Raw genomic sequence first — 72,089 nt, 5'->3', positions numbered from 1 at the left:
AATACATTCAGATTGCAAAAGGTAGCACACTCACCTTTGGTGCAGAAGGTTGTAGGTTCTACCCCCACATCAGGTAGATAATTTCCTGATATTGCAGTGCAGCATAAGGGCCTGCTGCGCTCTCGAGTGCACTGTCCTTTGGATGAGACGTTAAAGCCGAGACCCCATCTACTTGAGTTGGTGGTAGCTCAGGTAAATGTAAAAGACCTAATGGCACCTTTCAAAAAGAGCAAGGGAAATTCCTTGATACTCTGAACAAATTTATCTACTGGTAAAAATACCACCTTTGGTCTCCCAATGGGACTAGTAGCATCTTTTCAGGGGATAACTGGCCAAGAAAGGATTACTAACTAAAAAACATTCAAAACACTACTAGAATTTCATCTATCAAATCGTTGGATGTGATTTTTTATATCTCCAGGATAATTGACACTGTAGTCTTCAGCTTACTTATCGGCAGTGCAGTTCTCTTTACCCAGAATCCTATGTCATTCAAGATTGGAGGTTGGCATAATGGTTAAGCTGATTACCTTACTGACATAAGGTGCGAGGTTTGGGATTTACACACACACTCACACACACACGTCTTCACCAATACCTGAAAAGTTTTACTATCATCTCCTAGATATGTACATAGGTTTATGATACTGCTCACCATTCCACCTCTCTAGTTCTAAAATAAATCTTATGATAACAATATACAATTGCTTCTGTAACTGTTTAATGCCCCGCCTCTTAACTAGCATATTAACATTTTCTGCACTACTAAGTTCTTTCATCTACTTCCTGTGATTAGTGCTTAAAAATTCAAAGAAACGGATGTATTATGTATTTGACAAACCCACAGATACACATCTTCAAATGCACAATGTTCAACATTTACTAAATACATAAGAATATTTTATTACACTATAATCCCTGTCTTTTTTTTCAAATGAATGTAATGTAATTAGCAAATGCATGTGTAATTTTTAATATTACTTAATGCCTGTTCATGCAATTATTAAATGTCTGTTTTAAAAAAAAAATTGTAATCTGTTGGAGCTTTTCCTCTCAGTCCTCTGCTAAAAAGGTTTTCTTTCACTAAATCCAGTCAGACAAACCCAGTAAAAACTAAAACCAATAAAATAAAGCTATCAGCATGAGAATAATAATGATGTTTTTGAAAACCACTGTGTAATAAGGTTGATAATCAAACCTATGAACCTACAGTCCTTTAAAGTATATCAAGAGTTGTGCTTTTCTAAGTTCAACAACTGACTGAACTATTTATTTTTTAGTTGGTATTAAATGGAGCTGCCTCAATGTTTCTCTGTATCATTGTCAACATTTTGGGAGAATGGTGAATTTGTCAGTCAGAAAACATGCTCAAATTATGCCATACTATTTTTGTTTCTGGAAAGAAATGAAAATAGTTCTGAAGCAGAAACACTAGGACTGTAGCAGGCAAAAACTAGGCCAGAAACAGAGACACTGTGCAAAATTCATTGTTATTTCTGTACTTTTAAATTGCCTTAAGTACGTAAAGCAAAGACATTAGCATTTGAAAACCCAGCAGGGAAGGCAACATTATTTTAATCAATCATTCTTTGTATCCCTTGGGTAATTACTAGCTAGTGTACATGATTACAGATTTGTTACAGGGCCACACAGAATTACTTGTGTACTATTATGTCATGGACTATATTCACTGCCATTTGTCACGTACAGCCCATGTCTGTAGCCAAAATGGAAGTGAAGCTGTCATAAATAGAGGGAGATTCAGACTTCCATTTGCATCAAGGAAAAATAATTACATTGATAACACAAGAAATTTAAAAAAGATTTAAATGACACCTTTGGCTAGTTTGCATTCAGACCATATCTTATTATATTCATACACCTGCTATGGATGGAAATGCTATTTATGAAAACCGTTCACTCATTCAAATCCTGGTCTGTTGGAACGTTATACATTCATATTCAGGGACTTTGAAAAAATGGTGCTTGTTCTGTAGGATTACATGCCTATTTTGTTAACTGTCATAATATAGTAGCCTGGTCATAAACGCATACAATAATGATCTGAATTCCTACCTGACTCTAGGAAAATGAAGCTAAAACTTCAAGCAGTGGCGCATAAGACAGGGCTTTCTCTTTGTGAAAGAGATGTATTGTTTTGTTTTACATAGCAATGGCAACAGGTAAGACAATGATACTTCTCATTTTTATTTTATGAGTAAATTAAAGAAGGCTGGCAATGTTACATACAGCAGGTAGAAACAAAGATGTCTCTCTAAAAAATTTGCGCTGATTAAATTTAAAAAAAAATCGTGCTGATTGGATTTGTTTTGGAAATTGTTGTAAAGCACTACAGGAGCATTTCTATGGCAGATTGTTGCTGCAAGATAAGGGCTTGAAGCAGCCTGCAACATGTAGAGTTTTATTGTGCTTTTTTTCATGTCTATTAAAAACTACTGAAGTAGTACATGCCTAAAGGACAACAGATATCCATACAAGCCGAATGACCACCTAAGCAGCATGTTCTGTGTAGCTGAATACATGATCTCTGTGCAGTTGTGTTCAAAGCAGAAACTGGAGGGGGGATTCACAAAGGTTAACACAAGTTACACAGCATGTGCACACCTTAAGTAACATTTCTAAATGAATAGACTGCAACAGCACTGTATGAGAGCTATGCATGAACTCGGAAAGGTTACCTTGAGGCGTAAACATTATGCACACCTCTTGGTAACCTTTATGAATCCCCCCTGTGGGTGTGAGACATATACTCTAGGCATAACAAGGCCAATGAATCAACAGTGAGATGTAATGAGATATCCTAACCTAGAAAGGAAACATGGCAAAAAAAATCAGGGCAAAAAATAATACAATTCCCCTAACTAGTGTGCGTGAAAAAATAGTTCCAAGTACCTTTGCAAGGAGTATTCAGAATGACAACACACACCATGCCTTCATCATGTCTTGAGCAGCTTTAAAAAACATCTTGGGTGTGAAGGCAGCATTCCTTAATGAAGAAGGGAAACACTTTATACTTATGGCTAAGCATGGAAAATATGTTAAGGGGATAGGTTAAAGAGACTAAATGATATTCATACTTGATAGGTTAAGGAGACTAAATGATATTTATACTTGATAGGTTAAGGAGACTAGACTAAATGATATTCATACTTTATCAATCAGGAAATTTTCAGAAAGGCTGTAAAGTGATCTTGTGGCTTTGACTCAGACAAGAAAGAAGTAACAGCATTTAGAACTTCAATATTTGGCTCATACTGCTCTTCCTTTTTTTTGTCCCCCCCAAAACAAAGACAGTTCTAGCTTTAAGCTGTAAGGAAGCAGACCAGTACTGTGAAGACCAATGCTTAACTAATAGGATTTGGCCAAAATTTGTCTTCAGTGAAAGAAACCACCATGGTCAAGGTTTGCTCACTCCTAAAGGCAGACACCCAACATGTGATGCATCTATTTTTGGATGCATGCCCTTGTTTTCAGGTTTAATTTACCCCTTCACACAATTTTTTGAACCCCCCCCTCATCTCATGTGAATTTTAAAGTTGTTTAGTACACAGAAAACCACACTACATATCCAACATGCAAGTGTCAAAAATAATTAAAAGAAAGAGGACACACCTTACATCTCTATTTTTTGGAAGCAAAAATAAATTACCTTGTGCAATAGAAGGGCTTAGTCGTGGTGGTACAGCGGTAGCGTTGTTGCCTCACAGCAAAAGGTTCTCCTGTTCAATTCATGGCTGGAGTGCCTTCTGTGTGGAGTCTGCATGTCCTCCCGCGATCGAGTGGCCTCCGAAAGACATGCGTGAATGGGCGTGCCTTCTCTGAAGGTTGGGCATCGGGCTGGCAACTCGGCACCATAAAAAATCTACTGCCAATCAGCGGACTGGAGTTCCACTGTGGAAACCCCTAATCGGGAAAAGCCGAAAAGACAAACAACAGCAACTTTGGTAATGGGCTTATATTTTTCTATCATTTTGTCATAATGCATTTCTGATTAGTATGACACATTCCTGCTGGAAGAATTATGTGCCATTTGATATTCAATTTTTATGCTAATTAGATATCCACATTTTTGGCTTGATGCACCTGCTTTTCAAGGGCCATTGTACCTATGGTCAATGTCTGCAGGTTAAGAGGTATGTCTCAGGATATAAGCAAGGTAGGTTGATTTACATTGCACTGCATTGTTTTGCTTCTCATAGCTCAACTGTTTTTTTCTATGTTTGGTACACTTTTACAGTTCATTGGAATGAACAGAACTTAACTTATGATAAAAATTTAGTTCATTGGAGTGAACTGAACTTAACTTATGGATGATAAAAATTAGAATTTTGTTTGGATTTTGCAAGAAATGGTACACGACAACAGAGTATTTCATTTTATTAAAATGCTGTTCCTTCTTCCTTGGCCAGTGTTTTTCAGTTTGGAATGATTTTGTAGCTTGCAGCAATTCTTATTGAGAGAGCTAAAATCAAATTAACCTGTACCACTGGTGGTAAAAAAAATGGATTTTTCATATGAAGACAAGCAAAATCAGAAGATAGCACTAGGACCATGCGTTTTGTTAAAATGCCACTCTTTTTCCTAGCTCATCCACTGCTTACTAGTTTAACTCACTTTTACTCTTCCATGTAGGGGGTAAACACACAGAGCATCTCTTTTATCAACCAACTTTTGGCTTGAGAAAACATAGCAAACATATTAGAGATATAAATGTTTTGAGATGATGGTTAAGTGACAAGGCTGAACAGCAGAGGGGCTCATAGCCTGTTAACTAATAACACATGCAATACTGGATGGGTACAGCAGTTACTGATTATAAAAGATGCAGTAAATCAGAGAGCTGTCCTCTGTGACTTTATTCATCTTGCAGTATGATGCATACATGGTGGAAAATTCACAAGAATAACGTGACTAATAATGTGGAAAAATAATAGTGAGGTAGGCTCACAGATGAATTAAAGGCACCCACCAAAGAGCATCCACAGATCACTTTTCAGGACAAGGGGACCACGGAGTGATAAGCCTGAAAACCACAATTTCATGAAAAACAGACCAAAAATATAAGGTAAATATCTGGGCATTTTGCAAAAATCTGGACAGCTGAGAGGTATGCAAGTGTTTATAATGTTTGTACTTGAGTTGAAACTGAATGGTTCCACTAGCATAGCTCACGCACTCATTTAACAAACATAAAGATCTCAGAGCTATTGGTCTGTCTAAGTGGCTTGCTTAGCGTCATGTAATATACAAGCAGAGGCTGATGGATGTAAGCTCAAATTAACAAGATGTAGTAAAACAACTCTGAATTCTGAATACATGACAGAATAAAAAAAAATAAACAAAGCTAGTATTCCTTGCTGGTTTCAGAGGCCGAGAGAATCAAACACCAGCTAAAATATCGCACAAAACAAAGGAGAATTCTGAATACATGCTAGCGCTAGATAACAGAAACACCAGCTAAAATATTGCAGAAAACAAAGGAGAATTCTGAACACATGCTAGCAATAGGTAACAGAAACACCAGCTAAAATATTGCGCAAAACAAAGGAGAATTCTGAACACATGCTAGCAATAGGTAACAGAAACACCAGCTAAAATATTGCACAAAACAAAGGAGGATTCTGAACACATGCTAGCAATAGGTAACAGAAACACCAGCTAAAATATTGCACAAAACAAAGGAGAATTCTGAACACATGCTAGCGCTAGGTAACAGAAACACCAGCTAAAATATTGCACAAAACAAAGGAGAATTCTGAACACATGCTAGCAATAGGTAACAGAAACACCAGCTAAAATATTTCACAAAACAAAGGAGAATTCTGAACACATGCTAGCAATAGGTAACAGAAACACCAGCTAAAATATTTCACAAAACAAAGGAGAATTCTGAACACATGCTAGCAATAGGTAACAGAAACACCAGCTAAAATATTGCACAAAACAAAGGAGAATTCTGAACACATGCTAGCAATATGTAACAGAAGCTAAACTGATAGCTTTTTTTCTACAGTGTTCTTCAGCAATTATCTAAAATAGAAAAAAATAGTAAAATACAGAATATATTTAATGACAGTAAAAGGGTGTGACTCTTTTCTAAGATTGTCTTAACTTAGTAATGCATGCTGTTAGCTATGGTTGATTCTGAAAGCACGGAGTGGTACACATAAATTGCAAAACATTGCATTCACTGCCAGTATTTTCATAATTTATACTGGCAGAATTATTATGTTTCTCTAGATTTCAAATATGTTGAAAGCATTTAGCAATTCTTATTTTCCTGCATTGAGAATACTTTCTCCATTTCTTTGACATCTTTGACAACTTGCTTCTACAGGCATTTTGTAGCCTGATGAGAAGTAAAGCACATTAAGATAATGTTAATTACATGTCATTTCTGAATGTTACTCTGGCTAGTGAAATATGAATTTGCTCAGATATGCAGGCTAACTGGGAAAGAAAGAGTGATGTGAATTGTAGTATATTTGTGTACCAAGGGCCAGATTAAAATGTGGGCTGATAGGCGCTACATCTCATGCCAACAGACCAACATGTTTGAAATACACCCTGTTGCTTCTATTTTTTACTGAACTCCTCTGCAATTGTCACCCCAGATAAACACAACCCTTACAATATTCAGCTCTAGGCCAGTTAGGATCATAATCCAGCACTGTGGGTACCCATGACACAAGCTGACAATTCAGTTTCATTACAGTGCATTAAATTAAATGTCTGCAAATAAAACAGGGAACCACACAGTTTGTTAACAGTCAATCAGATTAATAGCATTGTCATTAGACAATTGTCCCCCTTTGTTTTTTTTTCCCAAGATGTGATGTATCTTTATATTGTATTTAGAACTCAACTATCTTCCTTTTTTTGCATTAACAATGTTCATATGTCTGTTATGTACTTGGAGCTTTTCTCCCCGGGCCTCCGCTGAAAATGGACATGTATCCAGTCGGACTCTCTCGGTTAACAAATGTAAAATAAATAAATAAATAAATAAATAAATTAGAAGGTTGCTGTATCATGTATTCATAGGTTGGCAGGCACTTGCTAGGCTATTGATCTGATGGATCGTTAGAAGTCGAACCATACATTCCCATTAAGTTTTTAGCCCTTATATTTTAGGTATGAACAATCCAGAGATGAGTACATTTACATGCTGCTTTTACCCATGAGGGACAAGGGTGCTAATCTAGAGTTGGATTTGTGGTTGTCAATCCATTTGAACAGATTTTATCTGAATAGTGAAAGAAAAGTTCTTTGTTTTATGTGGACAGGAAGAAGATTTCAAAGAAGTGGTGGTCTCTGTGATACATCACATCCTCCAATATGTTTTATTGATGCTGCATAAGAGATTTAGATCTCTTGAGCAGGTACTTATGCCCCCACTGGGCTTGCATATGTGCAGTAGGTCTGACAATATAGGGTCTGCTGAGACAGAATGTGAAGAACAGATCGTTGTACACGAGGCAGGGATCATAGTGGTGGATTGATTTAGAGAAGACCAAGAACGTGAGTGTTTGCATTTTAATCACTCTTCTCTCCAAGTTCTCCAAGTTTGTGCAACCTTGAGTTTAATGTTTGTATGTGCATATGAGTATAGCCAAAACATCCAGAAGCAAGGAAAATGCAAATGGCAACAAAACTGAAACATACCTCCTGAAACCAGCAATAACTAAAAATGAAGCCCTGGACCTTATTTAATAAAAAAAAAACATAATCCACAAAAATCTCACACACAATGCATTGCAGAAAAAAAAGATAGTGTAATTATGCTACAGTAAAACACAAAACACACACACAAAGGCTCATGCGTGGGAGGCTCTTGTTGAGCTATGAAGAATAACTTTTTAATGGTCTCAAAGAGGCTGTGGAATTCCATCTGTGATTTCATGGTTGGGGGGGGTGAGATAAGAAACTTAAGATGTTTTCATCTATGAGGGAACACAACTTTTATCTGAGGACACTGTTAGGAAGTGGAAGGAATAATTTGAGGAGCTTCTAAAACCATCAGAGATGCCCTTGTAGAGATCCAGCTAATGGGATTTGGTCAATATCTCTACAAGAAGTCACTACAGCAATTAAACAGTTTTGAAGTGGCTAGGCAGTGGGAATGTTGAGTACACATCATTAGGGTTTCATGGTTAGCAGTTGTTTTCAGAGCTGGCATAGTTAACTCTGGACTGGCAAACTGGATTGGTGGTCCTTATTTTCAAAAATGGATCCAAAACAGTATGTTCCAATTATAAATGAATCACTCCCCTCAGCCTCCATGGGAAAATTACTGCAGGGTGACACAAAAATGAGTCTTCATTCCATACATGAACTTCTGATCCAAGATCAGCAGTGAAAAGTTCATCCTGGCTGGAGAACAGTAAATCAATTTTTCTTCCTTGCATGTACATTTGCAAAGTCACACAAAGTCACCAATGTGGTCTGTATATGGATTTTTTGACTCAAAGAAAACATATGGTTACATATTCTGAACTATCTAGTTAGATCTCCTAGAATAATATGGGTTTTCTATGGCTCTTAATCCTTTGATGTAATGTGCTCTGTTCCTCTATTTACAGAGTAAATGTTACCTTGGTGTTAGCAGTCTTAATTTGAATATGTTTAAGGTGAGCTTAGACTCCATCAAGGGAATGTGTTGACCCCCTTCTCTGTGATTTTTCTTGGGCTACAATTTCAAGGAGAAATTAATATTTGAAGACTATACAGTGTGGGAATGTGAGAGCTGCATTCTTGTTGTTTTCAGATAATGATGACACTGTGGCCTCAAGCGACAGTGACCTTTGGCATGGACTGGAGTAGACTGCTGCAGTGTGTGAAGTAAGTAGGATGAAAATCAACACCTCCTAGTCAGAGACCATGATTCTCTCCAGAAAAAAGGGAATTACTTTGCAGGTAAGGGAAATAGTCATGTCAAATGGGGTTAAGTAGCTTGGGCTCTGGCTGTAGAGGATCAGGACTAACAGATGGGTTCATTTTCTTGTGTGTGTTGATAAAGCAAATACTGAGTCAAAGAACAAAACTCTGCTTACCAGTTTGTCGTTATCTACACATGGGGGTATCACTCAAAGAAATGAGATCACAAATACTTCTGGATGGCCTCAAATAGGTTACTTTAAACCATCTAACTGACTCTGAAATCACTGACCAAGCAGATATCAGGAGGGATGCAAAGATGTGGATTTTAGCTGCTGACACTGCTATGATGTAAATAGAAATGAAGCACCTTCTGAGATGCTGGGCTCAATCTCAGTCTCAATGAGCAAAGTGAGAGCTGTGGCACTCCAAGTGATTCTTGGATCAAATGCACACACGCAATGAAACAGATGTTTGCCAAGTAACAAATATCAGAAACAACAGTGCAAATAAACAAAATCAGTACACATACTTCACCTTTAAAATATGAGATTGCATTGCTGATCAACAACAATGAAGATTCATTCAGCAAGGATCAGATTGCATGTTGAGCATCCTAGGAAAAATACCGTACAATATCAAAGACGACACATGTGAACAAACAAGAAATGCTACTGAAACTCATATAAAAATTGAGCAGGAAAAACTACTTCATACCACTATCATCATCACATTATTTTTTTACATAATACAGCATAATAGTGAAACACCTTTACTAAAAACAATGCAAAGGCAATGAGATGTATTTAACTTATATTATCCTTTTTCCAACTCAACAAGAGTTTATTGGTGAATTTCTCATCAACCCTCCGAGTCATATGCACTTCCAGAGATGCCTGACTCGGTCAAAAAATATAATTTTGCATAGAAAAATGTAGAGTACATTATTGCTATATCTGATACGTTTTAACAACAGTGTTATTGGTAGGTAATTAATGAGAAGTGCAACATTACTTCTATTTTCTTACAAAGATTTTTTAAATAAAGTGAAAGTTAAAAAATACAGTTTTATTATTTTAACTATCAATAATATAGACAGAACAAACTGTAAACAGGCTAAATATAAGGCAGACAATGTATTATGTATGCTTTGAATATCAATTTAAAGTACAGAGGCATCTTACAGAGTTTCAAGAAATAACAACAGAATAATCACAAAACATAGAAATCTTCAATAGAGGTAACGTACTATAACAAAATAAAATACAAATGATCCATATCCATAATAATTTTGTTAAAAGACAACCAATTATTATTATGCAACAAGAAGAAATTACCCAGTTTCTAAGCATAATAATTTGAAGTTACATGTGCTGTAATCCAGACATACCTGCTGCATTTAACAGTAGTAACTCATTAACTCATTAACAGGAGAGTCAGATATTTAAATCTATTCAATCGTAACCTGACTTGCTAACAAGAAGTTTCAGGAAATATTATACAACATTCAATGAAAAATCAAACTTTCTTAATTATCCTTTTATATAGTTTTTAACTACACATTGAATGTCATTAAAATAATTGACAGTTCCTAGATTTTTTTTGTGTATGATGTTAATCTATATAACATGTATTTAAAAGTTATCTGGCAAACTAAAAAAAATAAGTCATTAAAGTTTTACCATACTGTTAAGTTTATGGTGTGACTTTGCCTCCTATGATTTGAGTCTGTGTATGACAATGACTTGTTACTGTTACAAAATGGATGAAAAACTAAAGCCTGGAAATTCAGAAAGGGATACCATCAGTGGCAGGCCCTAATGTGGATGTTTTTCAGCTGGATGTAGCCCTTTTCCAGTGAGTTTATGTATAACCACCAAGGTGGACTGCCCCCATGGCTTACTGCAATGTTAGAGAGCATTCTGTGGAGAGACATATTCATAGAGTCATAGATTGTTACTAGGCTAACAACCCAGGGGAACTTTCTAAGGCTAGCCAAGTTTTCTCAAAAGAATAATGATGTCCTTTATCCAAATAGGACATTGAAGTCCAGGCATTTATAAGCTACCTCTGTCCATAAGAGACATGAGTGGCAGGAATGTTGTGAATTTCCTATTCCCTATCCAGTGGTCTAGGTTGCACTAAAACTGGGTAGTAGAGAAACTCAGCTTTACATGGGGGAGGGGCACTGCTCCACAGAAGGGGCAGTGTCTGGGACACACATCTGTCTCTCCAGCATGTTCTGTTTAAGTCAGACAAAATTCAGGTCTCTAGACCTTGTATTTCTGGTATTCTGACTTATGAATATGTAAGAAATTTACCAGAAAGGCTCATCCAGACTCTGCTACACTTTGCTGTGAAGGAAAGGTTAGTTTGCTTTTATTTTTTGTATTACTGTATTGCCTTTCTATATTTTGAATACTGTAGTTTGTTTTCTTTACCTTGTGTTTTGCTTGCATTCTGTTTTAACAGCATATTAAAACTTCAAAAGAGACCACAGCTCTCTCTGTTCTGAGTCAGGCAGAATTTTTTCCTGCCCTCCCACCCATTTAAGTTGTCTTGTTAAATACCACTGTCTTTCTAGTTGCCCGCCTCTTATGTTAATCTGACCATATATCTCATTTCTCTCTACTTTCACTGGCTTATGTGAGTAATCACAAAATCATCATTTTGAAATCCCACCCTTTCAATTATTTAAATTTATTGGCCATCCTACAGTATTTCATAGTACCAAAATACAAAAGTGACCACCCCTTTCAATCAATCTTGCTGTTTTAAAAATAGTAACTCTCCACTAAACCTTAACTTTTAAACAGGTAAAACTCAAGTTACCTACTTTCACATCTAACTTCTCTAGTGCACACTGCAGAGTGCATTCTTTTCAATCTTACCTTTAAGCATCCTTGTGACTAGCACTTTCTCTAATACCTGCTGGAAAGCACTAGGAAGCCTTAAACTCATACAAACACTGAACTCTCCTTGTTAACAAGGAGAAATTAATAGTAGGCACTAAACAGCCTATAATTGCAAAGTACCTTGCTAAGGAAACAGCTCCTATACTTTACAAAGAAAAAAAAAAAAAAGCCCCAAACCAGGCATGTCCAAGGGTCAGCTTCCGGTGAATTCTCCTGTCCACCTGGTGAATCTGGGCATACTGGGGCAATGCAGCAATTGCCTCATGTACACAGACAACCCTCTCCTCCTACCATCCAACACTACAACCTGTGAGAGATGCACTTACATAGCCAAAATGGAAGCAAAGCTCTCTCCACCCAAGATTGTGCTAAACAGTCAAGAGGAGAAGGTTAACACCCACACTACACCTCAAGCAACACACAGCCCTTCTAAACCCGCACCACCAACACCCACATATAGCAACACTAAATCCACATATGCAGAGGCCCTTAACTTTAACCTGCCCAAGCAACAAAGACCTCTGAAGCTGAAACGCAAACAAACACAAATCACAACCAGTGTGTCACATAGTTCACAACACCAGTGTGCCACCCAGCAACAGCCCCTAAGGCAAGACAATGTACCTAACACTTTAGTTATAGGTGACTCTATAGTCCGGCACACTGATGTCATTCTCACCAGGTTGAATAAGGAGAAAATTACAGTCAGCTGCCTGTCGGGTGCCAGGATCCGCCACATAACGCATGCACTCAAGTCACTCCACAACAAGTACAAATATGACTCTGTCATTGTCCATGTTGGAGTGAATGACTTGAGACGTACCTCCCTGGACTACATGAAAAGAGACATGGAAGAGCTCTCGGATCATGTGGCCCAGGCAGGTATGACCCTAGCCCTGAGTAGCATCCTGCCTTCGCCCAGAATGATACCACAATATAAGGATAAAATGATTGACTTCAACAATTGGCTAAGCTTATGGTGTCATTCAAAGGGGATCCAGTATCTGTCTGCCTGGGATGACATGATTGACAGACCACGATGCTTTGCCAGAGATGGTCTGCACCTGCCGCCCCTGGGATTCAGGTTACTGGCTAAGGCTCTTGCCACCCCTATAGTGCCTTTTTTAGGCAAACTTCAAAGGACAAAACCACCACCGTAACAGGTACAAGCATGCAAAATCTGAAGGTATTGCTACTCAATGCTAGAAGTCTAAACCTCAAAATGCACTCTCTCGAGGCACTCCTAAAAATGGAGAACATCGATATCTGTGCAGTAACTGAGACCTGGTTCAAGGCTCCAGAGAGCACCCCTGCAATACCAGGCTACAACTCTTACCACACTTTTCGGCCACCAAACCAGGACCAAAACACTAAAGATGGAGGAGTGTCAATATTCACCAAGGATATTCACACCACCAGGCTAGTTAGCCAACACAATGTGTCTGAAATTCTCCAAGTGCAACTAACACTAGGTAAGACTGCAATCCAAACTGTAGCTTGCTACAGATCCCCCACCATACCCCAAGATTCTCACTACACCTTTCTAAACATACTGGAAAATATTAAGATAGAACCAAACACCCTAATACTGGGTGATTTTAACTACCCTGCCATTAACTGGGAAAACTACTCATGTCCCAACACCTTTGCGCAACGGTTCTTGGAATTCATAAATTCCAACGCCCTGGATCAACTAATCCATAGTCCCACCAGGGGCTCCAATATCCTAGATCTGGTCATTACCAACATGGGAAATCAATGCTCCATACCTATGGTCACCCCCTCGTTAGTCATGTCTGACCATAAGCTAATCACCCTTAACATCCACATCCCACCCCCACCCCTCAGTAAAGAAACCACCATAAAAGACTTCTCCAAAGCCAACTTCATGCTACTCAAGTCAGAAGTGACAAACTTCATGACACCCATCCAGACGGGAACTGAAAGTTCAACTGCTGAATCCTACTCTAAGGCACTGTACGAGCACATCCACTCATGCATGAATCGTGCCATCCCAAATAGAACCAAAATGCTCTCATCCAAAAAAAGGAAGCCAATCTGGTGGTCCCCTGCCATAAACAAACTTTACAACAAAAGGAAGAAACTTTTGCAGAAAAGAGGAAAATCCCAGGATGCAAAAAACTCCCTTACTAGCCTCAGTAAGAAACTGAGATGCCTCATAAAATCCTCCAAAGGTAGTTATGAAAATAAAATTGCCAAAGATTCCAAAGACAACCACAAAGCATTCTATAACTATGTCAAGAATCTAAATGGCAATGCTCAGATCTGCTCTGAGCTAAAACAGAATGGCATTAAATATACTGATCCGAAGGATATTGCCAATATCCTGGCAGATCGATTCAGTGCCAACTTCACCCCCCTCTCACCCCCTAAATGGCCCATCTCAATACCGGAAGTTTGGCAAATTCCAGTACTAACGGCCACACAGGTACAAAACGCACTCTCTAAAGCCAAGAATACAGCATCCATGGGACCAGATGACATCCCGGGCTGTGTACTACATGAACTACAATATGAACTGGCACCTCACCTAAGTGTCATGTTTAATCATAGCCTCACCTCAGGTTTCGTGCCCACTGAGTGGCGCAGAGCTACAGTTATCCCAATCCACAAGGGGGAATCCACCTTGGATCCCGGAAACTACCGTCCCATCAGTCTGACAAGGCTTATCTGCAAGGCCATGGAGCGTATTATCATGGAACTTATAAACAAAGACATTGGCAACCTTCAAACACTGGACCCCACCCAGTTTGGGTTTGTGAAGGGCCGATCTTGTCTCCTGAACCTGATTGACTTCTTTCAATCAGTCTCCAGAGCCATGGACAAGGGTAAGGTGATCCACACAGCCTATCTAGACCTTGCCAAGGCCTTTGACACCATCCCCCACTCTGGAATCATAGATAAACTTACTAAGTTGGGCATCAATCCCTATGTCACCCAATGGGTTGCTAAATTGCTTACTGATAGAACCCACACTGTAAAAGTAGCCGACTCCAAATCCAGCTCCAGACAAGTGACAAGTGGAGTACCTTAGGGTTCAGTCCTGGGGCCGCTCTTGTTTGGCATCTACTTCTCTGAAGTACAGGTCAACACTAAGGGACTCTGGCTAACAAAGTTTGCAGATGACTGCAAACTGGGAGCCATTATTGAATCCCCAAATTATGTGGATACTCTACAAAAGGGCCTTACAGAAACAGATGCTTGGTGCCAGAGCCATGGGCTCAAGCTCAATGCCAAGAAATGTATTGTTATCCCCTTTGGGAAAAACATGTATCCATGAATTACCATATAGGTGGCAGTACACTAAACACAGAAAGTGTGATAAGAGACTTAGGGACACAGGTGGACAGTGGTCTCACCTTCGATAACCACATCGCCACAACAGTCAGAAAATCCTTCTATGTGGCACACCTCATCACGAAGGGCTTTTCATCCAGAAAAAGGAGGTCATTGTCCCACTGTACTCATCCCTCATTAGACCCATTATAGAATACAATGCCCCATTTGGTATGTACCTCTCAAGACATCTGCAGCAACTGGAAAGGCCTCAGAAATACCTCACTAAAAGAATCACAGGCCTAAAGCAGATGCCCTACGCTGACCGCCTTAAAAAACTCCAGCTATACTCTGTCGCATATCGTCTACTCAGAGGCGATCTCTGCTTAACATACAAGGCCATGTCAAACCCAGAGCTGTTGGATATGCTACACTTAAAGAAATCCCAATCCCTCAGAGCTACACGCTCCAGGGATGTAAACCTTGTCATCACAATAAACAAAACATGCTGGAGGGATAGGTTCCTGACCCAGAGACTCCCCAGACTCTGGAATAGATTGCAGAGTGCCTCTTTGGACCTCTTCAAGAGGAACCTTGACGATTGGATGGGAGAAAGGAAATTCACCCCAGGGATCATGTCATGGACATGGGTCCAGGAAAGTAAATAATGTGGGAAGAAATAGCCAGGGAATTGTTATGGCTAGGCTTGTATAGGCCCTAGGGCTGATAGCCTAGTACCAACCTATGAACCTATGAACCTAAGTGTGAGGTTTGTGCATGCTTTGTAAGCCAGGCATAGATCGCCCCTCAGCAATATATAGGATACTTAGTAGATGGAATGGGCTTTAAGGCACTCTGCATTAGGCAGGTTTGTTGCACCTTCTATTCTTTTTGTAAGGAACCTCTGAGGTCGCTTTAATTGCTGCATGTTGATGGTCAGATACATAACAAAGGGAGGATTATACTCTATTATTGGTCTGATAAGGACAGTGTAGAGTGGGAAAATTACCTCTTTTGACTTAGATGACATGCCCTTACGTATAAGTTGGTCGACATGAAAAGATTTCCTCACCACTGTGGCCACACAGTAATTGAAGGTAAGGCGTCTACATGCGTACTCAGATCTCTGACCACTGGGTCAACTTTTATGGGTGCTTTATCAACACGGTAATTAGCTAGGATGGTTGACTTCCCAAATGGTACAATTATGCATTTTTTAGCATTGATTTAGGCACCATGTGTTAGTCAGAGAAGACCCTCTTGAAGAATGCTATTGTCTGCAGGGAAGTTGATGATTTCCCCCAGCTTACAATCATCTGGAAACTTAGTCATCCATAAACCTTCAGCATTTGCTCCTCCCATTTCAGAGAAGTAGATGCCAAAAAAGGAGTGGGCCAAGTACCAAGCCGTGGGAGACTCCGCTAGTGACTGGCCTATTGATAGAGGTGGCCTCCCCTATTTTGACCTGCTAGGTCCATCAGTGAGCCAGTTGTCTGTCCAGTAAGTGATACAAAGGTTTAACACCAAAATTAGGGAGCCTGTGTATAATGCCTGAATAGGGCATTATATGAAAAGCCTTGGCCAGGTCTAGGTAAGCTGTGTGCACAATTTTACCTTCATCCAGTGCTTTGCTGATTCTATCAAAAAGTCCACCAAATTTAATAGGTATGACCTTCCCTTAACAAAGCCTAAATGTGATGGGTCCAGCAATTGCAGGTTACCTATGTCCTCATTTATCATCTCCATGATGATTCTTTTCATGGCCTTACATATGACGCTGGTAAGACTTATGGGCCTGTACTTACCTGGATCAGTGGTTGGACTTCCTTTGTGCAGGCCAATGATTGTAGCCATTTTTATTCCTTGGGCACAAAAACTGACTGAAGGCTCCAGTTGAAAAGTGAGCCAGAGAGGTCATGTTTCATGCTATTTATTAAACATCCTGGGATGTTATCAGAGCCGATCAATGCAGTGTTTTTGGCATTAGAAAGTGCATTGATGACCTGTTCCCTACTAATGGTTGGGGAAATTGTTTTATGTGGTATTTCCTTTTAAATATCAGGAGGGAGGGTGGGAGAAGAAATTTGAGCTGAACCTGTCAGCCAAAAGGTTGGCAGTGGCCTCCAGTCCAGTGTGGGTGATGCCATTTACAATAAGTTCTGTGCATTGTTGTGTATTTCCTCTGAGGTTACAAACATAGCTGTAAAAAGCTTTGTGGTAGTCTGTTGCCTGAAAAGCTATTTTTTCTCAAATGTAGCCTTTAAAGTATTAATTAAACCTCTTAGCTGCCTACTTAGATTGGTCAGGGGGATTTTAGTAGGTATGGCTTTGTTCCTCCTATGCTTGGCCAAGATTTTTTTTCTTTTGTTCTATAACCAACTAATATTGTGATTCCACCAAGGTGGCTTGTCATCTGATAATGAGTCATGTGCTCTGCTCTCCCCCCAAGGTACGCCTGTGGTAGGGTCATACCTCTCAACCTGGGAAACATCAAAAATCTGGACAAAAGCCCATGAAAAATAAGTACAAATCTGTATGCTGATTAACATAAAATGTGCATACATTATTATGCAACCCCACCCGCTCCAATGGAATTGTGGGATACCAACTTTCAAATGCAAACTGAAGAACAGATAACCAAAATATGACCCCAGAGTCCCCCTGCAGCCATTCCAATGTCCCATTACCTGGTTATTTTGCCCCATTTACAATAAACACTAATGTGCATACTGCTTTACTTCTACAATGATTTGGATTTTATTTCACATTTTATAGCACAATACACAAACACTAATAGACATCTGCTAAACAAAGCAATACTTTCTCACAATGAAAATAGACTTAGCATTAAAACTTCTCTGCCCCTGAAACTCACATTCATAGAAACAGCATTGAAACCCACACCACATCCAATGAAAATGCATCTGGCCAGTGGTGGATAAAGATTACCATTGGGCTATTTTCAAATTATAGGCCCCTTGCACATGAAACAAGAAACGTACATGTTCTTTGATACACCTTCCTGACTTTATTAAATTATATTCCTTGTATAATACAGCACACATGTTAGAGCGCATTTTAAATTTATTATTTGAACATTTTTCCAGTAAGCAATGTAACAAAATGCATGAAGCAATAATGACAAAACTGCCCAATTCAGAACATTTCCATCATAAAAGTATACTTCCACACACACACACACATATATATATATATATATATATATATATATATATATATATATATATTTATATTTGTATATAAAACTTTGTGTAAATAGAATGATAGTAGTGTAAGCCATGGGCATCTTGCACAGCTTCTCGAACTTATTTCCAGTTTCAGTTTTTTGCTTGACTTACTCTGATTTGTGTTATCAGACCAACTCAACAGCTGTAAATGCACAACAAAATAAACTAGGTGAACTGCATGTTTTAAGACTTCCAATTTTTAGTCCCAGTACTGACCGATCTTCTCCTACATTCATGCTGAAGCATCAAAACTATCATTGTAATCCAGGTGCTGTTAACTTGCGGATCTTGCTTTTCCACTGTCTGCAGTGGAAAAATGTGCTTTATCTTGAATGCTGGAAAATATACTGTACTTGTTTAAAAATATTTTTCTTATAATGCAGCACATAACATAATAGTTCTGATTTTCTGTTCCTAAATTTGGGTTAATGATATTTTTTGCTCTTTCCACTTTGGCACAAATGCTCTTGTGCATGACATTTTCTCACTTCTGTTGTATCTGTAGCTTCATCCCTGACTTGTTACACCCACCCCCTTTAAAAGTACAACAACACAGTACAGTATAAGCAATGCAGCTACATACTATGGGAGTAGAACCTACAGCCTTCTCCATCAAAAGCAAGTATTTAACCTGATATGCTATTAACAACGCAAGCAGCATAAGCAACACTAAACTTCTCTTCCCATGAAGCTCGCAGCTCCTTGTAAAATCCACTTGACACTCAACCGTATCTCTCAACTTTGCAGCACAAGAAATTTGGAAAATGCCAAAATGTATTGGGGGGGGTGGCAAAAGCACAAAAACCAGGGATACATTTTAATCAATGCTTTTACCAGTTAGGGGTTGCCACAATGGAACTCCGATCTGCTCATGTTTGGCAGTGGATTTTTTACAGTGCCAAGTTGCCAGCCCAATGCCCAACCTTCAAAGAAGGCAAGCCCATTCACGCTTGCACCTACCTGCATGTCTTTAACGTCACTCAACCACAGGGAGGACATGCAGACTCCACACAGAAGGTGCTCCAGCCAAGAATCAAAAGGGAGAACCTCTTGCTGTGAGGTAACAACGCTAACTGCTGCACCACCGCAGCTCCTGTTTTAAACATTGCTTGTATGGTTTTGAAAAGTTGCTAGAATAAAATGTTGTGTTACCACCATGCATTTTACTGCAAAGTCTTGAACTCCGGACCCTATGCACTACAATCAGAGCAACATACCACTATGCCAAATCAGCAGTTTCCTAAAAGATAGGAAGACTGAAACTTAAATGGCTATCATTTAGTGAATTCAGTTCTCACTTCTCAATATAGCTCTCAACCTCTTAGCACAAAACACCTGGACAAAGCCAAAAATGGGGAACACAGCCCCCAAACATATTCAGAGAATTCACTTCTCAGTGCCATAGCTCTCAACCTCTTAGCACAAAAAACCTGGACAAAGCCAATAATTGGGGAATACAGCCAGAAAACTAGGGACAAGTTTATGTTCAACATCTTCACGGTATTCCAGAAATGCACACACATTGTTTTTGAGCCCTTGAGCTCAATTCCGACAGGCTGGCAGGCCATTTCACGGAGCTAACATTATCGCGCACGTGATGACATCAGCTCAAAAATTTGGAAATTTTTTTTAAAATAAAACAGCCAGGAAGTGTGGAAAGTAAGGAATGTCACTCAGGAATTGTGGCACCCCATTATTTGGACCTCAAAACTGGTAAAAAAACAAGTAATTTAGTATAGTTGGGAGGTATGGGTAGGGGATGTATGCAGTCAAGTGATTCAAGTAACAACTTGACTGCATAAATCAACCTCGTCAACAAAGTTAACAAGGCCAAAAGCCTGTGTTCACCCATTATTTTCAAAGGGAGATTCCATGTTAGAGGTAAGTGTTGGAGAATTTAGCAGAAAGGTAGTGGTGGAGGGTTGTGTTTATGTTTGTATATGTGTGGCAGATGCGTGCTTGTATTCAGAAGTATTAGAGGTCTCAGGTCTGTGCATGCATGTGTGTAGCTGCCAGGGTGGTTGCACTATGGAGGTTTATCTATGGGACAGGTTGAGCGTGTGTGTATTGGTGAATGGGTGAGTGTGTCGAGTAAGGGGGGTATCTGCTCTACAGTGTGTGTGTCTGTGTGTGCATGAAAGTGTGAAAGTGTGTGTGTGTGTGTGTGTGTGTGTGTGTGGGGGGGGGGGGGTTGCCATATCTCTTAATGCTTTTATACTAATGAGCAAAGTCTGTAGTACTGAGGGATACTACACACAAGTTCTTTCAGCATGAAACATATCCCAAACAATAAGTATGAAACACTGATGTCTGGCATTACTGCCTGACTGCAATGTTCAATTAGGAGAGACAAGGTAGTTATAAGAAACAAAGTCATGGATATTGTGTAACATCAGGAACAGTTAAGTAACAGGAAGAGTCTGTGTATGCGAGCACTTGTGTGTGTATGTGTGTAGGGTAGTGAATAGGGGGGTACCTATGCCAATGCAATACATGGGCCTTCAGTTGTGGCTGCCACAGCAAAAGACTTAATTAGCACTTGTGGTAAACACCAAGCAATTCAGAGACATGCAAATGCTGTGATGATGTCCTTCCTCATTGCATATATTGTGCCTGTGAATCTGTTTTTCTCAATCACTTTAATGGGCCCTTTTTGTCACAGCACTTAATTTTCATGAATGGGTTCTTTTTCAGTTCATCCTACAGTATTTAGTCTGGTGAATTCATATGAAAAGGTCTGAGATAATTAAATCAGAAAGTTCTTTTCAGATGTGGTGTGTTGTGTTTTGTGAATACTACAATAATTATTCAATTAGGGATCTATGCATTCAGCCATAAATGTGCTTTTACTGAAATGTATTATTTTCTTCTATATTTCTTTTTATTTTTTTGAAATATGGTAGCCACTCAATTTCTTCTGAAGTAATAAAACATTTCTCTAATGCTCCCTCCTCTTCTTCATGACTAAACATGTTAGCCTCTATCTTTGTCTTTAACAACAGGGTTGAGGGTTGACATAATGGTTAAGGTGCTTACCTTAGAGAAATAGGTACAGGTTAGGGCTCTCACCTTTGAGGGAAATTGGCTAGGCTTAAAATGGTCCAAAAGGACACCTAGCCTAGTACTCACCTATGAAACTATAAACAACTTATGACAGGGACTATACACGTTTTTTTCCCTTCACTACACTGCTTTGTCCTACACTTTTTTGTGTCTCCAAAACTGCACAGTTTACTGCAGCCAGGTTCTTGCTGTAAATACAGAATAGTACTGTCATACTAATGTTGCTATTTCTTACAAAACTCTGTAGACTGACAGCGTTTCTTGCTGCTGTGCAACACAGATTAAATCACTCATGGCACTTGACAAAAATATTCTCAGTTTGCCTTTCCTATACTTCTGTTGTCATGCACTGTGTTTTCTTGTTTCAGAATGCATTACTCTGTACTGCAAATAAGCTGTCAGACATTCACACATTCTTCCAGTCTAGTACAGTCTCCTCACCCTGTCTGCATGCCCTTATCTAGGAAATGCATTGGATAACAATATGCCTTTGGCAAAGTACAGAGCTTTCTTTTCAGATATTATGTTGTGCTGCTTATAAAAATATTGAAAATGGCAAGTGCTTGCACAGTCCTATGGGTGACATCATCTCGATGAACTCCGGTTACTATGGCTCCTTCTTCCTACTACCAAATTAATGTTATAGCTGTGCTATCATTTTTTGTGCTGGCTAAACTGTTGCATTGCATTATGTCATATGCCTCATTACTTCAGTGTAGGCCACATTCTTTTCTGATCCAATGCCATGGTTACCTAGTCACAGAACTCTAGTAAAATGTGTGATAATAATCTTCCTGCTGCTTGATTAAAAAAATGGTATATAGAGATGAGCAAAAGGGAAACTAATAAAAAGACAGTTAAGAATATTGCCTTCATCATGGAAGTTTTCAATGTGTATTTGTAATGAGTACTCTTATCAGACATGTGGAGGTCTTCAGAGAAAGGAAGGCAAGCTTCAAGATGATGTAGTGTGAATCAGGCAATGTGGAGTTCCACTATTCATTAATGCTTACAGGTCACCCGCTTCCACTTACAATATGGAATTAATGATGTGAGCAATTACTGATTCTAAAGATCCCTCACAGAAAACAGGTCTGTCTTCTGGAAAGTACTCTCATTAATATCTTAGGGACTATGCATAAACTGAGCTTGCATGGGATGTAGCAGAAAGATGCAGGATAATACCTGATGTAGCTGATGGAAGGACGCATCCCTGGCTACCATCTCTGCACCACTGTGCAGCAAGCTCTGAGTAACTGCCCCATCCTAGCTTTTCTCATCACTACCTGGTTAATGCAGTTACCAATAGTAATAATCACATCAAAAATAATCATCTTTATATACAAATAAATTAATATATGAATTATATTTGCTGTCTAAAACCCATATTGCTGTTTACATTAAATGATATTGGTCTTGTAAAAGCTTAAGTGATATTGTGGGATTTCCTTACTGTTTTTTTGTGCTGTTTTACTTACCATTTAATCTGCAAGTCAAGCAAATAGATACTGAATGTGCTTAGGTACTACATAGGAAATGTAGTCCAGAGCATCAGTGGTATAAGTTTAATGGAATATATTTAAACACAAAATTCAGATGCCAACTTTAGATATTGCCAGAAGGACCAGCTACTGATTATGTAATTTGTCAACTGGGCACACCAATAGGAAGATATAAGAAAGGACAGAGAGAGCGATTTAAATGGACTGTGGATTTTGTTAAGCGGGGAGGGTGCCAAGGTCTTCAGGCTGGATCAAAGTTGTATAGCAAGATACACAGTTAAAGGAGGTGCAAACCTGAAAAATGAAGATGCATCATTAGTCTTATCAGTGATTCTGTGGTATGGAATTCATTATTTCTTTTAACACCCAAACCCTGTCCTTTTGACAAATATAGGCAAAACAGAAAGAAGGGCATCAAACCTGTACCCATAGCAAAATAATTCTGAAAGTAAAAAAGAACCACAGTCATCACTATGAATAGTATTTCTTTTCATTTTCATGTATGCCCTACTGGAACACCTATGTTTCATTGATGTTCATTTTAGTAGAGTGGTGAAACAAAACACTCAAAACCAATAAAAAACAAAAAAAACTATAAATCCAGAAGGAAGGTGCAGCTCAAAAACACAAGTCAAGCACAGAATGCCTACTTGGCATTCTATGGTTGACTTGTGTTTTTGAGCTGCACCTTCTGGATTTACGATTAGTAGAGTGGTGAAAAAGACGGTAGAGAAGATCAAAAAATGAGCTGTAATCGTTCTGACCAAGAAAGGCGGTCACGACAATTCAAATGTTTTGTAATTTTTGTAATTTAATTTGTTAAATTGATGTACTGAGGAGCTTTTCTCCACGTCTCCACTGAAAACAGTTTCTCTAAGGCCCAGTGGACTTTCCTGGTAAATAAAATGTGAATAAATAAATAAATAAATTTAAAGACTTTTCCATAAATTAAGCATTTTGAGTCTGTAAATGTACTACTACAGGTGACTCTCATGTCTGAGTCATTAACAACCTCTTTCATTATATAAAAATGTTTCTTTGTATTAATAAATGTGTTGCACTCAAAACAGATGCCTTTTGAACTTGTGTTCCAAATGGAAGTCACAGCATTACTTGTCAGATGGCCTGAACCCCATATCATCATTTGTTTCAGCTGGGGTCAGTGCTGGACTAGACACACTGTTCTGGACTCCAGAAAGATGATACAGTCTCCATTCTATCTGGAGAATAGAACAGAAATGGTGTTATGCGACAACTTAATCGGTACTTGGTTACCTTTATTAAGTCTGCTATTGTAAGTCCATGCACTAGTTGTATCACAAAATGGCTGCCTAAACATGTCTACACTCTCTATTTACATAGATTCATGTTGCAGCTATTGTTATCCATACTGAAGGCACACCCTGGAGTCATCCCAATATGGAAACTGATATCAAAATTTCATGTCTTCAGTCCTCAGATGAACCATGCTCTGCTGTTAACTACAAAAAGGTCAACAATCACTACTATAGTTGCAATGATCAGCAGCAACCATTCCCATTTTGCTCGTTTTTCAGCTGGTATATGTAATCCTATCCTGAGTTACTCACTGTTTGGCCTTACTGCAATGTCTACAGCAGTTAATGAAGTTGCTGTGAACTCCATCATGCAAGGGTCATTCAAACTATGTTGTACTCAACCATGGACAACTCTCTATTAACATCCCTCACAGACCTCCTTTGAGGTACACAGATATTTTACAGCACAGGAATACAGGCCTAGCATTTTAAATAACTGAAGCTTAGCTAATCTATGGAAATGTAGATTTCTATCTTCCTGATAAATTACAAAAAAAAGCAAAATCTAACATCAATATATCGGCACACTGTTTTCTAAAATATAGCCCTGTACATGCTAACAATCAGACACTGTCCAAATAAGGGGTTGTGGCCAATTCTCTGAATATTCATACCTTAATTTTTCTCCTTTCACTGTCCCCAGTGGTTGAAGTCCTTCTCCTCTTTTGTGTGCTTATTCCTTGTTTACAAACACCTGTAGTACGACTGTGTTTACACTGTGCTCAATGAACCATAACAATTCTTCCCCGTCAGACTGATGGACTAATGTTTCCTTGGTCTTAAAACCCTGGACCTGTGATGATGAATCAAAGGAGCTAAAGAGCTCACCATAACTGAAATAGAATATCTGCAATTGTTTTACATGTAACTATTGAAAACAACCCCCACAACATTCAATGAACAGTCACCATAGCTTAAATAACATAAGAAATAAAATCATTAATGAATATCACATAACATATATATTTTTGTGACTGACACCCAAAAATTCTTTGCTTTGTTCACCTTACTGATCTGCCTTAATGACTGCTACAAACAGCAAATCCATCTTCAGTATCCACCTTGTGTTTGTCTTTGTGAGTGTAAAAAACAAAGTTTTATTTTTTTAGCTTCAGCTGCCATTTCTCTGACAGCACAAGGTGTCTTACAGCTTTTAAAGCTGTTAGTGCTTTTTAATACAGTTTCCTGGTTGACTTGAGTTCTGTGCAAGACTTTGTGTGGTGGAGTCTTACAAATGAACCAATTTGCAACAGGGACATTTTTCCTAGCTCTCGGTGTATAATCAGAGTCCTCGTGTCTTACAAGTAAGAGCATGCTATCTGACGTTTGGCCCTCAGTGCAAAAGCCTGACATCCCTGGAAACTTACATTTAGGACTTGATTTGTCTTTCCTGCTTTCAATATTTTTAAGTTACCAACAATAAAAAGACAAGATTATTTCCAGAGATTCAGTGGACAGTTCTGTTGTTAGTAAAAACAAATCACTACATGAACTCAGTTGAAATGGTCTACAAATCTGTCTATACTCTTACTTCATTATTTTTGCATGCCTCATTGGAAACCATGTAAAATTTAGAAATGCCCTTGCCTATATACCTTCATCAGCAGCCCCTATCAAAGTCAACTATGGCTGTCAGTCAAGCAGTATAACAATTTTTATACCTCATTTGTGGACACTTAAATCTTCATTGCCCCAGCCCATGGCACTCAATTAACTCCAGGTTCAAAAGATTTTCTTTATTCTAACTAATGCCCCCCCAAGTTCTAACATACCTTCTGGAAATCACACCCTGTTTCCTTACAAACAGTTTTGACAGTTTCACTGCTATGCTTAAAACCAACTTTATGAGAGAGAGAGAGAGAGAGAGAGAGAGAGAGCGACAGTCTTTCTTACCTTTTCATATCATGTATCCAAACAACCTAGTAAAAAAAAAAAAACAGCTTGAGCACGTTTGGCACTTAAGATTATTTAAGGTCTATAAGGCTAAGGATATTACCCCTCGGGGCCTTACGGTTAAGGTCCAACCATTGGTTCATAATCCAAATGAGAATTTAATGAAGGCTTGGGGTGCAGCCCAACATAAGGCCACAATGGGACTTGTTGAGGTTCTAATTAATCATTATGAGGCAACCATTGATCAGGACTCAATTGAGGTTACTAATATGTGTGAATCTGTTAAGAAATTTGAGGCGCAACTTTTATTTATGTCCCTTCTCTACAAACTCAGGGATGAATTGTTGGTACATGAAACACAACTCAAAGAAAAGAAAAAAACAAGTTTTTGAGAGATTTAACTGACTATTCCAGTGGGGATCCTTTTTCTAAGACATATGCTAAACATGTTAGATTTCAGAGTTCACCTCGGTCTGTTCCCAGGAGGAAGAGACCACATTCTATTTTAAAACAATCAGGGTCACAGTATGACACTTCAGTTGAGGATTCTTCCTCTGTTGTTGAATCTGATGTGCAGGGCACCACAGAGTCACCCACATCCAACAGAAATAACAGCACCCCTTTAGGCATACACAAAGGAGGGGGGGAACACAAGCGTAGTGCAAGACATGGAGTGCCTGTTGCGCATATTTGCCCAGAAGTAAACAATTGTAATGCGCTCAATATTTCTTCTCACATCTTGTCATTTACACAGATTAATATTCTCAACAAAGGATTGTCTTTTATTCCTGGTTTCTCTGTCCCTGAGGACAATTTTGCTAATGATATTCTTTCCTTCTGTAGGCTTTTGAATTTAAGACTTTTATTTCAGGACAAACCTACTATTGGCTCTCATGAGAACTTTCGCTACCACAAATCTACATTTTCACCATCTATGAACCCTAATGTTTTGCTTTTTCAGAGAAGTGTGCTTAGGGATTTACATTTTGATGGCAGGGAACACCAAGTGGGCCATAACAATGTCTCAAAGATTGAATTTGAATGTATACAGGAGTTGGCTTCCAATCATGAATTAGTAATTTTGGCTGCTGATAAAGGGAGAGCGGTGGTTGTACAAGACTGGGCCAAATACAATAGGGAGGCACTGAGACAGTTATCTGATGTTTGTTATTATACACATTTGCCTTTGGATCCTATGACTTCCAACAAAAACAAATTGATAACTTTTTATCTATAGCTGAGGAAGAAGGCATTATTTCTCAGTACATCAAACAGCAATTGACTGTCTCTGACCCAGTTTTGCCTTATATCTATTTTTTACCCAAAGTGCATAAAAATTTGGACAATCCACCAGGGAGGCCTATTGTGTCTGGCCATGGTTCATTAACTGAACCCTTATCTCAATATTTAACCAAATACTTAAAACCTTTGCTCCCAATTGATAGATCTAGGATCCAGGATATAACCGAATTCCGACAGATTGTCTTTGATTTCACAACTGGAACCTGATTGGTTATTGTGTAGCCTTGATGAATCATCATTATATATGAATATCCCCCATTGGGCTGGTATTGAGGCTTTGAAATATTGGGTGAAGTTCTCTGAACTATATACCCCAAGTTTTAACACCTTTCTACTTGAAATGACTGAATATGTCCTGACGAAAAATGTGTTTTTGTATCAGGATACCATTTATTTACAGATTAGGGGAACAGCCATGGGTGCTTCTTTTGCCCCGATATATGCTGATTTATTTATGGCTTTGTTAGAACTTCAAATGATCTATGACTCTAATCATAACATTTTTCTGCAGGACATGGATATATGGAGGCAGTTTTTGGATGATTGCTGGTTGGTTTGGAGGTCCGATTTTTTGTATCTTCAGGAGTTTGTTGATTATCTTAATTCAAACAACTGGGGAATTCAATTTATGGTCAACTACAGTAAGAATGAAATGATTTGTTTTGGATGTGTTGGTCAACAAGAATCCTGACAACACTTTAAAAACTGTGGTTCATCGGAAGTTCCCCCACTACAACTCCTACCTCCATGCCAGCAGCTATCATCCACCTCGTATATGTCGAAATATACCCAAGTCTCAGTATATGAGGGTTAAACGTATTTGTTCAGATAGCTCCATTTATTTAACACATTGGGATGACCTCATGGCTAGGTTCATTCAAAGGGGCTACAAATTGGGACAAGTATTGTCTGCGAGGAATTTGGTTGATTCTATGCAGCGGGAACAACTGTTGAATTACAACAAGACTGAGCCCAATAACACTTCAGTTCTGCGCTTAACCACTACTTATGGTCGGAATACCACTAGACTTATCAATAGTGTACAACAGAATTGGAACATTTTCCTGGCTGATGATAGACTATGTGACCTTATTAATCATAAGTGTGAGTTTTCTTTCAGGAAAGGTAGGAATTTGGGTTCCCTCTGTAATCATTATAAGAAGGGGCATTACCCCTTAGGGACTAACATTCAGAGAACATTATTGGGTGATCGTCTCAGTGGGTGTTTCCCCTGTGGCCACTGTGTATATTATTGTAAGTTTAACAAAACCAAGAGTTTCACCAGTCTTAATACTGGTACAGTCTAGAATATTTCTGTGCTTGCTAATTGTCAGTCTGATTGGGTCATTTACTTAGCTATATGTAGTTGTTCTGCATTCTACATGGGGCAGACATCTAGGCCTGTCAAATTCAGAATTGCAGAGCATTTATCTGATATTAGGCACCAACGTACCAATAATGCTTTATACAAACACACTGAAACATTCCAGAGCTCATTTTAATTTTATTATCATTGATAAGATTCAAGGCAACAGAGGAAAGGTTTCTGGTTGGCATGACATCCTTAATAAATTAGAGAAAAGATGGATTATTAATTTGGGTGGGTTATTTCCCCCTGGTTTAAATGAATATTTGTAGCTCATTAACTGTCTGTAATGATGATTGACAGGTGTTCCCTTTATAAGGCAGGCAGCCTTTTTGGTTCTTTTTTGCTTTTATTTCTTCAGTGATGAAGGCTTGATTTATAAGCCAAAACCGGTTTAGATTTTGAACTGTAGGCTTTTAGCCATTTTTATGTGTCTTATGGCATAATAAAGAATATTATTTCTCAGTATACCATTGTCTGCTGGTCTACGTTGTTTTCCTGAATTGCTTTTTGAGACCTGGCAGTTGCCTTACATGCAGGGACTGTGTTTTGCTGATGCCTCATTGGAAACCATGTAAAATTTAGAAATGCCCTTGTCTATATACCTTCACTAGCAGCCCCTATCAAAGTCAGCTATAGCTGTCAGTCAAGCAGTATAATAATTTTTAATACCTCATTTGTGGACACTTAAATCTTTATTGCCCCAGCCCACGGCACTCAACTGACTCCAGGTTCAAAAGGTTTTCTTCATTCTAACCAATGTCTCCCAAGTTCTAACATACCTTCTGGAAATCACACCCTGTTTCCTTGCAGACAGTTTTGACTGTTTCACTGCTATGCTTTAAAACCAACTTTATGAGAGAGAGAGAGAGAGAGAGAGAGTCTTTCTTACCTTTTCATATCACGTATCCAAACAACCTAGTAAAAAAAAACTCAGCTTGAGCATTTGCTCCAAACCATTAACTATCCTTACTCAAAGAAATAATGGACTGCAGCTCTTCTTCATGCAGAAAGACATTCATCCTGCAACAACTGAGTACTATCCAAACAGATTACTATAATTTCTTTAAAATACTGTTTTCTAATACTGAGTAAGGGAGCAGGATTTTGTCCCAGCACATGGTAGCATTGTGGCCCTTCAATACCACGGAGAACACATGAACGATTTTTCAGCATGTATCGTTTCACTGTAACTCCAAGCATACCATTCTCAGAAAGTGATATGAATATGCACCTAAGAAATCCACATCTAAGTCTCCTATAAAATCGGCTGCCTTTTAAAGCATTAGACATTTAAAATTTGTGCAAAATAGAGTCTAACAGATAAAAAAGACATCATCCTTAACACCTCATCCATGCATGACATGTCAGCGATAAAATTGCTTGTTAATTAATGAAGCAGAGGTAGTGCCTATCCATTGGGATGCATTACATCTGTCCCAGTAAGTTATTACACTGTACTCCTGGCCCTAGAGCCGTCTTCATCTCCCAGGCTGTGAATCAGGTAGATAGGTTATACAGCACATTGCAATGCTGTACATTACAGTACAACACAAAGTGGAATTGGTGTCCAGCTGTGATGTGCTATACTGCTGTTGAAATAAATTCTAGAAGGGACTTGTGCTGATTTGTACCATAGAGTTATTTTTTTAACAGCACCCATAATCTTAGCTGCAAGTGGTACGAACAGTGGAAGGAGAACCCTATCTTGCAAATGCTTAGACTAAAACACACAATTTGAAAGAGCAGATTACTCGGTCTGCACTTTATTCAATGGAGTAAGTCATCATTACTGAATGACTGAAAATCTATCTTAAATTATTGTTTCTCTCCTGATCTAGTCACCCCTAAAGTGCCATTTTTAATGAAAGTCAATCATTTTGCATTGTGAAAAAGTGGTAGTTAAAAATGCAGCATTTGCAAAATGATCTAATATTAATGGGATTGAAAAATTACCAAATGAAACTGTTAAAATATTTCCTGTGTTTTTTACATTGAAATTAGCAAGGTCAGACAACTTGCTTAGTTTTACTACATTAATATTTTAACTAATAACGTTTTTAAAGAATTTTATCACTGACATTTATTGCCCCTGCAGAACAAAAGGTACTGTCCACATTTACATATATATTGCAAACTAGATCATCTTCCTAACCCAGTGAAACTGTTTTTTTTTTGTTTTTTTTCCCCAGATTAGCTCTCCAAGCTTCATTAGTGCCTGTGATAGGATTGTATTTCCTTTTTAATACCTTTACACAGGAGCTTAAAATGCATTACTGCAGTAGAGAAAGCCATTATCCATAACAAAATATACTCTTTAATTAACAGAGACTTATTTATCTTCCAGTGTTTCACACTCAGTACAACTGAATTTTAAATTACCATGGAAATAATGTCTTGGGGTCAGTAAAGTCTAGCAGTTATAACAAAGAAAGAGCTAGAGAGTGCTACTTTCATAGTACATGCCCCAAACAAGTTATGTAACCTTGCACTTTGAACTAGGGCTATTTGTACCTTGAATTAATACAGCCCTAGTTCAAAGTGCAAAGGTTAAATAACTTGTTTTGTGATAGATGGGGATTTTGAATACACTGAACATGAAGGAAACTAGTTTGCTATTTACTTCTGTATGACTGCATGTTGATTCAGCAGTCATGCTGAATGAGCATAGTGTGATATACAGAGGAAATCTCAGATAGTACTGCAAAGGTACTAAATGGGAAAATGGTCTACTGACAAATACCGTATAGTAAAATATTTTCAGGAAGTCTTCAAGTTCCTTGCACAGATAGCAACTATTATGCCACTTTTTATTTTATAAAATCTTAGTAGAAGTGTTACACTCCGATTACATGAGACAGGTAAAACCATTAGGAGTAAAACACTACTGTCATATCCTGTGATATAAAATATCAAACATGCACAGCTCTGGACATGCAATGTTTCAATATATTACAGTTGTGTGAGGTAGTCAGGATAGCAGAAGACATTTGATGCATTTTGACCTCTCTGTTAAATTACTGCTTGGTGGTCTTGCACCCCTTGCACCCGAGGCAGTGCAGAATTCTTCCAGCAGTGCTTACGCCTCTCCCTGTAAGGCCCCCACTGACTAATCTGAGGTGTTCATTATTGTGTGTGGGGGAAGTTAATGTATATCCAATCTGTAGGGTAGCTTCCCAGTTCAGCAGGCTTTTTGAGGCAAAGCCCCAGAGATCAGACTAGATCAGGTTATTAACATGAGGGAAATAGCATGTGGACATTGATTCCACAGTATACTGCCATTGGGGTCGGCCTCTCGTAGCACACAGAGATGATGTCTCCCTTTGGGAACATAATGCGTGCACATTTGTTGTCATATACAAAGTATAGTATGCACTGTCGTTTATGCCATGGGACCTATGAACGTGCAGAAGAGGTCGACTTCCATATAATTTCTGTTTTAGCCCTGGACTTGCAAATGAGACATGACAGGCTATAAAAGTTTCCCAATACTAGTGTCATAAGCATATCACAATGTATGTACGACAGGTCATCAGAGCAATGCAACATAGCACGAGGAAAGGAGCTCCTAATTGGAGACAGCTCTCTGGCAGCATTTATTTTGCCAACAAGAGCAGTAACAGAAACTAGAACAACCATCAGGAAACACATCATAGTTGTAGTTTCATTTCATCTAGTGTGATGGTCCTGTTAGTGAAAAGATGTTTAACTGTAACTGTTCAACAATACCATGTAATGTAATCAATTAAAACATGAGGGATGTCATCTAATATGATGTTACAGCTATATTTCAGATGTTGTATTTGACACAAATCAATATAAATCGATTGAGCAGCAACCAGACAACATTTCCAAATAATGGTAATGGCAACCCCCCCCCCCCCCCCAAACCAAGAATTAACAGCAAAAGTATGGCTGAACAGCCAAGTTGTAACCTTAGGGATATCACCCACCAAACCAATGAAATATATAAAACAGAGGCGGTGGCAGCGATTGTGGAGTAACTCTCTCATTTAACTGATTATTTTATATATTTTATTGGTTACAATTAAAAAGAACAAATGCATATTTGATTGAAAAGTTTTGGTGGGTATAAAAAAGACAATGCATAAATGAATGAATTCTCAAGTTAGCAAATGCACAAATGACCAAATGCTAATTTCTGTATTGTAGGTAAATAGAAGTGTGCAGGAAATTGAATGTTTCACTGAAGAGGATATAGCAGTTAGTATATATGTGCAAGTGTTTGTGGATTAGGGTCGGGTAAGAGGATATTACATTACATTTGTACATTCGGTGTTGGTCATGTTCTGTTTCATTTTGTCTAGTGTGATGGTACTGTTAGGGGAGGGTTTTAATAAATTATATGGTTAGAGCTAGGATTAGCATATATAAGTAAGGTGGGAAGAGCACTACCACCAGTTTAATGACCCTGAAGTGCTGATTTGTGGTTGGATGAGAACAATGTGATTTTGCTGTAAGTGTGTTTCAGACTGGTAGATACAGGGTCTGATACACTGATTACTGCAACTCAGGGGAAGAATATGAAGGAGCTAGGCAGTGGATGTGATTTTCAAGTGAAAAATATGACATCTTTGTACAAGGTAAAGGGGTCAAGGTTGCAGGGTTTTTTTCTGTTGTGCTTTGTGAAACTTAGTGTGTGTGATATCGAGCAGTTTAAAAGAAAATACAACTTCAAGGGGAGTTTATCCAATACTGTTAAATAGTTTTTGTCCTGTGATTGGTTTAAACAAGGGTAGAAAAGTATGCCTTTTGTCTTATTTGGGTTCAGTTTAAGTTTAGGTAATGACACCCCTGAGTGAATGCTCCTGTATGCAGTTTGGAGTCATTTTTGTATGAAAACACTTTTTGGGATTAGAATGCGAATGTTCCCATTTGACTGCATTAGTTTTATTGGCCAGTTAGCTTGAGAGCCAGGTTGGAAGTATAGGAGACAGCCTGAGTTGTGATAGTCCTGGCAGATCTAGTACCATACATGAATTTTAGGACTGCTTATTCAGAAATACTTATTTCTATGATCATAATCACAAATTATTTATATTGTAACTTTACATTTTTGCATGCCCTATCATTTTGTTGCAGCTGTATTACTTTGTATTGCCAATGTACAGGCTTAAGTTTTCTCTGTTATATTTACTGTCTTTCCCAACTGAACTGGGAAATGACTTAGAAGGGTGTTGTACCAGCTTATTTTCCCACTTAAAACACAAACAAGCAAGCAAACAAATAAAAATAAAGACTGACCCATCTAGTTCATTGCTGCTCAGCTTTTCTCAGTGTCACTGGTGAAAATTAATAGTGCAGATTTTGGGACATTCATGTTGTTTATTAGAAAGGTTTTGTAATAAGGAATCTGAGTCACTGGTGGTCTGCTTTCTTTTTCAGAATTTTAGTAAGGGGGCAATAGATGTCGTACATCTGTATTGGATAAGTCCCTTTGTGAATCAGTACCATGATGATACACTTATGGACAGTGGGGGCCTAACTTTCTTTGAGTAATATAACATAATGTAATCATTATACAGCATTTTACATACACAAATTTGTGTTTTAATTAAACATAAAAATGTAATTTTTACTTTACTAAAGTATTTTTGAAAGTACTGATCCTGTTATCCTTATTGACAGATACCAAGTGCCTACCACTCAGTCATATACCCTCAGCAAGCTATTAATTAGCATTAAGCAGACCTATCAGGTGACCTTAGCTTGTGAAACAATTATTCTCTGTTCTGCTTTTTCATTGTGTTTACTTTGATGTGTCCCTGCATCAGTTTTCAGCCATTGGTTTGTTTTGATGTTTATCCATCGTCACCGATTTGCTTTTGCCCATGTTCTGACCACCTCCGACAACAACAGTGCCACCCCCACCCCCTTGCATAGCTCTCAACCAATCAGAGACAAATCCAGAAATAATTAGGGACACTTTTAAAATATTAACACTATTAACTTGAAACACTGACAGAGTAAGAGAATGTGAATTAATACACTGTCTGAACTATAATAAGTCTATAACTCTAATCACTGTCATTATTTATCAAGTGCAATTCATAACCTTTTCTCCAACAGTCACCAGTTTTAATAGGGATTAAGAGGGACAGACCCAAATTTTGAGTCAAAATCAGGGATGTCCATAAGAATTCAGAACAGTTGTGAGGTATGCCCCCTGAGTTTAGTTCTGATTTCAGTGGCTTCTCTCATATGCTGGATATTAGTTATCTTGTCACATACAATCCAGATTCAGTTTAGTTCTATGATTAGACAAGCTCTACTTTGATGTAATTTATTTTTGTTCTTCTCAAACTAATGTGTGTTCCTCATTCCAGTACCTGGCCAATCAACTGACTTCTGTGCTTCTGGCTATATACAGATTTATGTAAAGACAGGGATTTCTTTCAAGTTTGTTGTCTCAGTCTGACAGTTCCCTCGCTAGACTTACTACAGTTTAAGGCATCTCCTCTTTCTCCATATTTTATGAATGACCATAAATTACATTTAATTTGTTACCCCTTTTTGCTTGGATGGCCACATGCAGGGATGAGCGGCTCTGTTCCCCTCATCTTTCCTTTGATGAACTGTCCTGTAAGGCAGACCAGTGGCATCAACTAGGCCATATGTGTCAGCATTTTAATACTTTCATAGAGAGAGTGACAAAGAAGATTGAGGTATTCCAACCATGTGGAATGCATTCTTGAGTGCAGGCATTTTTTTTCCTGGAATGCACTAAATTTCTGTGAGAGGAGGGGCATACAATGGCACATACATGTACACATGAGTGCTACCATCCATCCATGACACACCGATGCCTGCAATCACTTCAGTGCACATGTACACATTGCAAGGCACTAATGCTACTTTATTAGCCTCTGGTGCAAAAACTAATGCCCTCCCTTAGCCATTGGGCACTCAAGTCTACCCTCTCCCAGCCTGCCCTGCAGCATCTGTGTCACTGGTCAGTCCTTACCTTAGCATTGCAGGTGGACACCATTCACCTGTGCTAATGAGCTGGTTTAGGCACTTTATTATTTCGTAATGCCATCAGATGTACTTTTTCCAAATAGACAGTGTTACCATCATTTTTGTTAACTTCATCCTTGTCAAACTGCAGCTCATCACCCTAGCCTGGAGTACACATCAGATGAACAACTAATCCTTACTGATGTTTGCAGCTGTACTTTGACTTACATCACTAAAATGAGTGCATACTCTGGTCCAACAATGTGTCTAACTTTCTTGCTTATACCTTAAACCATTTTCTTCAGCATTGCAATCATCATCTCTCCTTGAAAAGCCTTGTCCTAAGCACTCCACAGATGTAAGGAGTTTTTCTTTCAGATACCACTGAGTCTGAAATTCCTTATCTCCTTCCATGAAGCTTACGCCCCTCATAGCACAGTCATTCCTCCACTAGACCATCTATAATGCCACTAGTTCCTTATGCTGGCAAGCACAATATTTTAATAAAAATTGCTATGACGATTTTTGCATCATTCCAGAATGTTCAAAATAATGTCCTTTTTAATGTTTTTTTTTTTGTCTGCTAAGCAACAGTGCTCCCATGATTGACTGGCTTATTCACTCCCCCTTGGGAGAAGAGCCAATCACAGAAGACTCTCTCTCAGGCAGCCATTAACGTTCTTCTGATGTAGTCTAAGTCTCGAGCCCCAGGTGGCAGACATACATACCTGTCTTTGGAAGAACTTGCTATGTTTTCCTTCCACTGGGATGTACACAGTTCCATAGGACCCTTCCACCTCCCCAAAAGGCTGGTACTTATCACAGCTTGGCAAAGCCACTCATGTAACCCTGGCTTGCAAGATGGATGTCATGCTTCCATTTCACTGTGACAGTCAGCATTACTTAAGCCCATACAGCCTCTGTCTCTCCAGGCTGGGTAAGCAGTCATTGGCTACTGACTACTATCTTCACCTCCTCCCAGTACCTGAACAGCAGACTGAACCCTGGTCATCTGGGTCATAGTCACTGCTTCTTATCTCTGTGTCAGGGATGTGACCTGAAAGGATGCCCTATTGGTAATGGGGACTATTATGCTGGCACCCTGTAGGATCAAGGACCCCTTACAGAGGTACTGCTGATCATACCCCCACACATCACAGCCCATCTATTGATTGACCATAACCACAACAAAAAAATGCCTCCTAACAGAATGACCAGGAAGACCTTCACATCATAACCTTGTCTTGTCAAGCAACCACAGAAATAATCTGAAACAAGAGAATTAAAATAACTATGTGAGCATTTCTATAGGGACATGAGCCTTCCTCCACCCTTTTTGTAAGGTGGAGGGGAAAGTTCCGCATATGCCTTGCTACTTACATAATAGCAATTCTAAGATTGCACAGACATGCACAAAGGAAAACAGCTGGCACCATGTAATATTATTTCCTCATTCTTATCCCTCCATAATCTCCATTTTGAACATTAGACCATCAATAGTATTAAATAGTGATTAGATCTTTGCTCAGTATTAGTAAATGAAACATGAGTTAGATGAGTGAGACAACATCAGTGTGACTTTCTCTAATGGTCTCAGTGTCAAACTATCTTGTTAGCACCTTAGAATATGGTAAGCCAAATCTCCAGCACATTTACTGCCTTTTTAATTATCTTTGGTTCACTGCTTTGCATTAACATTAACACTATTCATTCAGGAATAGTACTGTGATACAATTACTTTTAGGCATTTATCCTGCAAGCATACATCTGTATTGTACCCCTCCGGGATGTTTGAACTAGTCATTTTGTGTTTAAGTAAGTGTACTTTTCAGGGAAAATACTAAAGAGTTATTAATCTGGAGTGTAATCATTCTGGATTTAGGGGAAGGGAATCATACAAGCAATCCTTTACCATTTCTTAACTGTTATTGCTGAAGGACACTGTTTTAAAACAAGTATGGCAGGACTAAGGGTCAGTTATTTGTAAGCAGAAATATGTTTTAATTACCTGACATTTATAGGTTCATAGGTGTGTACTAGGCTAATGGCCCTGGAGCCTTTACAAGCCTAGCCCATAGGATTACCCTGGCATCATGCCACCCAACCTTAATTCCTACTGCCTCTATCAAGTAGAGCCACTGGAGTGATCCCCAGGGTAAATTTTCTATTTCCCATCCATTCATCAAGATTTCTCTTGAAAAGGGCCAGTGAGGTGCTCTGCTTGACATGTATGGGAAGTCTATTCCACAGCATGGGTAGTCTCTGGGTTATGAATCTGTCCCTCCAGCATGTTCTGTTAATTGTGGTAGTGAGGTTGAGGTCTCTGGAGCGTGTGATGTGGAGGGATTGTGATTTCTTTAGATGTAACATTTCTAACAGAGCTGGGTCAGACATGACTTTGTAAGTCAAGCAGAGATCGCCTCTAAGTAAGCGATATGAGACAGAGAATAGTTTGAGTTTTTTGAGTCTGTCCATATAGGACAAGTGTTTAAGGCCTAGGATACTCTTTGTGAGGTACTTTTACGGCCTCTCCAGTTGTTGCAGGTGTCTAGTGAGGTACATGCCAAATGGGGCGTTGTACTCCATGACTGGCCTAATGAGGGAAGAGTAGAGGGAGACAATGACCTCTTTCTTCCTGGATGCAAAACCCTTAGTAATGAGATGTGCCACACAGAAGGACTTTCTGACCACAGTGGCAACATGGTGGTCAAAAGAGGGGATGTTGTCAACCTGTGTTCCCAGATCTCTTATAACGCCTTCTGTGTTCAGTGGACTACCACTAATGTGGTAATTCAAGGGAACTGGGTTTTTCCCAAAGGGGATGAAGACACATTTTTTGGCATTGAGCTTAAGGCCATGGTTTTGACACCAGTCGGTCTCACTGAAGCCTTTCTGTAAGATGTCAGCGTCACTTGCGGAGTTAATAATAGCTCCCAACTTGCAATCATCTGTGAACTTTGTCAGCCATAATCCCTTCGTTTTGGCCTGGACTTCAGAGAAGTAGATAGCAAACAGGAGAGGACCCAGGACTGAACCCTGTGGGACTCCACTTGTGACTGGTCAGCAGTCTGACTTGGAGTCAGCTACTTTAACACTGTGGGTAATATCTGTGAGCCAGTTTGCAACCCACCTAGTGATATAGGGATTGATGCCTAGCTTAGTAAGTTTTTCTATGATTCAAGTGGGGAATGGTATCAAAGGCCTTTGACAGATCAAGGTAGGCTATATGAACCACCTTACCTTCATCCACAGCTCTGGTGACTGACTCAAAGAAGTCAACCAAGTTTTGCAGGCATGATCTACCCTTTACAAAACCAAACTGTGTAGGATCCAGAGTTTGGAGATTCTCTATATCCTTGTTTATTAGGTCCATGATGATGCATTCCATAGCTTTACATATCAGACTTGTCAGGCTAATGGGGCGATAGTCGCTCCTCCTTTGTGAAGAGGGATGACTGTAGCAGTGCATCATTCAGTCTGGACAAAGCCTGAGGTGAGGCTGTGATTGAGCAGGGTACACAGGTGAGGTGCCAGTTCACTCTGTAGTTCATGTAGAACACATCCAGGGATACTGCCAGGTCCCATAGAAGCTGTATTCTTGGCCTTGGGCAGTGCTGTTTTAATCTGTGCAGCATTAATACTGGGTGCCTGGCAATCTACTGGTATTGTGATTGGTACTTTGGTGGGGGGAAGAGGGGTAAAGTTAGCACTGAATCTGTTCACCAGTATATTTGCAATATCTGTTGGCTCGGTATAGGAGATACCGTTGTGCAGTAGCTCAGAGCAAATCTGGGTGTTGCCATGGAGATTCTTTACATAACTATAGAAGGCCTTGTGGTTGTCTTTACTATCTGCTGCAATTCTGTTTTCATAGCTAGCTTTACAGGATGTGATGAGGGATCTCAACCTTTTGCTGAGGCTAATAAGAGAATCTTTCCAGTCTTGGGTCTTCACCTTATTCCGCATCAGTTTCCTCCTTCTGTTGTAGATTTTGTTTATGGCAGGGGACCACCAGATTGGCTTCCTTTTTTTTGAGGAGAGTGTCTTAGTTCTATTGGGTATGGCAAGATCCATGCATTTGTGTACAGTGCATTGATGTATGATATGGCAGTCATGCAACTATTTTCCATTTGCATGGGTGCCATGAAGTTAGCCACCTCTGTTTTTAGGAGCTCAAAGTTAGCTTTGGAGAAGTTTTTAATGGTGGTTACCTTTGTGGGGGGTAGGAGGGATGTGGATTTCCAAGGTGATTAGCTTGTGATCGGATCAAAAAAGGGAGGAGTTGACTATTGGTGTGGAGCAATGGTCGCCCATGTTAGTAATGACCAGGTCAAGGATGTTGCTACCTCTAGTAGGGGTAAGAATGAGATGGTCCAGGGCATTGGAATTAATGAATTCCAGAAAGCGTTGGGCAAGTGTATTGGTACATGAGTAGTTTTCCCAGTTAATGGAGGGGTAGTTGAAGTTTATCCAGTATGTGTGTGTTAGGTTGGACCCTAATATTCTCCAGGGTGCTTAGGAATGTGGAGTTTGAATCTTGGGACATGGCTGGGGACCTATAGCAGGCTATGACCTGAATCGCTGTCTTACTCAATGTTAGCTGCACCTGAAGTATCTCAGATGCATTATGTTGGGCTACCAGTCTGGAGGTGTCCGCATCCTTTATCAATATGGAGACACCACCGGCTTTGGAGCTTCAGTCCAAGTTCTGGGGCCAAAAGGTGTGGACTGAGTTGTAGCCTGGTAGTGCAGGGGTGCTTTCTGCTACCTTGAACCAGGTCTCTATTACAGCACAAATGTTGATGTTCTCCAGTTTAAGGAGTACTTCAAGTGATTGCATTTTGAGAGTTAGACTTCTAGCGTTGAGCAGCATGACCCTCAAATTGCATTTGTTTCTATCTGTTACAGTGGTAGTTTGGTGTTTGGAACACCGCCTAAAAAAGGCACTATAGGGGTGGCAAAAGCCTTGGCCAGTATCCGGAACCCCAGGGGTGACAGATGCAGGCCATCTCTGGCAAAGCATCAAGGCCTGTCAATCCTGTCATCCCAGACTGACAGATACTGGATCCCCTTAGAATGACACCAGAAACTTAGCCAATTGTTGAAATCAATAACTTTCTGCTTGTACTGTAGTATCATTCTGGGTGATGGTAGGATGCTGCTCAGGGCTAGAGTCATTCTCGCCTGGGCTACATAATCTGAAAGCTCCTCCATGTCTCTTTTCATATAGTCCAGGGAGGTACATCTCAGGTCATTCACACCCACATGTACAATGACAGTCATATTTGTACCTGTTGTTGAGGGAACTGAGTGTGTGTGTTATGTGGCGGATCCTGGTGCCTGACATGCAGCTAACTGTTACTTTCTCCTTATTTAACCTAGTGAGTGGGACATCAGTGTGCCTCACTATCGAGTCTCCTATGACTAGTGTGTTGGACATGCTGTTTTGCCTCAGGGGCTTTGGTTGAGTGGCACACTGTTTAGGAGATTTATGTGTCTTATGATGAGTGTTGTGTTGTGGTGGTCGAGTGCATTTCTGCCTTGGAGGTCTCTGCTGTTCAGTTAGATTTTTATTGAGATCCTCCACAAATGTGGGTGTGTGGTTTGTGTTTTTATGTGAAGGCAATGCTGGTGTGTGTTCTGTAGGGCTATGTGTTCCATTTGGTATGGTGCAAGTGTTAACCTTCTCTTCTTGACCAGCTATTCCGGTCTTGACTGGAGAGTGCATGGCTTCCAATTTGGATATATAAGTGCATCTCTCACAAGTCTGAGTGTCGGGGGGGGTAAGAGGAGAGGGTTGTCAGTGTACATGAGGCAGTTGCTACATTGCCTCGGGATGCCCACATTCACCAGGTTAACAGGGGAAAGCAAAGGGAACTGACCTTTAGACATGCCTGGAGAGGTGGGCATTAATAAGTACTGGAGCTGTTTCTTTGTAGAACATTTAGTGCTGACAGCACTTTTGTGTACTACAATAATTGCTACAAGAAGTCTGGTAAAGTGCTAAACTAACAAGCTAGTAAAAGTGCAGGAGAGGAGAGAACTAGCAGAACTAAGGGAAAAATTAAGAACAGGCTTAGGCACTGCTCAGAAGTTTACAAACAATCCTGGTTACAGCAAATCTGTATCTGGACTAGATTAGTTACAGGAAAGGTGGGAAACAAGTGCAGATGTGGGCTTTTAAAACAGAAAGTTGAAAGAGATTGAGAAACTGCCCAAATGGTCAATAAACTACAATTTCCAGGCTAAAAACCACTCCTCTTGTGGTAGATAGTCTACTTAGTGCTTACCACTCCCACCGATAAGCTAGATGGCTTCCCTCCAACACAGAAGGCTTGGGGGGCTTAGAAGCTTACCAACAGTCCTGGATGCAGCAACTCTGTATCTGGACTAAACTAGTTACAGGAAAGGCAGGAAAGAAGTGCAAACACAGTCTTTTAAACCAGAAAGTTGAAAGAGATGGAAGACTAGCCAAACGGCAAATAAACTACAATTTCTGGTCCAGAAACCACTCCTCTTGTGGTAGATAGGCTACCTAGTGCTTACCACTTCCACTGATAAGCTAGAAGGCTACCCTCCAACACAGAAAGGCTTGGGGGGCCCAGAAGCTTACCAACAGTCCTGGATACAGCAAATCTGTATCTGGACTAGACTAGTTACAGAAAAGGCGGGAAACAAGTGCAAATGTGGGCTTTTAAACCAGAAAGTTGAAAGAGATGGAAAAACTGCTCAAATGGCCAATAAACTACAATTTCTGGGCCAAAACCCACTCATCTTGTTGTAGATAGGCTACCTAGTGCTTAACACTCCCACTGATAGCTAGAAGGCTTCCCTCCAACACAGAAAGGCTTGGGGGGCTTAGAAGCTTATCAACATTCTGATCAACCTGATCGACTTCTTTGAGGCAGTCACCAAAGCTGTAGATGAGGGTAAGGTGGTTCACACAGCCTATCTTGACCTCGCCAAGGCTTTAGACACCATCCATCATTCTGGAATTATAGCTAAACTCAATAAACTAGGCATAAATCCCTACGTCACAAGATGGGTTGCTAACTGGCTCACTGACAGAACCCACACTGTAAAAGTTGCAGACTCCAAATCTGACATCAAACCAGTGACAAGTGGAGTACCACAGGGTTCTGTCCTGGGACCGCTCCTGTTTGGTATCTACTTCTCTGAAGTACAGGCTAACACAGAAGGCCTCTGGCTAACGAAGATCGCAGATGACTGCAAACTAGGAGCCATAGATAAGTCCCCAAATGATGTGAACATCCTACAGAAGGGCCTCTCTGAGACAGATGCCTGGTGTCAGAGCCATGGCCTCAAGCTCAATGCCAAAAAGTGCAGTGTCATCCCCTTTGGTAAAAACTCTGTACCCATGAACTATCACATAGGTAGCAATCTACTTAACACCGAATGCATGATAAGAGACCTTGGGACCCAGGTGGACAGTAGTCTCTCCTTTGATAGTCACATTGCCACAGTAGTCAGGAAGTCCTTCTACGTGGCACACCTCATCGTAAAAGGGTTCTCATCCAGGAAAAAAGAGTTCATCATTCCCCTCTACTCGACACTCATTAGACCCATAATAGAGTACAATGCCCCTTTTGGAATGTACCACACAAGACATCTGCAGCAGCTGGAAAGGCCACAGAAGTACCTCACAAACAGGATTACTGGACTCAAACAAATGCCCTACACTGACAGTCTCAAAAAACTCCAGCTTTACTCCGTAGCATATCGCCTACACCGAGGTAATCTCTGCCTAACATATAAAGCTGTGTCAAACCAACAGCTGTTGGACATGCTACACCTAAAGAAATCCCAATCTCTCCGAGCTACACGCTCTAGGGACCTAAACCTTGTCACCACAATAAACAGGACATGCTGGAGGGATAGATTCCTATCCCAGAGACTTCCCATACTCTGGAACAGGCTACCCATCTATGTCAAGCAAAGTTCTTCATTAGCACTCTTCAAGAAAAATCTTGATAAGTGGATGGGAAATAGGAAATACACCCCGGGGATCAATTCTGTGTCTCTGCTTGACAGGGGCACAGGAAAATAACTTTCTTAGGTGGTGTAAGCCAGGGAACCTTGTTGGCTAGGCTTACGTAGGCCCTTGGGCCGATAGCCTAGTACCTACCTATGAACAGTCCTGAATACATCAAGTCTGTATCTGGACTAGGCTAGTTACAGGAAAGACAGCGAACAAGCTTAGAATTTTTTTATTTGTTTATTTTTTACAGAAAAGAAGCTAAAACAGCAGTAAATGTAATTCAAATGCAGTGCAGTCTAACACACTTGAGTGTGTAGCAATATTACGGCAAATACAGTTTAAATAAATGGAATTAAATTAACAAATGACTAAAAACAAGTGCAGAAGGCAGTCAATTAGAAGGCTACTAACAAGCAGTAATAGGTTTAGAGTAAGAACAACTGAACAGATAGCACGCACAGAACAGCAAACTAAGACAGTTACAATAAGAACAGCTGAATAATATATATATATATATATATATATATATATATATATATATATATATATATATATATATATTTTTTTTTTTTTTTTGAGGGAGGAAGCAGAGCAGGATTAAGAGGTTACAGGGGTTTTCCTTCCCAAATGCTCTCTTTGTACACAGTGGCTACAGCTGAAGAGATAGAACTAGTAGGAGTGCCTGCAATCAGAATATGATCTCACTGCACTCACTTCAGTGAGCAAATGAGATGGGCCTGGGAGGAGTATCCAAATACAAATTTACAAGAGGGACGGGCAATTTCAAAGCCTCAAGATTAATACCAAAACAAGAACAGGGAGGGGGTGTGGGGAACTAACTGTAGAGACACAGAGACCAACATTTTCAATTCAGTTAATATTCAGTGAAAAAATAAATAAAATGCAGTACTATATGAAAAAGTGCAGATAAAAGTGTACTTAAATTTGCTTATACGTCCAGTTGACTGCAAGTATATCCTAGCCAGCCAAAGCTCAGATATTTTATCAGAAATAACACAAGATGTAACACTTATATGGTAAGAGAATCCTTCTAGGCTAGGAGCTAAACACACAGAATATCAAAGAAATGAAACTACCCCCTACTTGTACCAATGGCTAAATTCTAACAAGTTCTCTGTAGAGACACAGAGACCAAAATTTTCAATTCAATTAATATTCAGTGAAAAAATAAATAGATAAAATGTAGTACTATATGCAAAAGTGCAGATAAAAGTGTACTTAAATTTGCTTATACGTCCAGTTGACTGCAGGTAGATCTTAGCTAGCCAAAGCTCAGATATTTTAGCAGAAATAACACAAGACGTAACACAACGTTCCAGTTCTTAACACTCGCAAGTTTAGTTTTCCTGCTAGGATCATAACTTCAGCATTTTTGAAATTGAGCCTGTTGTCAATTTGTCCAGATACAATTGTTTCAGGTTCTGGACAGCAGTGAAACTCAGAGTTAAGGCACCAGGAAGTGCACTTGGTGAGAAGGTACTGCACAGCAATACATTTACATTCAATAGACTAGATCACAGCTTAATCTGTTGTTGAAAAACTGAGGAGATTAATGAGAGCCCTAGGAAGGGAAAACATTCACCCGTTAATTCTAAGTTAAATTAGTGGTTCACAGTGAAGGTATGATAGGGATTGATTACTTGCCACGAAAGGGTGTGTTAGGCACATGTAATGTTCATTAGTAGTAGTCATGACCACTTGGACACCATACCAGCAGGGATGGTTGTATAAAATGGCAGAAAGAGGACCAGGAGACTGGAATGTTTCTAGAATCCTTGCAGTGTTGTTACTGGTAAGGATAGGAAAAGCTAAAGAAGTACTAGACTCAAAACACCAATTTTGTGACATAAGAGAATAGACAATGAGGTATCACTAAACTGTCAGAAGTTATCATATTTCTGATGACACCTATTACGTATTTCATTATCATTTAAACAAGATGGACTTGCCCCAAGAGCTCTTTTTAACTATGCCCTTGTTACATAATGCATCAGGATAGCAACAGAAGTACAATCTGTACAATGAAGTGCGTTGCATTAATATACACCAAAATATAATACATGCTTTAGTATCCACAACCTGAGTTATATATGGCTTCAGTGATACAATCCTGAAAGAATACAGAGCCATAAAGATTCCCACAACCATGAATGCTGCATTTCACACTTAAAAGAGGAGAACTAGGCTATTTTATAGACATTTACATGTACTATTTGTGAAGTGATGCCTGGCATGTTTGGACTGATGAAAAGTGGTGGGGACCTGATGATCAGTGGAAATAAGTTACGTACTTTACTCTCAAAATAGGAATGCTTTGGTAAAAAATTCTAGAGAGTAGTTAAAGATGGAGTAAAGTGAATTGACGATGATACAATGATAGGAGGCTGAAGGTTAAAGTATTGCATTTTGAGAAGGGTGCCAAGGATGGGACAGCATCCATGTTGCAGAAGTCTGCAGATAATGAACTGAATGTTTTTTATAATGGATAAAAAAAATGGTTTAGTAAAGATGGTACAGTGATGCATGACATGTGATGACTTAACAACAGATCTACAAATTCTGGTTAACAGGGCCAGTAGCTTACTATACATGATGAAGGACTAGTAGAAAGTGGATATCTATATTCTAAACATGTAATTAGAATACCTTTTGCAGTGGTGGATTTCTCATCAGTGTTAAAAGATGTGAAATTTTCTGACAGGCGGCCAGCAATACAAATTTTACAGATATGGATTCAAGGTAGAAAGAAGGTGCATTTCTGATTAACAAGGAATCAAAAAATTTAAACTGATGCATTGATTGTAGGTATCACACCCAAGTAGTGTGACTAATGACCACGTCTGTGGAACCTGGGACAGACATTGGGGCAGCTCCAAAAATTATGACTTTGTAATTTTGATATTTAGTGACACTTATAAGTAGTTAAACCATGAATAAATAGCAGTGCAGAAGGTTCCAGGTGTGGAACTAATGTTAGTTGGTGATGAATCAGAGGACTCAATAACATTATTAACAACACAAAAGATAAGACAGATATCAGGAACTGACATGTTAAATGCATTAACAAAGGCAAAGAATAGTATGGAGCTAACAACAGGACCTTTTGGGAAACCTTGGATCACCTATTTTGTGATCTACCCTGACTTTAAAGACCATTCACTAAGATAACTATATATCCATTCAGAAGAGGAAGGTGAAAGTCTCTACCAGGTCAGGTCAGTCACGTTTGGGGTGTTGTACTAAATTAAATATTTCTGTCAGGTCAATAAGTACTGCCACTGTCAGCTTGCCTTTGTCCATGTTTTACAAGCTGTTTGTGAGACAGAAGATGGCAATTAATGTTGTATACTCCTTCTGAAACCTATATTGTTAAGACCTAATGTTACTGAAAGAGATAATATGAGATGTAAGTGAAGATATAGCTGCTTAATGTATTGTTTGATATGATAAAGGACTGACATGGGACAACAAGTAACAGTTAAGAATTAATATTAACCAAACTGACATTTGAGCATGAATAGCTGAGCAGGGGGTTTATCCAAATGGGATGGGTATGCCCAGCATATTTAGAGAGTTGTTACAGGTATGTGTTCTGCAGTAGCAGAAGGATGTTTTGCAGAAATTCTAGTGTAATGTAACAGTACAGATGTACTCTTTCCATATGTCAGCAAAACTAAATTACTGCCACAAAAACTAAACACCAAACTTTCAAAACGTAGTAAATTCCATCCCAGATTCATAAATTAGCAGCAGAATAAATATTTCAAAACTACTCACATTTTTAATTGGTTTCTAAACACTGGTCTAGTTCTCTCATTATTTAAGCATCTTGTCATTATTTCCTTACCAAAATACATATCAACAACTGAAATGAAAGGCTACCACGTCATAGCATACCTGTGCTCCATAACTAAAATATTTGAAAGACTGCTCTGTAAACAAATTTTCAAATATATAAATAGATATAAACTTCTTTGTGATAAGCAGCATGGATTTTGTAATGGTTTCAACACTACAGCCACCCTGTTATAGCTGCAAATGCCACCTATAACAATATTAATGATGGAGCTATTGCAGCTGGTGTCTTTACCGACATTATTAGATAATTTTAGACAGTTAACCACACCATTGTACTTCATAAGCTAGCCAAACTTAGCTTTGATGATAATGTACTACTTTGGTTCCAAAACAAAGTGACACAACACTTCAGGTACATGACAACAATGACCTCTTGACTCAAGGTGTTGAATACAATGGAGTGCCCTAGGGCTCTGGCCTAGGCCCACTACTTTCTTCCCTTTCATCCTGTATACAGCTTATATACTTTTACTCGAATCTATTAGACTATATAACACTCTATAAACCAACCGTCAATCCCATTTCCTTAAAACTCTGCAACTGGACTATGGCAAACAAGCTACCGGTCATTCCCAAAAATATGGCATTTTTCAACACAAAAAAATGACTAACAATTCAACCACTGACTCTTAAAGACCTAAGATTTAACCTAGGCTCATTCTTAAAAATTATATTTAAAAAAATCTTCAGAAGAAAGACAGTTGTAGCTGGTAAAAGGTGCACTAGATAATATTCATCATTACAATTAGTGCATAGTTCATTCTTATGGCTATAGAACTTCTGAAATGTGTAAATATAGTACTATCATATAAATGCACTATTACTGTATTCCAACCATCTACAAATGTATACACCCAGACCATCACTAAGCACTGTCAAACAGCCTCCATCAACTCCCAGAATGAACAGAACATAAACATGGTATTGTCAAGATAAGATCATCCTCCACTGTCTAGGCCTTCCAATGCCAGTGCCACTAACTGAACACAGGTCACATGATTGATATGCTACGTCCATCTATATTGGAGGGGGAGTGGGGGCTGAATGTGATGCTGGGATATTTTAGTAACGTTAGCAGGGAATAATGCAGAGATACTACAATGATCACTAAAGAATGGTGGGAGGATTACACAGGGTTTGGATGAAACCATGTGAGGCATTAGTAAGGGCTGACTTACTACTGCACTGAAGGTGTCTAATCTGAGGGAAAGCAGTTTGCTGCGAGGAACAAGTATATTAAGGCTATATTTCACCAGCTTTTCTGAGTCTGAGCACCAGTGAAGCTTAAATCTCCTTGCAAATGATACTGTCACCCTTGACCTGGTTTACAATGGATTTCCTTTACCACAGCTTCATTGATTGGGGTGTGCATAAGAGACAGATGAAGGGTATCAGATGTTCAGATATTAGAGTGGTGTAAATGATCCAAGTACAACCAAATTCTGTGACTTTAGGGGAATGTGGTATGAATCCAGCAGGAACGTGTTACACGAGTAGTAACACAGTTGCTCCTATTCTTGTTACATGGCACTAACCATGGAAAGCATGGCAGAATGAACCAGTGTTTGCTGGGAGGATATAATTTAAATATACCAACTCCGAGATCGCGCTACAGTGGGGAAAAGGGAAATCTCCCATATTGCGCTGTATGCGGAAGCACAAAACGGGAGATCCACTTCCTGTCAACACCGCAAAAAAGATAAAAAACATTACATACACACAGAGCGTACAAGAAGCCTTGCCTCTGTGTGCACATAATGTTTTAAGGTAAGTAAAGTGTTATTTTTTTAAAACTTTACATATTCGATTTACTGAAATGTCGATCATATGGTCTCGACCATATGACATTCGAGATTTCAGTAATTCGATTATGTAAAGTGCTTATATCTATATCTATATATATCTATATCTATATCTATATATATATATATATATATATATATATACATATATATATTCAATAAATAATCTATGAAAACTTTTAATTTAAAAAAAAATCGTATCACATCAACACACTTTCCCATATCAGTTTTACTAATTGCCCCAAATCCTCTAGGCAAGATGTACTTTTTCATAAGTTAAGTACACTGGATAGTAGGACTGGTGTATGCTTTACATGATGGGTCTGCAATCTCCTGGACTGTGAAGAATGGGCAGTCTATTATGTATGTTGATTTTCACTATATTCATGACATCAGAGCAGGGTGCCATATCCACCTTCAATGGTTCATCCATCTATTCCAGTTGTCATCAGGCTCTGACATGTGTTATTGATTCCCTTGTGGACAGTAGATCAATCAAATCCTAATTCAAGGAACCCTAATTCCACAGTTTAAATGCATGCAGTACCATACTGCAATAAATAACCAGCACACAAGAAACTAATTTTTTTTTTGTGGAATACAAGACCACTGCAGATAAAGCTCCACACCACTCCTTTTTGATTTGATATATATATATATATATATATATATATATATATATATATATATATATATATATATATATATATATATAAAACACCACAGTCACACATCTGTCAAGAAAGGAGACCCCCCCATAAGCATTGTAGAGATGGCAGCCAAAGTACAAACCTAGACCAGCAGTAATACCACACTACACTGTATCACTGAAATGTAACTCTCACAAAACAAGATCAAGGAATTACACTCATGAAACTGATTCTTAACAAGTAGGACAACTTTTCTGCACCACCGATGTCAAGCTGTCAGACTTCCTTAAGATGGATATTACTGCAGCATTATTGATTTCCCCATCTAAACTCCTTCAGGAGCTGTACCTTTGGAAGGGACAAGAAAGAACTGGATGTGGGAATCGAGAGGCTGCCAAAACAGAAGTACATATGAATATAAAGTAATATTCCATGGGTGGAATAATGTATAGCAACAGCAATACAAATGCACGCACAGACTTTTTGACAAAACCTGCACCAATGACTGTTGATGCAGAAGCATTATAATGACTGCTGCTTTCCTGGTTTGCATGATGGCACGGCCCAATATTGAAAGAACCTTTGTCCCCACCACTGTCCTTCTGAGGCTATTCCTATGACACTAAATGACATGGGTTACCAGCAGCAAGTTTGGTTGTTCTGCTTCCATCAGGCTGATTATAAGAGGAATATAGTAACAAGTGTAAACTAAATAATCTTACTAATTTCTGAGAACTTTCCACAGTTGTGGTATTAGGACAGTAACATAACCTTAAAAAGGTTTGATACATGCATCTAATAACTATTTCATAAATTAATGGAAATTTAAATTATTTTCAGAATATGGAGTAAAGTAAACTCTTTGCAGCTTAGTATTCCATCTTCATGTGTCCTTTTCCTCCCTATACGATTCTTCAGGAAAAAGAAATAATAATCTAAGAATTGAAAGTACTTAAAATAAGAAGTCTGCATTTTTCTGTTGAATTTAACAGCTTTCTATACCCTCAGAAACCATCATTTTGTTATGTAGCTGAATGAAGAATGCACTCCATTAATTTCATTTTAGTTTTATGCATTAAGTGTACTGGAAGCTATGAGGCTTGACCGGTTTGTATAATCCCAAGTAAGTGATGACAAGATAACCTTCCAGCCTCTAAACTAATCTCTTCTTATAAATAAGAACATCATTTATAAAATGTGCCTGTTACTGCCATCTTTTGTATTTAGTCACTTAATATTATTTTATGCAGATGACATGTAGATGTCTCTCAGGTTGCAGGCCAGTCACTATATACATAAAATGAAATTATTTAGAAGAGAAAATTAAGACGCATATTACACATTACCTTAAATATTATACATTTCTACAAAGCTTGTTTTTGTGAAATGCACAAAATGCTACCATTAAGTGTGCAGCTAATAGAAGCCACACAGATTAACAGTATCTGGTGTACCATCCAAATTAATTAGCGTCTACAATGGACAAAATATACTACAAAATCATTAACATTTCTGTGTTATAAATGAAAAGGATAAACTCAAGTAGGTAAATTATTTGTTTCTTTATGAAAAAAGCAAAACATCAGAAGGGAGACATGAAGCAGTAGCTACATTAGTCGGTTGATCTATGTTGATCCAAACTCTGCAGTGCCAAATATCTGGAAACTCATTACATTGTACTGTAATTTTGGGCGGTTAAAGATGCCATGGTACAGACATGGGGCAGTGCAGTACATTATATTTTAGTAGTTCCATAATACATGGCTTAAAGATGTATAGTGAATTCAACACTGTTTTATCATTAAACTCTCATTTACCTATCACCTGATCATCATAGTTTATGTACATTTATGCTTTACTGTTCCACAATTATGGTGAACTACATTATGCTTCTCCTAAACATTTCTGTGCCTTCTCCCATGATGATACTACATCCTGCTTTGGCATTCACATTTGCATGTGTGACACTGACTCACCCCATGGTCATTGTACTGCACTGTAAATGATCTTCATGAGTTGTACCCCTATCTATCAAGCATCTTGCAACAAAATGTAGAACGTGCAGCTAGCTAGTGATTCATAAAACAGCAGTATTATTTAGTATTTTAGTGCAGTAAGATAAAAGAGGCAGAGAAAGGGCTAAGCAAATGGCATATAATTACATGCAAATTAACTGAATTCTAATGAGTGCATAAATAAACAGAAATGAGGATCAGTGAAAGCAAGTTGTAATTTATAGTTATGAGGTATACAAAGGTCACAGGTGTGTGCACCAAAGTATAAAGGCAAAAACCATGCCAAATAGCTGCACTGTGAGAGCAAACATCCCTGGAACAATGGCTGTTTTGCAGCAGCATTTATTTAGCATGGCTAGCAGCCATCCACAGAGACAAAGCAGCCATATGTGTCAACAAAGGTTGTACTGTCAAAGGACTACAGCACACCAAATGATAGACCACCAGCTACTGGACCCCTTTCTTAGGAGACATAGACATTATATCGAATTAGTTGACTTGTGTAGCCAACAGGCTGGAATGGGAGGAAGCTATGGACTTCCCAAATCAGAGGATACTTAATGTATGGGTAGTGGTTATTAGTCCAACTTCAACAAGCAAACTGTAGACATACTAGGTATCTCATAGGCATAGGCCTGTAGAATATTTAAGACATTCCTTAATAAACTATTTTCACATGTGAACAAGTATGTCAGCTTTCCCAACAAAGTAGTAGAGAGCGCACCTACTTTGCACGGCTTTCATGATATCACCCAATTCTCTGAAGAGCTATGAGACATAGACTGTATCTATGTGACAAAAATGGCCCTAGATGAAGTCCATGAATAGCATTATATGAACAGAAAGTGTTGCTGTTACATCAATTGCCAGGTAGTGTGCAACACAATGGAGCTCATAACCCTTGTTTTGCACTATATACTTGCAGTACCTATAATTCTAACATACAGCATGCAAATCATCTCCATCACCACTGTCTGCACTGTTTTATCCCCCAGAGACACCTAGTAGGTAAGTTCAGATACACTGATGCACCCATAAACTTTAAGCCACCGATAGTCTATGTGTCCAGACTCTTGCGGGCAATGCAGGATATCTCCTGAATCCTAGTTAGTGATATCCATATGGAACCCACAAAGCATGGCCAAATGTCAATATAACACCACCTGCACCAGATCCAGGGATACCATAGAGTACCTATCTACTCAATCTACTAAAATCTTGGTTTCAATGCCTGTGCATGTCTGGTGGGGCACTACAGTATTTCACTGTCACAGGATGTCAGTGGTTTGTAGCACACTGAACTGCTCTATAATATGGTCCACAGGAAGCAGGAATTCCAAGTGCTGATGTGGACACTCCATACCCACAACAGCAGGACCAGTCAGAGCCACCAACACAATATCATCTGACAACAACACTAATGGTTGCAGAGAGCATCCAACTGCCACAACACATACCATGGACATTGTCATACACAGTATACAGCAGTGAAGGAGAAGCAGCAACATCTAGGCCCTGACATGTACACAACAGCATGATGGATGTAGTGCTCTGTACTAGCTGTGCTGAGTAGTGCATGGATGAGTCATACCATGCATCAGATTCTCTACATAGACCACACAGGAGGAGGATGGTGAGAGTTACAGTTGTCATCATCTGTACATATGCTTACGGACACAAAGAAACACAGCTGTCTACAAAACCAGGGGTTGTATTGAGGGTCATGGGAAGTAAAGTCATCAGCATTATAGATAATTTCTTTTGTTGACATAGTGAGAAAGCCAGTATAGGCAAAGTGGCTGCCAAGATGGTAGCTCATAGAGGAAGCACTGTATGCCTGCGTAGTGGGGCCCTGCAGTGAACTCATATAGCTGTATTAGATAACCCCCCCCACCACCACCACCTGGGACACTGATACAGTAGAACTGGTGGAAAAGGAGTTCTATGTAGTGTGCACCTGAGTTCCCCACCAGAAGAAGCTCAGCAGTATGGCCATCCTCAGTGTGGGGTGGAGCATGGCAATATCCCATTTGTAGCAGGTAAGCATAGAATGACCTTTGCAGGGAATGCATGGTGCAAACAAGGACAACACTAGAGTATAAGATGTCAATTCTGATGCTCGCAAACATCTGCATGATTGTGGTCATGAGTACATGGTGTGGCACCATAATGCAGTAGTGGCATCATTCCTGGACTTCACAGTCTCTACAAGCATTTGGCAGTGCTACATGACAACATCCCAGAAGACATGCAATGCACAAATCCTCTCCTGGTTGATGCAGGTAGCTGTAGACTGTGCCCAAGTTACAGCCCTGTACATCTGTTGATCAATGCCCAGAGATGCTTACATACCTGATATTAGTTTGGACAATGGCTTCTGCCCTGAAGTATTGGCAGACTGCAGCACAGTGGGTGTCCATAAGACAGATGTGGTATGCTAGTCTGTCATCACAGTCCTAAAGGTAACAGTGGCAATGGTGCCAGTCACTGAGCAACAGAGCTGTAGCTGGCTTACTTGATGCCTGGTGTTGCTCTCCAATCTGGTGTCCCACAACTCTAAGTTGAGAAACAAAAAGCTCTTTCTCTGATATGGTACTCTTCACCTCTTTATGGAGAAGTACAAGGTCCTAAAGCCATACCTCTCATACCACCCAATGCCCTTATGCCCAACATGTTCTACATGACAAGAAAAAGGTCACTTCTCCCTCAGATTTTAATGTGCTATGCCCTCAGAAAAAAAAAAAAGAAAGAAAAGAAACCTTCTCCAATATGGAACTTGTACTTTCTTTAAAGAGGAGCATAAAGTCCTAATGAAGTCACACTCTCCTCTCCCATAGAGAAATACTGAGGAGTGAAAATTAAAAAAGAATCTAGTGATCGTGCCCCCCTAATAACTTTCAGCCAGGCCAGCTTCCCCCTTTGCTTCACCCTAACTACATACTGGCAGGGCAGCCTCCCCTTGAAAAGCATAGTAATTTCTCATGTAGTGCATCCTGTATAGCAGGAGGTCTGGGAGAAGGACACTGTATCTCCTCAGGTGATGGATGGAAAGTCACCAAAGATGGAGACAGTGACAATGTGTTGTGAGATTGTGACTCAGTGTGTTGGCTGGCATCATTATTAGACCATGTACTGGTACTACCTCAGCCTTTTGTCCTTACTCAGGCTTTACAGTATAACTCTAACAATGGCCTGTCCTGTGAATGCACGATGCCTAAAATATCAAAGTGACAATGATAACCTGTCATGTCATTACAGGTGGGTATGTGCAGGTAATTACTGGTCATTTACTTACACTGACAGTGCTCTGCATCTGAAGATTCAACGTACCTATGGATCACATTGTGTATGTACTCACTGACATCAGTCTGCTTACAACTGCTGTACAGCATATGCAGTATGGCTACTAATCTAGAAAGATACATAGTGTCTAGCTATTCCCAGAAATATGTCCTGGCCTCTTGGTATGATACCCAAGGATGCCTTCTCCAAGACTTGTCATGTCAATTTTGCAGCCTTTTCTTTTGCTATTATGGTGCACACCTTCTCAAAGACTAATTTTATCATGTCACTGACATGCTTCTGGCATAGCAGCATTTGTGCATTTCACCCCACCCAAAGCATTCACTTTGTGTTTTAGAGTATCATAGAGGCTGGATGTATATTTTTTCCAAAGCAGTTGATATCCATGGGCCTGAGTGACTGTAGCAGGACTTCATTCTATCTAGGGCTGTACTTGCTTAACCTCTGTGATAAGCTAATGTTGGAGAAAGTGCATTCACCTAGGAAGCAATTAGACTGTATTACTAAGCAGGCAATGTGCCGTTACAATAAGGTATCAATGTCATATATATGTGGAATTCACTAATGAGCACATGACAGGGTTGTCAAGGAATTGTAGATGGTGTGGGAGCAACAGATATGTCAAACACTTGGGCATCCCACAAGTTAGCAAAATATGTAGTGGTAGGGGTGGACCTTTGCAAGGATACTAATGTTTCTTGTGACACGTAGTGGTCCACGGTGTGCTCAGGGGGGTGAGAGCTTCAATCACTGCAGATGCGGTGACTTATAGGAGAAAAATGAGAGAGAGAGGGACAAGAATATACCAGAGGGTAATATGTGTGTTGAAGGAACACACACTGGAAGGTGTAATCATGGCAGATAAGCACACCATGGGAAGAGCAGGTGGGGGTATAAGAGAGTAGGTTTTAAGTACTCTGCAACTGTCCATAACAGGACATCAAAGCTGATACCAGAAATGTGACCTTACATCCACTTGTTGTACCTGTACCTAGTCCCAAACAGGGTCATAAAGGTATGTAACAGTGGTGTAATATAGACTAGGGTAAGACCGACAGTCCTGTGGCAGTGGGCTGCCATCCCTTGGATACAGTTGTAGGTCTACAAATGCATACCCTACAGAGCCGAGCCTAGAGCAGACTGGAGAGGGAAGTGGGTGGTAGTCCTAGTGCAGTGCTCTATCATCCCTCAGGCACAGTTGTAGGTCTACAGATGCATACCATATACAGCCTTGGACAGACTAGATGATGGCATGAGGTTGACCATGCATCATCCCCTCCTGCAACAGGTATTAGACTCAGCGGATTGACTAGATCAGGTGACCATAAGTATTACCCATGTGACTGGCCATCTGAACATAGAAAGTCCATCTGCTTGGCCTGAGTAATGTCTCTCTGGGCTTCTCAGCAGGTGGAAATGTCCCTGTACTCTACTCTGTCCCCAGCTACTTGCTAACTTTTGTTTACTTATGCACATTCTTTGCCTTGCCCTTGTGCATACATGTCCACCCTTGCTCATTTGTATTGCATTATGTGTGATTTTGAGCTTCTGCTGCCTACCCCTCTTGTTCGTTTTATTCCCCTTCATGTCTTTTATCCTCCACTTTCCATTTCTCTTCCTATACATATTGACACAACTTTTCCCTCAAATAAAAAAATGTGCTCTACATTCCCTTAGTCCTGCTTTAAGTTATCAGACTCCTGTTTTGTGTTCGTCTGCTGGCTGTACCCCTTCTCCTACTTTTCTGCATGTCCCTTCCATGGAACTAATAAGGGGTCCAGCTGTCTGGGCACTGGCTGACTGTTCCTTCACACACTTACTTTATATTTTTTTCTTTGAAGCACACACAGGCAGTTTGCCATCAACAGTGGCTACTTGCATGACGTGTTCAAGTGTTTATACCATGTTCTCATGGGTTTTTGTTCAGATGCACTAGAACACTCCTTTGACCCTCTTCATAAGCTGTCAGCTACGTCAATTTGCATCACTTATGTCTACCTCCTTAAAGCACAGCTTTCTGCCTTTTCTCACTGTGCATCTCTCCTGCACTGCAGTATATTCTGTCGATGTAGCACAAGATGTCACCCTGAAATGCATTTATTACAAAATCAAGGGACTTTCAGGTTTGAAAAAATAGCTACATGCGAAAGAAATTATTTTACAATGTAAAGCAACCAGAAACCCTTACGTTACAGCATACAGACATGCTCCTGTAGGAAAATAAAAACAATAAACCAGTGTATCAGCTCTATAAAAGAATAAAGCAGCAGCAGCAGTCTCATGTATTTCAAATATGTTCTAACGCTGGTCAAATACAGACTTGCTAGTTTTTTTTAATATACTGTTTACTAAAACCATATAGAGGAGCAGAACTAAAATCTTAATCCGTGATTTGGTATGTACCTCACAAGACATCTACACCGTCTAGAAAGACCACAGAAATAACTCACAAGAGGATTACTGGCCTCAAACAGAACTGCAGCTTTACTCCATCGCATATTACCTACTCTGAGGCGATCTCTGCCTAACATACAAAGCTATGTCAAACCCAAAGCAGTTGGACATGCTCCACTTAAAGAAATCCTAATCCCTCTGAGCTACATGCTCTAGGGACCCAAACTTTGTCACCACAATGAACAGAACATGCTGGAGGGATAGATTCCTGTCCCAGAGACTTCCCATACTCTGGAACAAACTACCTCTCTATATGAAACAAAGCTCCTCATTAGCACTCTTTAAGAAAAATCTTGATTGGATGTGAGATAGGAAATTCACCCTGGGGATCACTTCTGTGATTCTGCTCGACAGGGGCACAGGAAAATAATTTTCTTAGGTGGCGAAAGCCAGGGTACCTTTTTGGCTAGGCTTATATAAGCCCTAGGGCCAATAGCCTAGTGCCTACCTATGAACCTATAAAAATACCAAGAAGAAAGACAAGGTCTTGAGAGGAAATGCTTGTGACTTCAATGTATTCTGAATTATATCACATGATAAGTTATTTACTGCTGTACTTCAGGCAGCTCGTAAAGAGATGTCATCAGGCATACATAGCAAATGGTTAAAATTAATTTGTGCTCATCTGTGGAGAAATTTGCAGTGTTAGTGGTGCAGTAGGTAGCACACTTGCCTTTGGTGCAGAAGGCTGTGGGTTCTATTTCCACACTATGTAGTTTAGTTTAACACTATACTTCAGTATAAGCATGACATGGCATTTTTTACTGCATTGTCCTTTTAATGTGTTAAGCTATGGTCCCACCTGCTTCAGTTGGTGGTAACTTTGGCTATGAAAGATCTAACAGCACCTATTAAAAAGAGTAAGGTGGGGGTGGGGGGTTCAATTTCTGCTAGTAATATAAATACCACCTCAAGTCTTCCCTGCAAAGAGGTCACTACCCTAGTGGGTGTAACCTGCTCTACAAAAAAAATAAATTAGTAACACTGGTCCCCAATAGCATCAGCTTCCATGTTTATTCCCACCTTCTTACTGATTTTGTGTATAACACAGGATTTCATTCACTGTCCTCAGAATCTGTAATTTAATTTGACATACAGTGCAGATTTCTTGGCTGTTTAATTTGTTTGCAGAGAAAATGCACATTTAAGCAACTATGTATATAATGTTGCTTACATACCTTGCATGAGTGATATGAAATGCATTTTTGTGATTAAAATAACATGAAATATGCCCTAATATTAAATAAGTGTTTATAGCTTAAATGTTTATAATTTATTATAAATAAATATATATAAATGATAAAATACATATTACAAATATATATGTATATATATATGTATATATATTATGCACACACATATAATTTTAATTTTTATTATGTTTTTAATGTTTATGACTTAATATATTTTAATCAAATGTACAGGCAATATACTTGTAAAATGGTAGTAGGGATCTGCCTGAAAGCAGACTTAGCAGTTTAAAAGAATCTTTTGATGCAAGTTAAAGACAATTCGAGGTTAAGGAAATGAAAAGGGAATATTTGATTCTCTGATAGGCAGAAGCAGAAATGATAACATTTCTTGTACCAGTTTTCAAAACATGTGTCAGCCCTTGAATTAAGAACTGAACTCATTCATATATATATATATATATATATATATATATATATATATATATAGGGGTAGTTGGGATGCTGTAGTACAGAAACCATCATATCAAAAGCTGATGATATTTCTTCACAAATATAGTACTTTAAAAACTGACGGAACTTTATAAATGGAATACAGTTCATTTGTTGTAATTTCAAATACTATTTAATTTCATATAAGACCACTGCCTCTTTTTTATGGACAACTAATCTAAAGCATTTTTGAAGAGTCATCTTCTCAGTGAAATCATTTATTAACACGTCACATGGCTCAGGGTGCTTTATAAACTTGTTGTAGAGCTTTGTATCTTGCATAATTTAAAAACAGAACACTTAGACCTGACATTTAATCATGTCATTACATATTCCCTGTTAATCCTCAAGGCACCATAAACCTAATAGATAAACAGTTAAATGTAATTGCACATGATTAAATTTAAGCTTAAACATTTAAAATGATGTACCATTTTCAAACAGTAAACATATGCTTGAGAAACATTTCTTGTTAAATGTTCCAATGTAAAACCAAGGAATGAGGCATATTTAACCAAACAGTTGCAATTATGCATAGGTAGAAATGCTGGAAGATGCCTCAGGGAGTACTATATTACTGCAGTAATTTAAATGTTAAATGTAACATTTCCCACACCTTTGGGAGAGGTCAATGGTATACTATGAAATGCTTTGAATGTCACTTTCCATTATGTTACTGAGACAATGATCTTAAAACATTAAGCAAATTTTAGATGCATGTTTTAGTATTTAACACGCAGAGGGAGGGGATAGAGTAAAAAAAAAAACTGTCTTGACTATTGTTTTTGCTATATGAAAATGGCAGTTGCAGTTCTCAGACCAGGACTTCCTAAGTGATGGCATAGATCATAGTTCCAGATATCCTCTCAACAATTTGCACTCCTTCCGAACTCATTTGTATGATAGAAACAATAGAAACCTGCTATTTTTTTCTTAGGAACGCCATCACCTTTGATGTATAAAGCTAGGGTGTCAGAGACAGGTGACTGTAACTCATGTAGGCTGAATTTGACTATGTAGATTGAGTTAATGGATGCTGATTTTTGTAATTTGACCTACCTTTAACGGTTTGGATCATGTCTGTTCGAAATTGATACGATCTTGCTTTAGTTCAATAAGTTCAATTATTCTGCTTGTTTCTACTTCACTAAGGATTGGAGTAGTTTGACCCAGAATAAAAGGCTTTGCTTACTCTTGTCGTCGTGAAACCATCCTTGCATGCTATGCTTCTAAAATTCAATGTTGTCTCTCTAAACTTCCATGTATCACAAGGGTTCTTTAGTTTAGACAGCTGTATTCATATCTGATATTCTTCAATGTTGTCTCTCTAAACTTCCATGTATCGCAAGGGTTCTTTAGTTTGGACAGCTGTATTCATATCTGATATTCTTCAATGTTGTCTCTCTAAACTTCCATGTATCGCAAGGGTTCTTTAGTTTGGACAGCTGCATTCATATCTGATATTCCACAGCTTACTGGATTCTTGTCAGTTTGATTTTAGATTAAAACATATCATGGAAACAATCATTATCAGACTGGTTAATGATGTCTTGATTGTGAGGGATTGATGTAATTATTCCATTAAATAAATTGCCGTTTAAAATGTTAATGGTATATAAGTGGGCAAAAGAAATAAAATGTCACTTGGGAAGTAGAGATGAAACAATTCAACATTTTTTTTTTACATTTCAAAATACTTCAGGTGATCAGTGTCCTGTTTTTAAAGATCAAGTTTGAATACATAAAACAGACCTTATGCATGCAAACACTTTTTTGTCAGAGCATTTTATGAAAAAAATAGTCTTAAAATTGCTTCTGAACATGGAAGACTAAACATACAGAGCTGCACTTAGGGCATTAATATTAACATGTGGGCAGGAGATGTTTATGTCACTTTGTGTGTCCAGGTCTAATCATGCTGGATTATCAAGGGGAAGTAACTGTCAATCAGTTATTTAACTATGAGACAGAAATACGTTTAAAATATATTTATTTATAAAGGGATGTGAAACGTTTTATTTTTGCATAAAATGTGTGTGGAGTCTGCATTTGAGTAGTTTTTTATGGAAAAACTAATTTCACATCTCTACATGTGATCTTTATGGAGCTGTATATTTTACATTTTAAAACTAATATAGATATTGTGCTTTATGGAATGTATGGATATGTAAGAGGAAGAAAACTGATAAAACAGATGACATTTTGTTTTGTGTTTATGGTTTATTTGGAAAGTTAGAACTGATGAAAATTTCTTTAGTAAGAAGTAGGATATTATGAATGTGATTAAAGAAAAATACATTTGGATAACACAAAGGATAGGAAATGAAAACTGCATTTTTATATGAAGCGTGTTTTGTAAAATAAATTTATTTATATATATATATATATATATATATATATATATATATATATATATGATTTTATAATTGTATATACAGCTTTATTATTGTGTAAATATTTATTGAAGTTACCCTACTGTATTCAATAATTCGATGATCTGGGTTTGTGGTTAGTACTAGGCTAGCTGACATTGTGGGCCATTTTAAGCCTAACCAGTTTCCCTCAAGGGTGAGAATAAAACCCTGTACCCTGTGTCTTTCAGATAATTACCTTAACCATTATGCCAACCCTGAGTGGCCATGGGATCATTTATATCAACTTCAGCTACTTCCGACTCAGGCAGACAGGATATCAGTTTAACATATCATCCTAAGGATCTCACAATCAAGACTGCAGCACCTCATCCCTTATCTTACATTTCAGGGTCAGTTACTGTAATGGAAAAGTACTCTAACCACCACCACTGTATCCTAATGATCACTGGGGATTAATAGGACATGTAATTACAAATGGGAATGTATACATTTGTAGGCCTATTTATCATTCTGCTCTGAGTTTAAGTATGGTAGCATTAAAGTCTGAGTCTACTACTGAAGAAGCATTTTTTGATGGGTAAAACAAGGGGTCCTAAGTCCATTAGCAAAGAAAATATCATCACATAAGCAAGGACAGTTTCAGACTTGTAGGCGCAGCTTACATTGCTCATAAGCTGAAATTTTAGTGGAAAATGGTACATTTTTTGGACAACATCAAAAATGAACAAAGATGAGCAGTATTTGTTGAATTCTTGGAGTTATATAGTGAGATATTTTAAAAATCTGTTAATTTCATATTGTACCTTATCCATTTTCTGTAACTGGCTTATTGTGTTTTTTCTTGAATTCATTAATTTATTAACTGATTTATTGTTAAAGTCTTGTTTACAGAAGTGCACTACACTGTGCATGCTGACATATATAGACATGGCCAAATTGTCTTAGAAAGGCACTTCAGGGACAATTCAATCCAAATATCAAGTTTAAAAATAGACCAGGAAACCAGGAGGTGAGATTACAACCACTTTAATAATTCACAAATAAACAATGAATGAGTGCTTTCATCCATTACAACTTCATCAGAATAAACCCACGATGTAAAATTGATCTTTTATATGGTTTCCTATGAGCTTAACTGAATCTAGATTAATTAATTACCAATTCCAATACATCACCATTTTGAAAGCCACATGCACAGAAGTGCAACATACATAAACATAAATAAGTCAATGACAATTTGCATGAATCTCGCTCACGTACCATATGCAGTACTAGGCAATTTCAGTTTTCGTTATAATCCTTATACTGTTATTACATACAATTAAAAATCTCATTTTTGTTTTTATATGTTTTATATAGTAAAAAATGATAAATAGAACCAATGAAAGTAGAAACGTGTGGTAATATTAAAACAATGTTAATAACATCTGACCATGAAAATTCACTGCCAACTCTTGTCTGGTATATTAGTTCATTTTATAAATCTGCTGGTAGAGAAATTATTTTCCTTTAATTTTGATATACAATATTGTACAATGCAATACAATTCAATATGGCATTCAGGAATGGGTTCTAGGACCGTATTTGCCAGTCCTGGTTTTATAACTTTCTGCTTCACAGAAATAATTTATTACTTTTTTAAATGTTGTGAAATTGTTATTTTTCTTAATTCCATTTGGTAGCATATTCCGTTCATCCAATGAACAAGTCAGACTGCTGAAAAAGCAATGTTTTCTGCCTTTTTCTTGGCACCAAGCATTTCCATAAAAAGGGTACTCTATACCTTTGAATGCTAGGAATGCACTTCCTCTCAGCATTCTATATTTTATGAAAAAAAAATCACAATTTAAAGAATCTTTCATTGTAAGATAATTTCTCCCTTCCAGTTATCAACATAGTGAATTTCAATTTTCTAATTTGCATTTCTGGTGTTTATTGTGCGACAACAACAAACTATTCTAGTTTTGGTCTAATTTTTTTTGTATTACAATCCCATTTACTTGCTGTGTTATTGTTTAATTTCATATTCTGCAAAAGAGCAATCCCCTAATCCCCATAAGCCTTTCACTGTCCCATGTAGCATTCACCGGATAACCCACCAGTGGAAGTCACCAGTGCCCTCTCCACTTGTGAAATTAATCTGATAAGGGAAGGCTGGTGAGGCACCATAGCTACTTTGTGGAATTGATTGCTTTTTTGTTGTGTTAGCTGTGCCCTTACCTGCACAATGGTGTTATTTAAGGCTATACCTGTCATAAGGTATAGCTACTTGGGGCCAAGGAAGTTGATGCCTCCAAGTCTAGCCTTAGGCTCTAGCCCAATCTCTACACACAACCCTGACCACTCAGAGCCAAGAAGGTGGCTACTCATTTGCCACTTATATTCCCACCCCCAGCATAGGCATACCCACCCCTCCTGTCAGCACTACCGGGCCCCCAAAATGCTGATCAAAGTCTAGCTGCTTGGGTTGCAGTTAGGGCATTCGCTCTCTACACCACTGGGTTGGTTAGTTTACGGTCTAATTAAGTTGATGTAAAAGGTTTTCATTATGTGTACTATACACTGTTTTGTACATTTCTTTATAAAAATGATTATTGTTACTTCTGTAGCATTTTCAATATAATAAGTAAAACTGCATATTATTAATGCAGACTCCCAGACCCTTAAATAAATGTTTACCTTATGAATGTCTATATTTGCAATCAGGTAACCATAGTTTTTCAATGAACAAAAACTCAAATGCTTCATTTTTTGAATATTTATTATGACACCACTACCTTCTGCCCATTCTCTTAGTTTTTTTAGACACACTGTAAGAATTTCACCATTTGGGCTTCTTTTTAAACTTACTGTGCTACTTGTATTAGATGGGAACAGAAACATTAGTGCTGTTATTTAGAAGCGAGCAGAATTTAGAGAAATATGACATGGGGTCATTGTGGGTACCATCTGAGGATTTATCTCAGTTATGATTGCTAATGGTCTCAACAAATAATACAGAGTTGGCATTAGAGGGGACTTCTAATACAGGTGACATCTTAAGGCTTGTGGCAGTAACAACCTGGTACTTTGGTGGTTTTACCAGGAAGGCAAAAACACAAGAGGGGCACAGAGACATGATATTCTAATGAAGTCAATATGGGGAAATGTACAGCTCTATAGGGGAGTTTACCATCTGCCATTAAAAATGTCAAGGAATCTTTATGCATATTTGTTTCTAGTGTGATTGAAGGGTAATTAAAATCCTCTGTAAGTTGTGCATTCGGTTTGAGTTATTTCATTTCAATCTGACTTCATTTGAAATTGTGTGACAATTAGATTCTTTCAGTGATCCGAGAACTTCAATAAGGTCCAGGATGATATCATGCATGATTTAGATGATTGGGCTACGAATAAATATCAGTATCCCAACCTTACCCAGAGAGCCTGAATATCGTATGACAGGCATTAAACCCTGGTAAAGGAGGAGCTCTATTACAACATAGTAACTAGATTTCAGAAATTAGATCTTCAAGAGTTGGGAAGGTCTCAATTTTTTGCTTTTTTTGTTCAAGCCTCCAGCAACAACCAACACTGCTTGTTGTTGTCTGGACTACACTGGAATGTCCATAAGTTCAACCTAGCCTAAAATGGCACTAGGGGAAACAATCAATGTCTTAGCCAGAGGACAGATGAAAATCAGCCATAGTAAGGCATGATGGACTGTCAAAGCACCCCAGATCTCCTTGGAATTACACCATTTACCATGCAAATGTTATAAGTAATTGTTATCTTTACACTTTGGCAGCATTGCTACTGACGATAGAATGCAACTTATCACTAGGGCCTTGTGAGTCAAAGATATGGGAGGAAATCTCACTTTTGTCTCTATGCACCTCTTACAAGCTAGAGGTTATAGGTGTATTTGGGGCAGTGGAGAATTTCAAAGGCCCTATGACACCAGAGAGACAGTTTACTATTATCGCATCATTATTCAGCCTAGTGGATGCTATCCATTTGTACTAGACTATGGAATCACTAATAAACCAGGATACAACAAGAATTAGCTGTAGGCTTTAATGACCTTAAGGATGTAAAATCACCACTCAGGGATTCCTCGTGGATGTGGAACTAGTGGAAGGTATAGTTATAAGTACAATCAATAAAGCATTTCTAGCTGGCTGAGATTTGCTACAGAAGTTACATTGAGGAAGTATAGAAAATGAAGGCATTTTCTTCTTCTAAGATTCATACATTCAAACAAAAAAAAAAAGAGAGAAGTATTTTTAATGTATATACTGGGAGCCTGTGGACTCCCTGAATGAGAAATCTTTTTCAGGTGGCCCAAACTCCAGCAGAAAGCTGTTCTTACAAATCTTTATCAAGTGATCTGAATCACTGGCGTGGGTCAGGCTTAAACAATACTCAAAAAGTTAAGAAAAGCTGTTGGTTAATAAACATTTTGAATTGACTGAACCAAAACAGATCAAGTAATCCATAATTATCTGTGTTATCACCATCATCAGGAAAGTAAAATGTAAGAAACCTAACAATATGTGGGCATTCTCTTGTCAGTCAACAATTTCTAAGCATGACAAGTTAATGAGTTTGTACAAATACACTATTATTGTTATAGTTGCACTAAACATTTGTCCTCTTTAGCTCTCAATTGCAATCTTGGTGCTCAAAATACCGAGTGCAGACAAGCTAGAAAAAAAGATAGAAAACTCAGAGGAAGAGCAAATCTTGAACATTGTTTTTCTCCTTTAAACTTCTCTTTCACAAGGATGCTATTCCCTACACCCCAAACTTATATGTACCACCATACCATGGAGAAAAGTGAATGTTCTTGGAAATGGCCATCTCAGACTTAGTATACATAAGCCGTTATTTTGGCTATTTAGTCTCCCTGTTTTGGGATTTGCACTAGTGGGTCCTGATATTTTAAAAGGTTACCTACTTACTCTTCTTTCAGTTTGCATCTAACATACATATGGTTTGCATTAGTCCATAATTTTTCAGAACATCTTAAACTATTTTTATTTTATTTAACATTTGTTTTACCAGGATAAAATCCGACTGGAAAACAGGTGACCCTTTTTCAGTGGAGTCCTAGGGAGGAAAAGCTCTGAGGTCCGAGAAGTTAAAGGAAAATTACAAGGAGAAATACAAAGGTTAATAACAAGTGGTAAAAATGCTAACATGTGAGGCAAGCAAACTCGTAATAGAGTCAGATCATCACAAATCTTGCAGCAATAGTACAATAATAAACATAAGATACCCAGAAGTAGGTACATATTTGCAATATTTATAGTTAAATGCAAGAACAAACTCATGATGCAGTCAGGAGATCCCAAGTCTTACAGTAACAGTACAATATATGAACATGAGGTACCCAGAAGTAGGTACATATTTACAATATTTACAGAATGTACAATGTATATAGGTGGTAGTATAATGTGAGCATTGGTGGCTTCAGGTGTTAGTCGGCCTATAGTCCGGTGAGGATTCAGGGGAGGGTCTTTGCACTTGCAAAGAGGGTTAGCACAGAGGTGAGTTTCAAGGAGGTCCTTAAATGTGGTTGCACGATTTTGTATCCTGAGGTCAGGTGGGAGGGTGTTCCATGCTTTTGCAACCTCATGGGAGAAAAGGGCTTCTCCAGAGCTGTTCTTGCATAGATCGACTTCAATCAGGGATTTGTTACTTGATCGTAGTTCCCTGCTGGAGTTGTGGAAGTTTACTATGCCAGCTAGGGCAGGGGTTCTCTCTGGTTGGTGTAGAATTTGGTGAGCAATGATGAGTTGATGGTAGCTTAGTAGGTTTGGGAATTCTAACCAGTGTAGCTTAAGTAGGGATTGACAGTGGTGGGAGTGTGATTTAGCATTCACAGTGAACCTAGCTATTTTATTGTAGCAAGTGAAGAGCTTGTTCAGGTTGGTTTTATTGATTTTGGTTAGAACTGGGCAGACATAGAGCAATGTTAGTAAGAGATGAGTTCTGGCTATGGTAGTTCTAGACTTTGGGATAAGGAATTGTTTGCTACGATACAGGCATCCTAGCTTTTTATGGACTTTAGAGATGGTTTGGGATATGTGTTTATTGTATTTAAGTTGTTGGTCAATAGTGACACCTAGTAGTTTAGCCTCAGCTACTGGGGTGATGAGGGTGCTATTGGCTGAGATCATGGTGAAGGTGGGTCACAGTGTTTAGTTGGGTGGAATAGCACTGGCTGTATTTTTTTGGGTTTAGTATCAGTTGGTGGTTGTTTAGCCAGTCTCTATCTCAGTGAAGGATTCTTGGGTGTTACTTTGTAGTAGCTGGGTGCTAACAGATTAGGGTTGTGTCGTCTGCATACTGAACATCATCATCTTTAGTGGTTGCTAAGTGGAGATTGTCTGTAAATATGTTAAAAAGAAGGGGGCTTATGATTGAGCCTTGTGGGACACCGCGTGTGACTGGGAGTGAGGGGGATAGGGAGATGGCCCATTTTTCAGATTGTGAGAGGTTGTTTAGGTAATTGTTGAACCACTGCAGGGAGGGGTTATCAAGGTTGAGTTCAGATAGGCAGGTAAGTAGTTTGTTATGGGAAACTGTGTTGAATGCCTTGGATAGGTCTAGGAAGGTGGAGGAAACCAGTTTCTCTTGACTCCTGTGTGAGTTTATGGTATTGGAGACATTAATTAGGGCAGTGTTGGTGCTATGGGATGGTCTGAATCCATGATGAGTTTTAGATAGGAGGTTATTGGTTAGTAGGTGGGTGAGGAGTTGGTGGTGGATAGATTTTTCTAGGATCTTAGATAAGGGTGATAGGATAGCAATGGGGTGGTAGTTGGAGAAGTTAGTAGAGGGGCCACCCTTGTGGAGGGGGATGATATATGAGGTTTTCCAGAAGGATGGAATGGTGCACATAGAAATGGACCTACTGATAAGTAATGAGATGGGGTAGGCAATGGACTTGGATGCAATTTGGAGATATTTGGCTGGTAGATGGTCGGCAGTGAGGGTGGTTGGTTTGAGTTTTGCTAAGAGTTTTTGGATGGCTGATGTTGGTACTGGTTTGAGTGAGAAGGGGGGGAGAGTTAGTTTGGCATTTTGACATATCATTCACTAGTTTCAGTATGGAGGAGGTAAAATAGTTATTGAAGTTTGAGGATATGTTATGGTCATGTCTTCAATGTTTGGTGACAGCGTAGTGGCTTTACTGGACTGGAGGATGTTGTTCACTGCAGCCCAGAATTTTTGTGGGTTGTTGCTGTTTTCCCTTTGTAAGGAAATATAGTGGTTTTGTTTGTTTGACTTGACCTGTTTTTGTGCTTTATTTCTAAGTTCAGAAAAGGTTTGCCTAGTTTTGGGTGTTTTGTGTTGTCGCCCGATTTTCCAGGCTTTGTCCCTATCCTTATGTTAGATCTTTCTGGTTTTCTCTAGCCAAGGGGCAGGGTTGCTGCATACTCTAATTGTTTTGAGTGGGTCTAGCGGGTTCAGAATCTCTAGGAATGTGCAATTAAAGTATTCTACTGTTTTATCCAGAGGGAGGGTTTTTAGGGGGGCCCAGTTGCAGGATTTTAGGGTTTCTGAGAATTGCTCTGAGAGGAAGTTTTTTCGGGAGTGGGTTTGTAGCAGGGAGGGTGGGTTGGCATATCCAAGTTTGTGCCAAAGGAGAAAAGTTGGATTGTGGTTACTGAGGGAGTCAGGTAGTGTCCCACATTGGTAGGCAGTGTTGGGTTGGTTAGTGAGGATCCAATCAAACATGGATTCTCTTTTGGTAGACTTGTCAGTTCTTGTGGGTGAGTGTATGAGTTGAGTGAAGTTATACAGGTTTATGTGGTTGGGTGCTGTTGGTGAGTGCATGCTGTTCCAGTCGATGCTGGTGTCACCTAGGACTATAGTTTCTTGGGAGTGGGATGCCCAGTGGAGTATAGATTCTAGGGCATTAAGGTTGTTTACTGGTGCAATATAGATACTGAGTAAGTTTAGTTGTTTGTGCTGGTTTACTAGGAGTTTGGTGAAAAGGGTCTCGGCCTTGTTGAAATTTGAGGTTTCTTTTTGAAGGAGCCGGACTTTTAAGCTGGATTTGTAAAGAAGGGCAATGCCACCTCCACTTCTTTGTGCTCTGTCTACTCAATATATTATAGCCAGGTGGGGTTATAGTGTTGTCTTTAATATGGGGTTAAGCCATGTTTCTGTGATGACCATTATATCTGGATTGTATAGAGAGATAGCTGAATGTAACTCTTCTATTTTGTTTAAGAAACTAGGAATGTTTAGGTTCAGTATAAGCATGTCTGTGGGTTTGTGCTTGAAAGGGAGGTTGGGGTTGGGTGTGCCATTTTGTAATTGTGTTGTTGTGTTTGTGTGTGATTTGTTGATTTGGTGTAGTGTGGGGAGGAAGGTGTATGTGTGTTTGTTTGTGTGGTGGAGAGTGTATTTAAAAGTCATAATTCTGAATTTCACGCTTTTAGTGGTTCAATATTGTGAATATTCGACTTTATAGTCTCGAGATACTGAAATTCGAGATTATAAAGTGAATCCATATATCTATATATATATATATATATATATAGAGAGAGAGAGAGAGAGAGAGAGATATGTATATATATAATTTCACTTCAGAATGTTAAGTTTCAAAACTTTGAATTTCATACGGTCGAGATCATATGATTGAAGTTTTAAAATATCGAAACTCTGAAATGAATCCAAAACAAACACAAAACCATGTTCCTCAATGTTTTTTCAGGAGGGCAGTTCTGCCTGCAACTCCCACACCTTCTGCTATTTAAAAATACCAACTCTGAGATTACACTACATCGAGGAAAAGTTTATGTTCCGCACTGTATGCAGATCTCCGTTCAGGGTTTCAAAGTTTTAAAACTTCGATCATATGGTCTCGACCATATGAAATTTGAAGTTTAGAAACTTCAAAATCCTGAAATGAATCCATATGTATTATTACTTTTTATTGATACACAGATGCATATAGCTATATATATCTCAAATTTGGCATATATTAGTATCAGGAGGTGTGGGGGATGTTGCCCCCTATATCGGGGGGATGGGGGGCTTGTACTTCTGCGAAAACACTTTCTAAAAAAAACTTTCTCCATCTGGATAAAATGCGTCAAGTCTGAGAGTCAGAAGATTTGGACTTCCTAAAGAGCTGACTTTCAGTGGGATGAATGAGTATGATAGTGCTGTTTCGCACTCGATGTGTTGTATCATGAGGAGTTTGTCACCAGAAAGATGGAGAAGATTCACATTCACAGTATACTGGGAGAAGAGCATTTAGCTAGAGGGCATGAACATAATTTTAATACTCTATATTCCTTATTAGTCATTATATGATTAAGATTTTTTTTTCCTTAAAAAGGGGATAAACAGGCAAAAAAAATACAGGACTTAAAAACCTGTACTATATTATAAGCAGGTCAAAAAGTATCACATGTTGTTACACAGCCAAAGAAAGGGTTAAAGTGTTCAAATCCATTTCTGAAGAAAATCATTATGTTATTCTGAACCTTAAGTGAGGGGTTCAGATAAACCTTCACATACATGCACTCACACAATATAGAGATATTTGCATACATATCTGCACATGCGTGCCCACACATACATGCATTGATATGGCTGGTTGCATCGATAATCCATATTTTAATGTAGGCAGCATAGCACAATGATTCAGCTGAATCACAACTCTTAGTTCAAGGTACAATTCCTGATTGCAGAGTCTATATATCTTTGCTGTGCATTTCTTTCAGTGACCTGGTGACAGTTTGCTCCCATGTGCCAAAGGCTTGACATTTGGTGAATTGATCATTGCCAGAACTTCGCACAGGTATGAATATGGCACATGAGTTTAGGTGGACATGCATTATGAGATGGAGCAGCACTTCAGCAAGTTGAAATTTTCTGTAATACTCCTGTAGCTTGCAAGGGTAGCTTCTGGTACACCTATGAGCTCTGTCTCTGGTTGCACCTGCTGCTTGCAAGGATAGGTCCTGGCTCCTACATGACCCTGGTACTCTTATAGCTGCTGTTTGCATGGATAGTTTCCCCTACCTTACACCATCTGCTTTGTCAGGATATGTTGCAGATCCCCATGACCGTGGCAATATGGCACTGTCACTACCTAAGGCTTGCTGGGATATGTTTCTGCTC

Source organism: Protopterus annectens, chromosome 7.part0, assembly GCF_019279795.1.
Source record: "Protopterus annectens isolate FY-2018-M chromosome 7.part0, PAN1.0, whole genome shotgun sequence".
In the NCBI taxonomy this organism is placed as follows: Eukaryota; Metazoa; Chordata; order Ceratodontiformes; family Protopteridae; genus Protopterus; species Protopterus annectens.
Note: the sequence above shows the minus strand (reverse complement) of the source record.